The 71290-nt window shown below is 42.5% G+C and overlaps 1 protein-coding gene and 1 long non-coding RNA gene across 15 annotated transcripts in view; one reads left to right on the forward strand and one right to left on the reverse strand.

Moving 5' to 3' along the window:
- Nucleotides 1-418: 418 nt before the first annotated feature.
- On the reverse strand, nucleotides 419-26204 carry LOC128323355 (uncharacterized). 3 transcript variants are annotated; one of them, XR_008306223.1, is made up of 4 exons: nucleotides 25995-26204; nucleotides 5029-5110; nucleotides 1780-1888; nucleotides 419-1253 (listed from the first exon to the last, which is right to left on the reverse strand). It is a non-coding gene; the product is annotated as an uncharacterized LOC128323355 (long non-coding RNA). The 3 variants fall into 3 exon arrangements; XR_008306224.1 differs by lacking the exon at nucleotides 25995-26204 and adding an exon at nucleotides 16552-16568; XR_008306225.1 differs by lacking the exon at nucleotides 25995-26204 and adding an exon at nucleotides 5420-5764.
- Nucleotides 26205-37762: 11558 nt separating this feature from the next.
- ATXN1 (ataxin 1) overlaps nucleotides 37763-71290 on the forward strand; it is a 360243-nt gene continuing 326715 nt past the window's right edge. For 9 of the 12 annotated variants that reach the window (XM_053246297.1, XM_053246308.1, XM_053246296.1 and 6 more), the window contains exon 1: nucleotides 37763-38283. The gene's annotated coding sequence lies outside the window, so the exon portion shown is untranslated. Of the gene's footprint in view, nucleotides 38284-42268; nucleotides 42327-46994; nucleotides 47121-71290 lie in introns of those variants that run through there. The other 3 variants (XM_053246298.1, XM_053246300.1, XM_053246301.1) reach the window with 2 other exon arrangements.

The raw sequence follows: 71290 nt of genomic DNA on the forward strand, positions 1-71290 counted from the left end.
AAAAGAGCTGGATCAGTATATGCTCCTAGTCATGATTATACAGAAGAAATTCCCCATGAAAACTTTCCAACAACTATTTATTTATCAATCACATTCCTATCCCACCCTTCTTCCAAAGAATTCAGCTTGACATTCATGGAATTATCACTGTTGAACTATTAGAACAATTATGAACATGAAATGTGTTTTGATAGGAACAGCTGTCTTGTAACCGTTATGGTTTGCTATTGTACAAATTCATATTTTCCAAGTACTAACTTGGTTAACACTGGTAAATTGTTTCATTTTTTCAAAACCAATGTGTTACTTACCAAAATAAGTATTGCATTTCCCAGGCAGCATTAAACTGGCCTGTCTCTAGAACTCCCTGATAAAATATCTGAAATAAAGGTCAAGAGCTATTTCACAAAGCTAAATATTTACATTCTAATCCTTTTTATTAAAGAACACATTGTCAGAAGAAAAACAGTAGCAAGGAAGCTCACAGATTAAAAGAAAAGTAACATCCTAGAGTATAGATAATATTTAAAGTTTTAATATATATGTAATTTTGACTGGCTCAATCAGATGATAATGGCAATTGTAGTTCTCAATTCATACATGTAGATTCTTGCCATTCTGATTACAGAAATCCTCAACATGGGACTTCCAACACATGAACCATAACCGAAAGGTAAAACAGTGGCATTCAGTGCCTAGCAGTAATTGGGCAACCCTCAAAAACTAACAATTAAAGGGCACTATATGGACAAGTGTCCCATATATTACATGGGTTGTGGTAGCATTATGACAGATAACAGAGAGGTTTGTGAACAGGATTTGGATAATGAGGGACTAGGCAAGCAAGTTCTTATTGAGTTCATTAACCATTATGAAGATGGAAATGAAGTTTACTAAATCATGCACTATTGAATTTAAACCACGGAATAATCTGCCTCATTTACAGGAGGGGTGTGTGTGTGTGTGTGTGTGTGTGTGTGTGTGTGTGTGTGTGTGTGTGTGTGTGATATCCTACAATAGCAAAGATCATTCTCTCTGCTGCCACAGCCATTTTTCTTTTTTCAGTGCTATTTCTCTTCCATCCTTCCCACATGGGAAGAATTGCTTCCTCCTTCTGTCCTCACTCATAGTGTTCTCCTGAAACCAAATTAGACTGGAGGCAAGCAGCACTCTGACATCTTCTGGATATGAAGTACAGCTGGTTCTGGGTATGAGCATGGAAGCAGCCAGGCCTATGCTGGACAGATGGGTGCCTGGAGTGATGGAGACAAAATGAAACCATCAGATGCAGCATATTTTCCCTGCACCCTGTATAAATGAACAGTTTGTTGTTCATCATGAAACAGTAGTGTATGTTGTTTGTGCTATCCTGTGATAATTGCTGTTTCTGTTTCAATTGTTAATGTTTCAGTCAACCATTGGCTTATTCAAAACGTGCTTGGTAAAGGGGCAGTGAAGAATGCCAGTGCAGTATTGAATAGTGAGGTAGCTACTGGGGAGGGCAGTTTTCCAGGGAAAACAGCAGAGGAGGGAAGGATTAAGCTGCTGCCACCACCTCAGCACCATGATCCTGATCACATTATCATACTTGTATCATATATCATACTTATGCCCGCTGCAATTAATTGTTTAAAGAATAGCAGATCTGATCATGTATGCCCCACTGTCAAATCTGGCTTGACCCTAAGACTCAACAGGAACACTGCCCATTGCAGATCCAAGTTGCTATAGTAACTGTGACATGTCCTCCCTCAGTAACATCTCCCCCTGCTGGCTCACCTGTCAAATGGCCAGAGGAGCTATGTGAAAGCAGGTGCTTGATGCTTTTCTCTGTTGTTTTGTTAGCATTTTCCACCAGCTATGTTTAGAGAGAAGGCAAGAGAAAGACCTAGGAGAGGAGAGAGAGAAAGCTGATTACTTTGGCAATGCAAGTAGGATTTCTTAGCAACTTCTGAATTCTGGTTCTCTTTGTATCTAGAATATTTCAGGACAGTCATGGCGGGCTCCTCAGCCTGCATAAGGTTAACTTAACCATTATGTTCAGGGTTAGTTTAAATGCTTCAAGTAAAGCAGCTGGCTCTTACTTCAGTTGGCATTTTTAAATGGGTTGTGGGATGATGATGGAAGAGGCTTCTGACATGGTATTATTGTTCAGTCTCTCTGCAGTCTGGAACTGAGAAATGAAAGGAGAAAGAAGAACCTGGATTTGGGGGTGAAGGAGGAGCTAAGCACATGTGAACACTGTTCTCAGTGGTGGATTAATGGAGAGGCAGAGTAGGCATTTGCCTACGGCAGCAAAATTTGAGCAGCAGCAAATTTTGCCCCTCCTCAAAGTTTGTTTCTCCTCTCAAAAGTAAAGAAAGACTTCTTAAATCGCTATGTTAGAAAAAGCTTATATATGGTATGGATGAAAAACAAACTTGTGTTAGAACCAAAAATTCCACTTTGGGTATCTCCACTGGAAGTTAAATCTAGAAAACAGAAAAATATGCAACAGACATGGCCTACATATCGACAACTGCTTGTTCCCCAAGGTGCAAAATACGAACTTAAAAAACTAGATCGTATGCAGGATTGGAATATTTCTTGGTTTCAGTATCACCAGATTAGCGCCTTATTCAAGCAAGATTGCAAAAAGGGTTTTAATCAATGAAAGTCAGAATTTGAACAACAGTTGTGTGACAAGGAAGACAAACTAGTTTCTAGGATGTTCGATCTGTTATTATTGGAAGATAAAAGAACTGAAGTTGTAAAAACTTAAATGATTAAATGGGCTCAGGATTTTGGTTACAATATAGACTTGGAGAAATGGGGAAAACTATGGATAGAAGACATGAAATACACTGCCTGTTCTAATTTAAAGGAAAATAATCTTAAGATGATGTACAGATGGCATTTAACTCCTAAGAAGTTGGCTTTAATTTACAAGAACATGTCAAACAAACGTTGGAAGTGTAAATAAGAGGAGGGTTCCTATATACATTTATGGTGGACTTGTAATAAGTCTAAAGGCTATTGGGATTTAATATACAATGAGCTTAAGAAAGTGTTTAAAATGACTTTCCCTAAGAGCCCAGAAACAATACTATTACAGGTAGGTATTGATAACAGTTCATTGCCTAGGAAATATTGGACCCTCTTTATGTATCTGACAGCAGCAGCAAGATTAACATTTGCATACAAATGGAAAGACATCCATTGCCCGAGTAAAGAGGATTGGATACTTAAAGTGTAAGAATTGGCAGAAATGGCAAAGCTAACAGCATTATTAAGAAATAAATTTGAAGTATTTAAAAGGGAGTGGGACCGTCTTCTTATTTACCTAAAAACATATTATAAAATTGATTTCTATCAAGCTTTTGAGTGGTAACAAATATGTCTTTAAAATGCCCTAGAGCTGACTTTCGTATGATTTATCGGGGGGGGCAATTAAATTACAGGCAAGACTTGGGTATTGTAACTTATACTTGCTCTAATGATGAGATGGAAGTCCTCTTGTGTTTTGTTGTTGTTTGTGTTCTTCTTTCTTTTTTTCTCTTTTTTCTTTTTATGTGTGTGTGTATCTTATGTTGTAAAAAACTGAATAAAAAGTTATTTTTAAAAAGTTTGTTTCTCTTCTCTGTGAGCAGCAGCGGCTGCAGCAAGGGTGGCGTGGGCAAGGAGAAAGTCCCGCCCCTTTTTACTGGGGGGGGCGGAATGCAAACTTTTTTTGTTTAAGGTAAAAGGGCAGCAAAAGCCTTTTTGCCTATGGGTGGCAAAAAGCTTAATCTGCCCCTGACAGTTCTCATGTTTAGGCTTTTAATCTTGGCTTGCAGAATTTATTTGGGAAAACTTACACGAGCTACCAGCGCGGGATATAAATGTAAAAAATAAATTAAATAAATAAATTTACAGCAGGCTAGGTCAGAGGTAAACGTATCAGATGGATGTGATGACTTCTTTTGGGGAAAACACTTTCAACTCACATCATGATGTAGCATATAAAAAACCTGTTCCTCTAATATGGGAATGGGGAGAATGTCTGTTGGGATCTACTGATCCATCGCTGGCTGATTTGCAGTAGATCAGGAAGAACTTCCTCCTCAACAAATACTGTGCATCTCATGGGTTGTCAGTGAGAGGATGCAGCTACACCATTTTCAGTGTTTTTCTTCTCATGCTCCCCATCCCCCTTGTCTATGTGCAATGCTCCTTCCTCTACACAGTCTCTTTTGCTCCCCATCCTCCCTGCCAAGCCCCAGCCCAGAACAAATATGAAGAATACCTCCCAAACAGCTCCTGCAGCTTGCTCTTTGCATTTGAGTGCCATTGCCTTGGGAATTTCTGACCTCACTCCCTGATTATACCTGTCACACCCTCTTTAGGGAATTATGCTCTATATAATTCATTATACTGTGACCTTTGATCATTCTCCAGCGCTGCTGTTCCTCATCATCTCTTTTGAAGGTTCGGTCTGTTGGAGGTGCAGCTCCCACATGGCATCAACTCTTAGCACCAGCAACCCTATTGACCACTAGGGGCATTAGGGGTAGAGACAGCCAGTAAGAGCATCTAACCATGCTTTCTCTACTCTACCTCCCCTTTGTTAGGCTAATAGTCTCCATTCTCTCTCCTGGAGAGGGAGAGGGAGAGAAAGAGAGAGAGAGAGTTCCTCCTTCTCCCTTCCCCTTTTCCTATATGTAGCTAGCAATGAGGCATGATAGGTCTTACCTATTTCCCTGATGGATTTCCTAAATAAACTACTTTATTTGGAACATTAACTCCATGTCTCCAGACAATATTAATTAGCACTGCTCCCTTGCCTGTGCACTTCTGCTGCAGCTGGGGCAGATAAATCTCCCCTCCTCAGCTCTCTAATACAACCTTCAGATAGATGTATTTTATCCAACAGTTCAACAGTTTATATTGCTGTTTTCAGTAATATCTAAATTAGGGTCATCTGAACAATGCACATTCTAGGAAAACTCACATTTTTCTGAGTTACCACAAAGCTGGAATGACAAATTATTAATCCTAAATTCAAAATACCTTTTTAATGCTGGGTCACTCTCAATGTTTTGTGTACCTAAGAATGCCAGAGGATTCCTTGTGTGGTGCTTCTTGTGTGATTCTGTGGGGGAAAACACATTCATAGCACAAATATGAACTAAAAATATACAAACAAATTCAAATTTAACCCATTAAAGGAAAGGCTCTCCTTGTAAAGAAGGAATTGGTATGACAATGAAAAAGAGAAAATAAAGTTGTGTGTGCATTAAGATGCAAGCTATTAATGGCAAACCTAACTCTTATATCAAACAGATGTACATAACACAGTCATTCTCTTCCTCCACAGTGTACTACTAGATGTACTTGGGTACAATAGATATTATTGTGCCTTGCAGGGCTGGGCAGTGCTGATCTCATGGTGAGGACTCACTGGAAAGCAAGATGTAAACTGAGGTCAAGTCAGAAGCCAAGAATTCAAGTCTATTCAGGAGGAAGGTATGTCGGGTCCTGTAACAAGCTGAGGTCAGAAGCCAAGAAGTCATGTCTGTGCAGGAGCAAGAGAAGTCAGGTCAAGTCAAAGCCGAGGTCAGGAGCCAGGAGATCAGGTCTATGTGGGAGCAGGTCAGTCAAAGGTCCCCCACATCCTTGAGTTTGGGGGAAGAGCTTGCATCCTGTTTCCTCAGGGCTGCATGAGGAGAAATCCACCTTATAATGTTGACAGATGAAGTAAGATATATTTAGGATGTTAGTTTTGTAGTTAGGACCAACATGGCAACCTAAATTCTCATAACCAACCTACCATAACCTGACCATGCAGGCTTAGCTGGCTGCCACACATTGAAGCAGAGAAGGAATTTTGCCTTGTTAGGCTGATGTTGATCCCACTGGGTCTGGATAAAACAGGTTTTTTACCTTCTTTGCATTGCCTTTCTCTTGAGCTGCCATGCTTGGCTTACAACTCAAAAGAAGTTATTTGTGGGTATTTTAAAACCAAAAGGGATACCCTTTAAGTAAGGTCTGAGCCCAAAATCTCAATACAGTTCAATAAAGCTGACATAGGTTTAAACCTATCTGCTGTTGTCTTGTCTGACTTGCTTGGATGTGTTGTCTTGCTTTTCTTCAATGGAACACAGTGGGATTTACTTCCAAGTAAACAGCCATAGGATGGGATATTTATTCAACGTAGCCACGAATGAATGAATGAACTTGACAAAGAAAATACTGTTGTTACTTGACTTCAAAAGATTCACCTTCAAGGTCAAGATGGAGGACATGTTGGTTAGAGGAGACAAAACCTTAATGAAGCTGAGAAAATTTAAACATGTATAGCATTGCTTTGTCTTTCTTCTTGGGTTTCTTGTTTTGCCTTTGGCCTGGTTAACATAGTTGTTCAAATCTAGGTTTAGTATGGGTTAATGATATTAGGGTGATCGTGTGAACCATGCCAAGGTGGTTCATCTTAGACTGTTGATTCACTTTGATTAATCTCAGACCACTAATGTTGGTAACCAACATTAAAATTACATTTGAATGACTGTGTGATCCAGGCCCTTCTTCCATTGAACAGAGCGGGCTTTACTTCTAAGTAATCAGCCATAGCATTGGGCTTTTATAACAACAAACACATTCCTGAGCTTGACAAGAAGCAGTGCAGTTCCAGACAAGATGCAGTGCAGCATATAACTCCCAATAATAATAAATGTATTAGCTGACCCATAACAAATTGTTCTCTGCCCAACACTACCTTCCCTCCTCCCACTGAAACTCTCTCTCCCTCCCCCTCCCCATATTTCTTGCTACTCTGGCAGCAGCAAAGGAATCAAGTGATATGCGGGAGCTGAAGGGAAAGGGGTGGGTGGGTGGGCGGGGGCGGATTAAGCTTTGCTGGCCCCCTTTTACCTTAAACAAAAAAGGTTTGTCTTTTTAAAAAAAAAGGTAAAAAGTGGAGGAGATTTCTTCTCGCCCACTCTACCCTTGCTGCAGCAGCCACTGTCCTCAGAGAGGGGCGGCAAAATTTGAGGAGGGGCAAAATTTGTTGCTCCTCAAATTTTGCCACCATAGGCAAATGCCTACTCTGCCTCTCCATTAATCCACCACTGTGGGTGGGTGATGCAGTGAGAAGGGAGAGGGTGAAATGAGAAGGGAGAGGGTGATGCATAGTTCTTGGAGGGGTGAAATAAGCCCCACCCCACCCCTTAACCTCTGTGGTCACAATGGGAATAAACCTCCTGCTGCCTCCTCCTGAGATTGTAGTTGAGCCATGGCAGGAGGGGGTGGGGTTAACCTGCTCTGAGGAACCTCCATGCTAAGACACAGTCTGCCTCTTTGGCTTTCTGTGTAGTCAGATGCTGTTAGGGAGGGGGCTGAGCCTATGCCCAGCTCTGTCGGGGCACCTGATGATGGTGTCACTGGGAGCAAGGAGAAGGAGGAAAGGGTGGATTGCTGATCCAGGTGGGGAAGTTGGGAACACCAGTATTTTCCTCTGGCCTGGGCAGCCCCACAGAATCACACACACACAAATTCTCTGTGAGTTCCCATTGGCACAGCATGTACAATCGATCAATGTGATTAGTACTGAGTCGGGAAAGAACATTTCTGATACCTGAGGCTTCTGAGGTAGGAAATGAACAGAGTGCTGCTCTTAGTGGTAGAAGCTCTCATATAACATAGGGAGCTGTTGTCTGCGAAGTCAGAGCATTGGGCCATCTAGCTCAGTATTGTCTGACTGGCAGTGACTTGCCAGCACTTCAGGCAGGAGACTTTCCCAGCCCTACCTGGAGATGCTGCTGCCAGGGATTGAACCTGGAAACTTCTGTGTGCTAAGCAGATGCTCTGACCCTGAGAGCACTTCCAAGCTGCGTACCTGTTCCTTCTGGGGGAGTGTAACCCCATCTAGCACAGGAAGATCTAACTCATCCCTTAAATTCCAGCCCCCTACAATGAGCACCTCCGTCTTGCTTGGATTCAACTTCAATTTGTTATCCCTCATCCAGCCCATTACTGCCTGTAGGCAGGCATTTAGGGAGTGAATGCCATTTCCTGATGATGAAGATGATAATAAGGAGAAATAGATTTGGGTGTCATCAGCATACTGATAACACCCTGCACCAAATCTCCTGATGACCTCACCCAGAGGTTTCATGTAAATATTAAAAAGCATTGGTGACAAAATGGAGCCCTGAGGGACTCCATATAATAGCTCCCGTTTTAAAGAGGAACTGTCACCAAGCGCCACCATCTGGAATCTGCCTGAGAGATAGGAGCGGAACCACTGCAAAGCAGTGCCTCCTATCCCCAATCCCTCAGGCAATCCAGAAGGATATCATGGTCAATGGTATCGAACGCCCCCGAGAGATCCAAAAGAACCAACAAAGTCACACTCCCTCTGTCGATTCCCCAGTAAAGGTCATCCATCAGGCCGACCAAGGCAGACTCAACCCCATAGCCCACTCTAAAGCCAGATTGAAATGGGTCTAGATAATCAGTTCCCTCCAAAAACCCCTGGATCTGGTTAGCCACCACTCTCTCAGTCACCTTACCCAACCATGGGAGATTGGAGACCAGCCTATAACTATCCATCACTGAGGGATCTGGGGAAGGCTTCTTAAGAAGTGGTCTAATAATTGCCTCCTTCAAACAAGGAGGCATCCTACCCTCCCTCAGCGATGAGTTAATGCTATTAACTAAGCCATCCCCAACAATCTCCCTGCTAGATAAAAGCAGCCAAGTTGGGCAAGGATCCAGAGAACAAGTGGTAGGCTGCACCGCCCCAAGCAGCTTGTCCACGTCATCAGGCATCACAGATTGAAACTGATCCAATCTAACACTGCAAGTGGGGTTGCTGGACACCACCTTAATAGACTCTGCAGAAACAGTGGAGTCCAAGACGGCCCGAACAGAGGAGATTTTGTCTGCAAAGAACCCATTAAAAGCATCAGAGCAGAACAAAGTCCCCAGGGACTGGTTTGAGTTGGAAGGAGCCTGAATCAAATTCCTCACAACCCGGGACAGCTCTGCTGGACGCGAACCTGCAGAAGCAATGCACATAGACCAGAATTGCGTTTTTGCCACACGTACCACCTCCGCATAAGCCTTCAAATGGGCTCTATGCTGTGTCCTGTCACATTCAAACTGAGTTCTCCTCCACTTGCACTCCAGTCGCCTACCTTGCTGCTTCAGACCCTGTAACTCCTCTGTATACCAAGGGGCCACTCTTAAAGCAGATCTAAAGGGATGCTTAGGAGCGATTGTGTCTACTGTCCTGGTGAGTTCCCTATTCCAGGTTCCCACCAGGGCATGGACAGAATCGCTGGCAGTACCAACATCAAAACCCTCCAAGGCCTTTTGGAATCCTACTGGATCCAACAGCCTTCTCGGGTGGACCATCTTTTTAGGTCCTCCACCCCTGCAGGGCTGGGTTGTGGCTGTGAAACCAACCTTAACCAGGTAGTGGTCCATCCATGACAATGGGGAAACCACAGGATCCCGCACCCATGGAACACTCCCCTGATCTGAACAAAAGATCAAATCAAGTGTGTGGCCGGCAACATGAGTTGGTCTTGAAACTAGTTGGGATAGGCCCATAGTTGTCATGGCCGCTATGAACTCCCAAGCCGCACCAGACAAGTCAGCCTCACAATGGGTATGGAAGTCACCCAGAACCAAAAGTCTGGGTGACTCCAACACCAACTCTGAGACCAGCTCCATCAGCTCAGTTACGGAGTCAGTTGGGCAGCGGGGTGGACGGTACACCAACAGAATCCCCCATCTATCCCTAGTTGCCAGCCTTAGAAAGACACACTCAATATAAGTCAACTGTTGCACAGGGGCCCTGGTAAGGGAAATGGTATCCTTATGGACCACAGTCACCCCACCCCCTGCCCACTTCTCCTAGCCTGCTCCATAACAGAGTAGCCTGATGGAAGAAGCTGGGCCCAAACTGGGCCACTAGCCTCCCCCATCCAGGTCTCAGTTATACAAGCCATGTTGGCTCCCTCATCCATGATCAAGTCATGGATGATTTTGGTCTTATTCTGAACCAAACTGGCATTGCAAAGGAGCAAGACTAGGTTCTGTGGGAAGGGAACTGCTCCCCGAGGCCAGAGAGCAGACAGGGCAGCTGGAAGTGGAAACAGTAACTAAATTACTGGTTTCCCTTCCCCTGTAACGGCCAGCTGCTCCGCCATCGCCAATTCTTCTGTTCCCCACCACAACAGTAATAGCTGCCCCAGAGCCACTGGACACACACCTGCCATCATTCTGCCCAAGAGAACCCAAACACATGACAACAGAAGGCCTGGCACAACCCAATAAAAGGGAGAACTAGCAACAAACAACCCAGACCTCCCACCCCACCTTATAACTCCACCCCCCCAGATCTCAGTCCCACAACAAAGGCCCAGCACCAAAGGCTGCCCCCCTTTGGCGGCTGGCTTCGGTGGCCACCTACAGGCAGTCTTCCGGCTACGCCTCTGGCGTGCCTCCCTCCAATATATGCTGCCAAGGACTCCAGAAATATCTCCTCTCACAAGAGTTCTCTGGTCCTTGGGGACAGGTGAAACAAGTCAAGCACTCAGAGAGAAGGAACAGGTGGAATAGGGCAGCAATCCCAAGCCAGTCCTTCAGAAGGTCTGGGGCTGCAAAAACAAACCTCCTCAGTAGAGACAGGAATGCTCAAGCAGGGTGAGATGGCTGTTGTTCGTCAGGAGAGGTCAGGGAGCTGACAGGATCTAGCCCCCTCCTCTCTTCACCCTCTTTGTTCTCCCAGACGCTCTCGGCGTACCTCCCTCCAATATATGCTGCTTGATCCAGCAGGGTTGTTGGTATGTTCTTATGTTCTTATTCTCCTTATGTTGGCACAGCAGTTCAAGTCAAGATAGGACCTCCTCAGGAAGGAGTGATGATAAAGCAACAGGTCATATCCTTTACTAACAAGTATGTTAATGGCTGGCTCAAGGTGAAGGAAGCTAGCTTGTTTACGTTTTAGCTGTCCCCAGATATTCCAGAAGACACGAGACATAATCTTTGATGCGTCAATTTCTTCTCTTCCTACACGGGTCTTTCAGACCTTCCCTAGCCTTTGTCCAAGAAGAAGTCCACTCTATACTTTTAAATAGAACAAATTTAACATAATAACGGCCCTGCTGGATTAGGCCCAAGGCCTATCTAGTCCAGCATCCTGTTTCACACAGTGGCTCACCAGATGCTTCTAGGGAGCCCACAGGCAAGAGGTATGTGCATGCCCTCTCTCCTGCTGTTGCTCCCCTGCAACTGGTATTGAGAGGCATCATGCCTCTGAGACTGGAGGAGGCCCACAGCCACCAGACTAGTAGCCATTGGTAGATCTCTTCTCCATGAATTTGTCTACACCCCTTTTAAAGTGATCCAAGCTGGTGGACATCACCACATCCCATGGAAAATAATTCCATAGATTAATTATGTGTTGTGTGAAAAATGTACTTCCTTTTGTCGGTCCTAAATTTCCCAACCTTCAGTTTCATGGGATGACCCCTGTTTCTAGTGTTGTGTGTGAGAGAGAGAGACATTAATCTCTGTCCACCCTCTCCACTCCATGCATAATTTTATACATCTCTATCATGTCTCCCCTTAGTCACCTCTTTTCCAAGGAAAAGAGCCCCACATACTGTAGCCTAGCCTCATAAGGAAGGTGCTCCAGACCCCCATGTTGCATCTTGTCCTTTGTCCCTATTGTCCACTTTTGCAAGGTGCGATCAGAATAATGCCCTCAGGCAATAATTCAAGATCAAGACACCATCAATCGTGTGTTTTCTGTGTCTCCTGGGTCACTCATGTCCCTACCTCAGATTCACCAGGTGGTTCTTCCTTGGATCCACCATCTTTTTCCTATGTCTTGGTGCAGGCACCTCTATTTTGCCCTGCCTTGGCGCTCACTCCTGCTTTACTTTTCACCCCCAACCAGCCCTTTTCCTAACCTGGTCTGCACAGCACTCCTGGCTGTGAGAGTCTGGTCCCTTCTAAAACAAATTTCTCTTGTTCCCAGACCCCTACTCAGTCTCTAGATCCCCACTCCTGCCTTCCTGCCTGCTTCGGAGGAAATAAGCCTCTTGGTAACGACCGGACTGCAAGGGTTCACAGTATTCCTCTGGGAAGGAGCAAGGTACTATATAGCCCCTTATAAAACTGCTATTCTCAACACTCTACTTCCTTTTCCCCTCATTTCTCCTAAAATCCAAAAGTGTCTGTTTCTCTCATCAGCCTTGAGTGAACTTAATTCAGAAACTCAAGCCAAATTTTCTCGTAGTGAGCTGTAATGTAGTATTTTGTAACTTGTTGGTCTTTCTAGTCTTATTAGTTTAATTCTGTTGCTATTTAACCATTATTTTCTATTCCTGTACCGCGAAATCCCTTCATTCTATCTATCTATCTATCTATCTATCTATCTATCTATCTATCTATCTATTTATTTCATTTCTATACCTCCCAAAACTTGCATCTCTGGGTGGTTTACAATTAAAATTTAAAACATCAAATTACTTAACAATTAAAATCATTTAAAACCCAGTATTTAAAATAATAATAATAATCCCCCTCTGCCACTTTTCCTTTCTAGAACCATAGATCTAATTAAAAGCCAGGGTGAATAAATCAGTGCCTTTTTAAAAGTTGCCAGAGATGGGGAGGCTCTTATCTCAACAGGGAGCACATTCCAAAGTCCAGGGACTGCAGTCCAGGGGCTCGTTCCCGAGTAGCCGCCAGGCATATTGGCAGCACCCACAGACGAACCTCTACAGATGATCTTAACAGGTGGTGGGGCACATGGTGAAGAAGACGTTCTCTTAAATACCCAGGGCCTAAGCTGTTTAGGGCTTTATAGGTCATAACCAGAACCTTGTATTTTGCCTGGAAATGTATTGGCAGCCAGTGCAGTTCTTTCAACACAGGAGTAATATGGTCTTTCCTAAATGACTCAGAGACCAACCTGGCTTCCGCATTCTGAACCAACTGCAGTTTCTGGACTACATACAAAGGCAGCACCACATAGAGCGCATTGCAGTAATCTAGCCTAGAGGTTACCAGCATATATACTACCATTATGAGGTCGTTCATCTCAAGAAACAGATGCAGCTGATGTATCAGCCAAAGCTGATAAAAAGCACCTCTGGCTACCACCTCAACCTGGGACACCAGGGAGAGGTTCGAATCCAGAAGCACCCCCAGACTGTGTACCCGTTTCTTCTGGGGGAGCGTGACCCCATCCAGAACAGGAAGATCAAAATCATCTCCTGAGTTCCGACCCCACACAGTAAGTACCTCCATCTTATCTGGATTCAGCCTCAGTTTGTAATCCCTCATCCAGCCCATTACTGCCTCCAGGCAGGTGTTTAGGGAGATTATGCCTTCTCCCGATAATGTTGACATGGAGAAATAGATTTGGGTGTCATCAGCATACTGATAACACCCTGCACCAAATCTCCAGATGATCTCTCCCAGCGGTTTCATGTAGATGTTAAACAACATTGGAGAAAATGTGGAGCCCTGAGGGACAGCATACAAAAGTTCAGATTTTGTAGAACAACAGTCTCCAAGAGACACCATCTGGAATCTGCCCATGAGGTAGGAGGGGAACCACTGCAAAGCAGTGCCTCCCACCCCCAGTCCCCTTAGACGTTCCAGAAGGATACTATGTTCAATAGTATCGAAAGCCACCAAGAGATCTAAAAGGACCAACAGAGTCACACTCCCTCTGTCAATTCCCAATAAAAGATCATCCGTCAGGCCGACCAAGGCAGTCTCCGCCCCATAGCCCACCCGAAAGCCAGTTTGAAATGGGTCTAGATGACCAGTTTCCTCCAAGACCAACTGGACCTGGGAGGCCACCACCTTCTCAATCACCTTGCCTAGCCATGGAAGATTGGAGACAGGCCTGTAATTGCTTAACTCTGAGGAATCCAAGGCAGGCTTCTTCAGAAGTTGTCTAATGATTGCCTCCTTAAGACAAGGAGGCATCCTGCCCTCCCTCAGAGAAGCATTTATGATCTCTTCCAGGCACTCTACAACAGCTTCCTTGCCAGATTTTATAAGCAATGTCGGACAAGGATCAAGAGGGCAGGTAGTAGGCTGCACCATACCAAGCCACTTGTCCACATCCTCAGGGGGTCACGAACTGAAACTGATCCAGGGTAATCACATAAGGGGAGCTGCTGGACACCTTGGCATCGGACTCTGTAACAATTGTGGAGTTTGAATCTTTGTCGGCCCAAATATGGGAGATTTTGTCCACAAAAAAATCATTTAAAAGGTCACAGCAAGTAATAGTTGGTTCCAAGTAGTAATTCAAGGGGGAAGGAGCTCACATTAGCCCCTTCACAACCCTGAACAACTCCGCTGGATGTGAACTTGCGGACACGATACGGGAGGAAAATAATTGCTTCTTTGCCGCACGTATCGCCTGAGCATAGATCTTCAAATGCTCTTTATGTAATAATCTGTCAGATTCTAGTTGAGTCTTCCTCCATTTATGCTTTAGTTGTCTACCTTGCCGCTTCAGCCCCCGTAGTTCTTCTGCATACCAAGGGGCCAATTTTGAAGCGGGTCAGAGAGGATGCCTAGGAGCGATCGTATCCACTGCCCTGGTGAGTTGATTATTCCAGTTCTCCATCAGAGTGTTGACAGGGTCACCAGCAGAGCCAACACTAAATCCCTCCAAGGCTTCCTGGAATCCTATAGGATCCAGTAACCTTCTCAGGTGGCTCATCCTAATGGGCCCTCCGCCCCTGCGAAAGCGAGACGTGGTCGTGAGTCCTATCTTAACCAGATGGTGGTCCGTCCATGACAATGGGAAAATCACTGGAGTCCCCACCCACGGAACACCACCCTGTTCATAGAGAAAGACCAGATCAAGCGTGTGACCAGCGATATGTGTCAGTCCTGAGACCACTTGAGATAGGCCCATAGTTGTCACGAACACTATGAACTCCCTAGCCGCTCCAGACAAATTGATTCCAAAGTGGACATTGAAGTCCCTGAGCACCACAAGCCTGGGAGACTCCAAGGCCAAGCCTAAGATCAAGTCCGTCAGCTCAGTTAGGGACTCCTTTGGGCAGTGGGGCGATCGGTATACCAACAGAAGTCCCAGTCTATCGCTGATCCCCAAATTAAGGTACACACATTCAATATGGTCAAACACATTGACAGGGATCCTGGCAAAGGAGATATTGTTCTTGTAGACCACAGCCACTCCACCTCCCCACCCACATCCCCTCCCCTGCTTCTCAACAGAGTACCCTGGAGGGAGAAGCTGGGACCAGACCAGGTCACCAGCCTCCCCCAACCAAGTCTCTGTAATACATACCAGATCGGCCCCTTCATCCAGAATCAGATCATGGATGGTTTCAGGTTTATTCTGGGCTGACCTGGCATTACAAAGGAGCAAGACAAGGCTCTGTGGGTGGTTGATATTGCTTTCCAAGTCAAAGAGCTGGCAGGACAGTCAGAAGGGGAAACAGCAATTAAGTTTCTGATTTCCCTTCCCCTACAACGGCTTGCTGACATCGCCTGTCTCCACATCTCCAGATAGACACATTAAAACTCAACTCACCCAGGATTTTAGAGAGAAGCTGAATTAAAATACCCACCCACCTTCACACACCATGAGGGCTCTTGAGCCAAACAGCCTGGCCCTCACCCTCATTATCCCCCCAGGTGGCTCCCCCAAAGGGGCAATCCTCTTTGGTGTCACCCCTTCGGTGGTGACCCCTTCGGTGGCAGGCCTGCCACCACAAGCAACATTCCTATAAAGCCCAGAGCTAGGCAGCTGACCCCAGGAACTGCCGAGTCACCCACCCCTGGCCCTAGTCCTGCACACACTCCCCAGATGTTACCCAGAGGCAGCAGGCTGCAGTCTCACAGGGGGAAGCAGAAGCAGGCAGGTGGTAGCAAAAGGAGCCAACAGGACACACTTGGTCTCTTACCCCAAGTGGCACTGAAGGGGAAGAAGATGGTGATCTTCTCACTCCTCTGTTGGGTTTCTTCTTCTTTCTTATTTAAAACTTTAACCTCTCCATTCAGTTCTTTCCACAACCGAAGCTTTGAATAAATTTATTCTGAAAGTGGGACTGCTCCATTTCAAGCTAGCTAATTCCCCCACACAAGCCTAAAACGTCGTTTGGGGTCCCCACCAATTCCCAGGAGTGGTTCCATTAGCACAGTGTAAATATTCGAACCTCCTGTACTTTTTAGGCAAATGGGGCCCAAATGGGGCCTCCTATGTCTAATTTGGCCCTCGGTTTGGGAACGAGTGAACTGATGGAGAGAGATACTAATAATCTGCTACCTCTTTTTCCCTTGTGTCCTTCATGATCACTATCAACAATTTCAGGTATGGTTTTAGTGGCAGGAGGGGTATCTCATCATAGAAGCAGGGATTTAGTGGGATGGGAGCCCTGCTAACTTTTGTTGAGAAGTGGTATATACTGTAAATATTTGTTGTAGTCGTGAAATATTTTTTGTGAACAGAGCAGTAAAAAACACAAGGTGAAAATTTATCCCACCAATTCATTGAGGCAAGGAAATCAGACCTACCTGCTGGATCTATGGTAGTCGTAAGTTTACCTGATTCTCTGCCTCCCACTTCCTGTATCCCTGAGGACGATGACATCACAAAGAGCCAAAGTCAAGGGACAAGATATTAGCTTAGGATCAAGTGGATATGTTGACAGGGTGGAAGGTGGGGGGGAGACCTGTGGGGTTTTTTTCCAGACAAGAAAAAAAAAGCTCCTCACTAACCCTTGTAAGAACCAATACCTCTTAGTTACTTCTTTTCCCAGTTGTTGACAGCATTGAGGACCAATGGTATAAACCTTTCTTTTTCGTGAACTGCTTGTTTCCTCTATTCTTCTATCTTCAATGAGCAGTGGGCAGATGTGTGTGCCCAGACAAGGCAGGATGGCATACAATTTATATCTTAGTGTCCTGATTTCACAGATCTACTTCTAGCAGAAAGGTTTCTCTTTGACAGGCTGACCTAAATGTAGCCTACTTGTAGATATGCTGTGTTGGAGTGAGGAGCTCCAGCAACTAGATCAGTGGCTCCCTCCCTGTTTCCTTTCAGATATTGCAAAACCAGAACCGTAATGGCCCTCTTAGGGTAGGAGGTTAGCCCTAGAGCTACCCTCTTCCTTACACTTGGAATGTACAAACGGGTTCGAAATCGAACCAATTTGAAGTCAAACTGGTTTGGTTCGAAAGCTTGGAGTCAAGCTAAAACACCCCTGGTTCAGCTTGACCCTAGGCTGAACACACACACACACACACACACAGGCCTGTTGAAGGGGTTTGCAAACAAAAACTTTTTTTAAAGACTTACCCCCTCGGTTGGGGGGGAGATCTACAAGGCAGTGGGGGGGGGTGTCCCGTGGAAGTTTGCCCTCCCCCGCCAGCCATCCCGCCTTCAAAAATGGCCCCATTCAGCTGTTCTTCAGCTCGTTCAGGACTTTCCCTCGGTTCAGTGGCCCTTGGTTCAGTGGTATAACCCAGGCCATGCAGAGGCCCATTGCACAGGTGTGGTGGTCTCCAAAATGGCCACCGCACTAGGAGAAAGGCCCAAACAGCCAAAGAATGGCCAGACGAGGCTGTTTTTGAAGGACAGAAGGCTGGTAGGAGGAGGGGGAACCTCCACTGACACGCACCCACCCCCCTGCTGCCTTGGAGAACCCCCGGGAGGGGGTAAGTTAAAAAAATTAAATTTTGTTTGTGGACACCCCCCCGGGACAGGATCAAACCGGGGGAGGGGGTTTCGAGGGGGTGCCTTAAGCGGGTGTCTTGTGGAACTGGCCTGGTCAGACTGGTCAAGTTCCGTAATAAAAATAATTGATTGAAGATAAGAAGATGGCACCAGTGTTTCTTTCAAAGCAGGAATCCCAAGGGAAATCTGGCAGGGAGATATTACCACCCAGCCTCATTTGGTCAACAAAAGTACCCACCATGCACTACTGGAATTCTTCTCTCAGTTTGTAGATAAATGGAATAATGCTACTACATCATGCCAAATCCTTTGCATGCTATTGAGCAGCATTAAGTACAATCTACAGGACAGGTCTAGAAATAAAAGCTTGAACAGAGACAGAATCAAAAAACAAAAAGATGCAGGAGAGATACAGTAGAACCTTGTTATTTTTGGAACCACAATTTGTGGTTCCATGTATTCACAGGTGTCTAACTTGCATTTTCATTAAAGGGTTAAAACCCACGTATCCATGGATGCTAGAGAGCCAGAAGTGACCGTGGAGGTCACTTCTGGCCAGCATTTGGTGAGGAGGAGCCATTTTGTGGCTAACTTCAGGTCATTTCTTCTAAATAAATTTAAAAAAAAAAACCCCAAAAAACACACACACCCCTGAAATTTTTTGCAGTTTTGAGGGGTATTTCACAGATTTGGGGCAGCATTCTTGAGCACATGGAAGCACAGTACATGGAAGTACAGTAAACATCGTACTTTTTCACATTTTTCATGTGTTTTCATGGTCTCTCCCCACTCCTCTGTGTTTAGCATTTTTTAAACCTTTTCCCCATTCTGGCGCCAACTCCCCCCCCCCTTTTCCCATAGGCATAATGCCTCCTTTTCCCATAGGCATAATGCCTCCTTACTTGCAGTTTCATTGCTCATGGTAGTAGGTGAGGAATGGAACCCCCATGAGTAATGAGATTTGCCTGTACTTGTTCTTTCTACTCTAGAGAATCGCTCCTTGCTAGAGGTGTAGCTATGGGAGAGGGGGCCCGTGCTCACCCCTCTCCCCAGCGGCCGCTCAGAGTGAGAGAGATAATGAAGAAAATAGGGAGGATTGGAGCTGGGGGCCCTCAGAAGCTGGGGGACCCAGTTACTTTGAACCCATCCTCTCATTTATAGCTACACCCCTGCTTCAAGGCAAGGGTGTAGCTAAAATTGCGTGGATGGGCTTCCTGCCTAAAAAGAGAAGACTGGGGCTGGTTTATATATTAACAGAAACATGGACTGTACCACTTCAGGCTGCAGATAGGGATTGGATTTTGAATGTCCTCTCATAATAGAAAGAATCCTTGGGCACAGAAAATTAGCATGGCAGAGAAAAGAGTATAACTAGTTTTTCTTTTTGTGTGCTATGTTTCTATATGCAGGGAGTATTTTTACAGGGAAATATTCACATGTACAACTCAACTACATCTGCAGTCTAAGCTGGTACAATTCAGAAGAAAAACCATTATCAGTTGATTTTGCTGAATGTTTAAAGTGGCCCTTATATTCTGGCTAGGGTAGTGTCCTCAGAACTGCTCTTTTACTTCCATGGAGACCTTTTATGCAGAAAAATAATACATCTTTACAGATGTATTAGGGTTTAGTAAGGTTAGGATCAGCTTGGCAGGCAGATTATACACACAGCACAATATCATAGCACAATGTGGCCTAATGGACCGAAGTAGCAATTCAACAAGAGCAGAGCCCATTTAGAAGTGTTTGAGGGGACAACCAGGATATAGCTCTGTAGAAGAACACATTCATGAATGGGCACAGCTGCGGCACAGCAAGAGGACTGCACGATTTCTTAATATTGCAAGGATTCTGAATTGTTCTCATGAAATTAACTAAGAAGAGAATGATGGACTGTATCAAAAGCTGTTGAAAGATCAAGGAGAATAAGAATAGGAAAGAGTTTTTATGAGTTAGCATATGGAAGAAAAAATATCACAGAGCAGTTTCAGTAGAATTTTGGGGTCAAAATCCAGTCTTAAAAGAATAACAAGAAACAGAAGAAAGAAGGAGGCATAAAGCACTGAAAATAGACAAACCATTGAAGTAGTTTGGAGACTAAATAAAGAAGAGAAGCAGATGACTCTAGAGTTGGTGGGCCAAAGGCTACTTTCCCCCCATTCTTTTTTAAATATTTAAAACAAGAAGGGTCAGCATCCAAAGAGAAAGATGAAATACTCGTATATAGATAAGGGGGGGAGAGAAACAGACATAAATAGTTAATAAAAAGCAAGAGGATGTGGGATCAAAAGGACAAATGGTAGGTTTAACTGAAGACAGAAAAGAAGCAACATCAAGGATAGAAATGGGGGGAGAGGAAAAGGAAAGCAAGAATCTGGTAAAGCAAGAGAATCTAGAAGAAGTAGTAGAGAGGAATGAGGAACTAATAACAGGAATTTTATCAACAATAATTGAGCAAAACTATTAGAATAAATTGAATAACTGGGCAAAGAAGAAAGCGGAAGAAAACTGGAAGAAGCGAATAGGCAATGAGGATGAGAACAACACTGGATAAGATGGCAATAAATAAAGCAGATGAGAAGGAGGCAGCATGCATTTATACTGAATGAAATCAGTGAGATTTGTGCCAGATATTTTCAGTGGTTCTGATGCAGGAATGAAAGAGTGTAAGAAAAGAGATAAGCAATAGTGCAAAGGAGTGTGGTGAAGAAAATGAAAGGCAGTGGGAACATGAGAAAGTACAAAACAAAAAGCAACAGCAACAGAGTACTGTGACTGTAACAGCAAGGATGCGGGGGGGGGGAAGGGAAAATAAAAGAGAACCACGCAGGATCTAAAAAATTATGATTCTGAAGAGGTTTGGAAATAAGGAGAAGAGGATATAGAGACTGTTCAAAGAAGACAATGATCTGAAACACTATAGAATCAAGATTAGCGATGTGCACGGACCAGTCTGACCATGAACCAATCTGCTGCAAACTGGGCCGATTTGAGTGGTCCAAATGCAAACTACTTCAAACTGCTTTGATCCAGTTCATTGACCCAACTGGCCCAACTGGTGGGTTCAACCAAACTGGTTTGGGGACCCGTGGTTCGGTCTAATTTGAACTGAATTTGGACCAAACCTCTGCAGCTGGTCCATGCTCACCCCTAATCAAGATGAGAGATGAAGCATTGCAAAGAAATAACCAGATTTAAGATGTGTCCAGCAGAATGAGTGGGAATAACAGAGTTAAAGCAAGTGTGTATATATACACAAGAGAATGTTGAACAGAAGGTTTAGAATATGAGTCAATATGAATATTAAAATAATCAAGAACAAGAGCAGGAAGTGAAGACCGCAGTTAACAAAAACAAAAAAAGAGTAAGCAGACTGGGTTCACACATGGTGGGGAAACTGGGGTTCCCCCAGCTCAAGATATGGAGGGAATTGTAAGCTGGTTCTGCAAATGGTACATATCTTGGTTTGTTGGAAGTAACTGAGTTAAGCAGAGGAATGCCCCCTGTCTGCACTGCCCAGTGAGGCCCTGAATGCTATCCCAGGCTGCCTTGTGCTGCCCTTTGAGTGGCAAGCTTTCTCTTCACCAGCCACCTTGCAGCCATTGGTCCTATGTGTCTCACTGTGAGGTGGGATGAGATGGGATGTGCTGGAAGTCTAGATTTGCAATCCTCCTATTGATTTGTGTCAACCTACCCTCTGCAGTTGCTTTCTTCAAGTCTTTCTATCTCATCATTGTGTGCCTATTTAAAGCCTGTTTTGGCCTTTAATATTTTGCTGTGTAATTCTAGACTCAAGAGCAACACATGTCCCCTCAGTGTGTTTCTGGCTGGCTTGTTGAAATAATTAAGCTCTGTTATGACATGGCAACCACCTTCTGAGGCAGTCAGATCCAGGTCACTTTACCAGGCCTCTGGCAACTTCATTAGCCTTCCTAAGTGGGATATCAGTTCCAGACATATCTAAGGTTGCCTTGTGGTCTGTTTAGTCCTTAAAATAAATTTTAAAAAGCACCATGATTTTGCCTGTTGGGCCAAAGCTAATGTGAAATCTGGCAGAACTGCACTGTGTTCTCCTAAAGTGGAGGACTCTTTTTTCCCCCTCAGCCGGACCTCACCAGGTATGCTAGCTTGCTTGTCACCCATATTTGGGACTGTACAGAGATGATGAAGATGAAAAGCAGGTTACTTACCTGTAATTTATGTTCTTCAAGTGGTCATCTATGCAGTTTGCACAACCACTCTCTATCTCACTGCTGGCTGTACTCTTTATTTTCCCAAGGCAGTCCAAAGAACTGAGTGGAATGCTATTTGCCTTGCCTCTTGAAGCATGTGCAGTAGACTAAAAACTCCTCTTATGGGGAGGGAGGACAAGTGCTAGTTCCCTGCCAGACTTCTAGAATATCCTAAGATCTGTTCTCTGCATGCACAGAAAACATATGATAACTACACAGATGATTACTTGAAGAACACCAGTTGCAAGAAGCAAAATTTCTTTGTCTTTTCTTCCTTCCATTTTTGCCCGGGGGCAGCCCTTCCCTGAGATGAGGCGAGGCAGTTGCCTGAGTGGGGGATTATTGAGGCACTAGCAGGACAGCAATATGCCCCCCCCGCTAGCTCATTGACCTTCCTTTGCCACCCCCCACCCCGCTGGAGTAGATCTTCAGTGATAGCACTGCTGGGCAAAGGGATGCACTGAAACCATCTTTCTCCTCTTCTTCCTTTCCTTTCTCCCCCCTTTGCCAGTGTCTCCTCCTCCATGTGCTGGAGTGCTATTAGGCAAGGGGAAGACGCAGGAGAGGAAATGAGGAAAAGGGCTATAGAGTGCTGCAGATGTTCTATAGAGCAACTCCAATTCTCTACTGCCCTTTCCTTATCTCCTCTTGCTTCTCTGTACATTAGCAGTCCAGCAGCATACACGGGCCAAGCCAGAGGAGGGCACACACATGCTGTCTATCGACGCGACAGAGTGTTTGCAAGGAGGAGGGAGTGTGTGCACAAGGAAAGTTAGCATTTTGTTGTAGATGCAGCTCCTGATGGCATCCACTCTTAGCACCAGCAGTCCTATTGACCACAAGGGGCATTATGGGTAGAAATAGCCAGTAAGGTCATTTGTTCTCTGACTATGCTTTCTCTACTCTACTTCTCCTTTGTTAGACTGATTGTTTCAGGTTTCATTCTCTCACCTGGAGAGAAAGAGACTTCCTTCTCTCTCTCTCCCCCCTCTTCCTGTATGTAGCTAGCAGCAAGACATGTAGGCCTTATTTATCTCCCTGATGGATTTCCTAAAGAAACTACTTTATTTAGAACTTTAACTCCATGTCTCCAGACAATATTAATTACAGTGCTCTCCTTATCTGTGCTCTTCTGCTACAGCTGCGGTAGATAAAAGAAATCTCCCCTCTAAGCTTTCTAACATATGCATTTATTTACTAATTAAATGTGTATACCGCTCAGCTGACCAAGGTGTCAGAACAGTTTATAAAAAGCAGTTTACATTTGGCAGCCTTCTTCAGGCACACGGAAGTCCCGGCTACCTCTGCCTCAGTTTCCTTCCAGATGCTGCCTGTCTTCGCTTCCTTTCCTAATTTTTCTCACTTTCCCCCACCGTCTTAGTCTTTCCCCAGGTTCCTAGGCTTGTTTCCTTCATTTCTCTTCAAATATTTCTCTTTTTAAAATCTGCCTCTCTTTCCACCCAGATGCCTACCTGCCTTGTTCTCATTTTCCAAATTCTTTTTTCTACCTCAGTTTCCCTCCAGATTATTGCTCTTCCTTCAGTCTTCAATGATGCCCCCACTCCCAACTTCATGCATCTGTCTGAGTCTCACTCTGGGTCTTTTTCTCTTTGCACTGCATCCTACCTGCCAAATCCAACACTGTACAATACTACACTGGTGTCAGAGGTGAAGCCCCCTGCTGCTCACCACTATAAAGCAGCTCAAGGTGCCACAATTTAACTTGAAAGGCAGATTAGAAGGGAAAAGAAACAACAGGGGGGGAAATAAGAAAACTTCTAGTGTCAGATAGAAGGCAGAAACATTATTGCATCAGTTTTCCTGCAGCTGTCATAATGTGAGGAGCTGCCTTTAGTTCTCACAATAAACAGGGAGTTCAAGATGCAAATTAGTTTCTATTCCCCAAAAATGTACTATTTTTAAAAAATCACAATATTTTTGATCATGAACAGAACGGTATTGTGAACAGAATAATTCCTCTTTCTTGTTTAGTTTATTTTATGTGTTAGTAGTTTGCTTCCTTTAAATAATCGTTTGGTTCTTGTTTATTATTCTAAAGACATAAATTCCAGATTCTGGTTCATGCATATGAAGTATTTAGTACAATTAATTGCAGCTATTCAAATCTGATGGTGAGGATACTTTTTATAATTCACCATCAGCCACTGACATCGTGTGTAATCCCTATAGAAGCTATTTCTAGACTGCTTATTAGAGACCAGATGGATGTGTAAGAAAAGCTATATACAAATGTTAGTGCTCCATTGGAATCTCACCACATTCTTCAAACCCATATTCTGCAGTCGTTGATGCAATGAGCAATAATCAAACTGCAAGCAGAATTCAATGTAAACAAGTTTTCTTCCTTAGGGTTTGTTAGCTTAAATTATATCCCAATCACTTTATATTATCAAAAGAGCCCTGAGAAATATGGTTAGGCAGATATAGCATGTAGCATATAGCATAACAGAGCCATCCAGGCGTGAGCAGGAATTTGATCTTGGGATGTACCATGCCCCAACCCAGCATTGTATTTACTCCACCAAGCTAGCTCAGAGGTGGAACTGTTTGGCAGCTTCTTTCAATTTAGGCCCAAACAATATGTCAAGGGATGCCTGCTTGGCATCTCCAACCCACATCTTGCTTTATCAGCTAGTAAAAAATGATGAGTGATGATGTGATCTGATTTCTACACTTTGCATTTATGTTGTAGCTGAGTAGTCACAATTAGTTATACAAATTAAATGTTTCAGAAAACAAAGAAAAAATTAAGTTTGAATATACATATACTGTCCCCAAAGAGTATCGGTCAGTGGCAGTCACCAGCATGATCCAATCTGGGCCATTAAGGATGAAAATATACTAATTTATCCATATATTTAATTCTCTTAAATGTACCCGTTGCTAATCTCATGTGTGGCAGCTCTCGTGAGAGAGCTGCGGATTAGCGACGGGGACAGGAGGAGAAGCAGGCGCAGAGGAGAAGCGGCGGCCACAAGGACGGCCAGCCACACAGGGGAAGCGGTGGCCACCAGAACGGCAGGCAGCTGCACAGGGGAAGGAGCCACCAGTAGGTAGCTGTGAAGGAGAAGCGGCCGCCGCCAGGCCGGCAGATGGCCGGTCGAGGAGAACCGGCAGCTGGTTGCTGAGGAAAAGCCGCCTGGCCTCTGAGGGAGAAGGGTGGAAATGAAATGGGGCTGGAGGGGGGGGGGGGGAGAAAGAAATGGGGTTGGAAGGGGAGAGAAAGAAATGAAGATGGGGGAGGAGAGACAGGGGAAACGAGGGGCACAGATGCTCTGCGCCAGATCAGCTAGTATTTATATACTGTGCCACAAAAATTGCAAACAGAGCTTTAACATCTCAGTTTCTTCAATTCCGTATCTACATTTGATCTGCAAAATAAGTATGTTTTGCCAGACAAAAACAAAACTTTGACTGTGAAATACAGCTTTCATTATGATCATTTAGTGTAGCCTTCAGCATAGCGCAGGTCAAAGAACTTCACCTGATAAGTCTGGTTTAAAGTCCAATAACTTGGGGTTGTATACTATTGCTCTGCTTTTGGAAAGACAAACTTATGATTTCAAATGCTGAAGACTTGAAAGTATTGCTCGTAAAACCATTCCAGTGATTGAAAATGGTTTTAATAATGAAGACTTAATAACGAAACACAATGAATCCCTAAAAGGTAATAGGTGTACAAAACTATTGTTTTTATTTATATTTAAATTATAGGTATGGGTTACAATGTGTAACTATTTATCTCTCCCTGATAAATTAAGACCCTCCCATCATTCCCCTGTCCATTTTATCTAATTAGGCCCACTTTACCTAATTTTGTCTGCTTCTTATTATTATTACAATAAACTGCATACAGAATTGTTCATACCATTCCGAGAAATGGAACCAAACTGCATCAAATGTATTTAAATGTCTCTCTAATATAAGGTTATTTCATGTACCTCCAAACTCGCCACTCCAACAATCCATTAAGCAATGCTTTTCTATTGTAACATTACCTCTTTTTTTTAGGTTATAAGGCCACTCACCATATCCAGATCACCTTTATGTGTGTCAGAGGCCCAAAGTGCTAGGATAGAGCCTTGTTCCAAATCCCTAAAAATTAGCTATGAGCCATATGGGGGTGGTATGATAAAGAGCTTCGACCTGTTAGCCACAGATGAGCAGAACCTCTGTTTGGGTCTGCAAACTCAGCACACACAACTGAGGCAGCCACAATCTCCATAGCAGAAATTGGGAGCTGCGTCTTCCAAGGATTGAGTCAGGCTTCCCAGCATGCATTGCACTTCCAGCAGAATGACAACCCTCATTACATCATCAGCTGTCCCCGATTGGCCACAAAGGGGCAAGAGCTGGTCTTGTGGTAGCAAGCATGACTTGTCCCCTTAGCTAAGCAGGGTCTACCCTGGTTGTATATGAATGGGAGACTACAAGTGTGAGCACTGTAAGATATTCCCCTTGGGAATGGGGCTGCTCTGGGAAGAGCAGAAGGTTCCAAGTTCCCTCCCTGGCTTCTCCAAGATAGGGCTGAGAGAAGTTCCTTCCTGCAACCTTGGAGAAGCCGCTGCCAGTCTGTGAAGACAATACTGAGCTAGATAGACCAATGGTCTGACTCAGTATATGGCAGCTTCCTATGTTCCTATGTTCCTAGGAGGCCAGCCCAGCCCTATTGACCATATTACAAGCAAATGACCATAGAGTTGCTTTGCAGAGTGGCACAATCACAGATGCTGGCCCTGCAGCTACAGCGCAATATTACAATCATGGCTGCCAGTTCCCGGGACCTGCTACAAAAGAGAAATGAGTGCACATGACCAAAACGTTTAGGTAGGGGAGCTCTCTTTCTCTTCTGCATCACTAAACAAGAAGGTACAGAAGCTGGGCTGCCCACATTTGAGCGAGCTGGGTTGGAGGGATTGGTATGGGTTCTTATGAGCCTGCAAACCTGAGCTGCATGCCTCCTACCTTAATTTTGATTATCGTATGACTGGCCTCATTTTGTAGTATCATATTAGTTTTAGGATCACGGCCCAAAATCTGCCCCTTCACTTCTATGATTCCAGTCCTTTCTCTCTGCATTTATATGGGGAAATCTAATAGGTTCTTTTTAGCATGAACGTCCTCTGAATTAGCCACTGGTAGATCTTGTGTGGATTAAGATATAGAGAGCCGGGTCTCATGATCGGTGAGACCCGGTTTAGCAGGGTGCATGGGGAGAGGGAGCCCTGGGCGGCCGGATCGGCCGCCCACACGATTGCTGGCTCCGTGACAGAGCCGGTGGGGGCTGGGGGGAGTGGGGGCTGATTGGCCCCTGCAAGCGTGCAGGGCATGCTGGTGAGACCCCCGGAGCCGGGAGGAGGCTTTTTGCCTCCCTTCTGGGGGTCTCCTCATGAGTAGGTGCGGCACAAAGCCGCACCGCAGCTACTCACAATCTTCAAAACCAGGTTTGCGGAGCGCTCGCTCCGCAAATCTGGTTTTCGGGCAGGGATTCTTGAGTGGGTTACCCACTCTAGAACCACTGGGCTCGCAGCCAAGCCCGGTGGTTCTCACGATCACAGAAAATCAGGCTAGCAGAGGCTAGCCCGATTTTCTGTGATCGTGAGAATAGTCCCCGAAACTAATACCTTATAAATACCTTAAAATAAACTTATTCTATTTGTGCCACTAGAATATTTTTGGCCATTTCTTTGTTTGCTTTCCTGTAATGGGATTCTGTATTGAGCCTGTTCATATTTATGTGATTGCTCAACCAATGTCTTACTTCAACCAAACCAACAAACTGCTCTTTAAATTCCCATGTAGTTTATGGGTTGGAGCAAAACGGAATCAGTTTTAGCTGTGCAAGCAGCCCGCTATGGCCAGTGTCTACATAACCTTATGACTTACTGTGACAGTAAAATTCAAAATACAATGGAAAACATTACAATAAAAGCTCTGTGTGTTCAGTTGTCTGTATTTGTTTGTTGTGGGGCAGGACCCAAGTCATGCAAACTGAGATTTGCATGTGAGTAGCTTATGTGCACTGTGACAGCACTAAAACACCAGGTTTGTGAGTGGTGGTGGAGAGGGTGGCTTGGATTCAATCTTTCCTGCCCCCGAATAACTGATTAGCCGTTTAAGTGTTGATAACATCAGACCTCTTGATCAGGGCTATGCTTGTGATTCCTCCTCCAGTGATGAGAACCAAGCACACAATCCCAGCAGGTGAATGCTTGCAACTGAAGATCATACAGTGGCACATATTTGTGTACACAGTTCCTCTCTCAACAGGGGATGTGTAAGTTTGCTTCCTCACACATTGTTCTTGATACATGTACTTTCTAGTTTGAATTGTCACAAAACCTTCTACAGATACTTGCTTGCAGAAGCATATGGCACGATACATGTTTAGGAATGAAATCTTAGACTCTGAAACTCTTTATAATTTTATTTTTATTGTTGTTTAAAAGTTTAATGTCATCATGAAAGAAAAGAAAACAAAGGGTGACTCATTGAGCCCCTTTTAAACTCAAAACTTTTTTTTGTCTTTCTAATCAAACTTTTACTTAAAAAAACAAAACCCAATTATGTGACTGAAGTGTTAAATAAAACAAATCAACAGTTTGTATGGAGCAGCTAACAAAGTTGTTATTATGATCAGTTCAATAAGTGTATAGATTGAGCATTATTCAATTTCTTCTCCTCTAACAAAAACTCACTGAAGAACATCTGAAACACATTTGGTTTTATTCATATTAATGCTGTAACTGGAATTACCTGAAGATAACTATATTTAAAACAGAAGCCAACTCTGTCCTGGGATAATCAGTTGTTAGAGTAGCCCTGCTTTGGCTGAAGCAGGACAGGGAAGCATTTTTCTTCACCCCAAAGTAAGGAAACTAGAGAAATAATATGTTCAAATGCTGACTGTGTTGACTTGGACTAGTCTGCCATAGCTGGAGTCAAGGGCAGTGGCTTGAAATAAAGTTGTGGGTGTGTGAACTGCTCCAAGTAGAACCATTCCAAAGGTAACTGGCTGGACTCCAAAGGGATTGCTTGGAGCTGCCTGTACAGAGAGACGGAGTTGTGTGATCGTTCTGAGAAACAGATGACTGTTGTCCACTAGAGGCTGTGGTGAGACCAACAATGCTATTTTTATGACAGGCCTGAAATTTAGGCAGTTACTTTAGAATAAAACATTTGAAGACTGTGGAAAGTAATTGGCAAAATGTTCCTTTTCAGTGACTTGATGTTAAGCCAGCATGTTTTAATTTTAAAGCTATTGTGGGTCTTTTTATTTGCCACAAATAGAGGTGTAATACATATATAGTGGATGACACATGACAACCCCATGTGTCACTATGGAGTATCTTCTGGACAGTGTGTGTGTATTTGGAATGTCAGACTGAGTCATATCTGATGCTCATGAATTAATGCAAAAGAGAATAATACACACTACATCTCCAATAGCAAGTAAGCTAACTGAAGTAGATGTACAGTATCTTTTAAAGTAATACCTCTTCTCCTAGCACCTTATTTTTGTGCTTTTATCAACACCCTGCAAAAAAGTCAGAATTTTGCTGGGACAAAGACAGAGGGGGGTGGGACTTGTAAAGTATACACAGACCCTGTGCTTAAGGACCCAAATGTCTCAGTCCCATGAGCTATATTCCCCCCCTTTTGATGGTACACTAACAATATATGATGACATAAGCCCTGTTCACACATCATGTTCAATGCATGTACAATCTATGTACAGTCAGTGCACATACAGATCTCTATGCATGTACAGCTATTCATGCATCAACATATGTACAGCAGTATATTTCTTATCTATATCTTGCATTTGAGGGAGCCTGTTCCCAGATTCACTTTTAATATGAACACATGTACAGTCATTCAGTTGAAAACATGCACATGTGTACAGACATCTGTATGCATGTACAATTTACTGTCTGAATAGGGCTACTGAGAGGGAATCTAACCATTAAAATTTTGGCTTCCGTTCAGGTTCAGGTTCATCACTCTAACTCTCCAATTTAGATACTAATTTTTAAAAGTGGTTTGATAAGTGGATCAGACCCTTTTAACGGGTTTAGGTACATTCCATGCAGCATAATGCAGAACTCTTTTGCTTCCAGTGCAGTTCTATAACATGAATACAATTAATTGTTCCACTTGAGGAAAACGTATTATTTTAAAACTATTTTTTGCATTTTCCAAAGGTTTCTACAATCAAAATGCATGCACTAGGATTACAACACAAAATAAAACAGGAAAATATCCTGGCTAAGATGAATGGTAACAGACATCAAGGAGGAGCTGCAGTGCCAAAGAAAACAAGAGAGGTCTCCAGTCTCAATTCAAGCATCTTCCACACTGAGGCCTTGTTGCTGGGTAAGAACTTGTGTATGGACAAGCCTCTGTCTGAGCAGCCACAGGATTATCAGGTCAATGTCCTGCCTATCAGTTTCTCCTATGCCTCTTTGCAGATGGTTCATTGGGAAATATGGAGTCTCCAAATAAATCTGGGGCAGATATGAGCCCACAACACCCTTCAAAATAATCTAAGTGCCTGATGATTGAAACAGTTACCCATGTCTTTGTTTAAGTTGTGGTCAAGATTCAAGGCAACTAAGAAATTATAGGTTTGGGCTCAATTCCAGTTCACTGGGGTAGTGGGACCTCCCTGAACTGGATTTTAGATTTCAGTGCAGGTTTGGTTCCATGCCCTGGATATAGGACAGCTTAAAGCACCACTCTTGACTTCTTCTGTGGCATAGGTATAGACATTTTACTTTTCTTGTATAAATCTCCATTACTGTAAATTTCCCCATACCTTGTTATCTATAATTTCCAGACATGTTCACAGAGGATTTTCGTCAAGGGTAGTGTGTTGCGATATGTTTCAGCAGGCCTACACAGCAACAGAACTGATTTTAGTTAGTGGGGCTGGCGAGACAGTGTACCAGCAGCCACTGCCTGGCAACTGAGAGAGCGGTGTTACTAGCTGTGCTTATTCTGCCCAGCTCCCAGGAGCCTCCTTTGTTTGCAGTTGCATCTCCAGGTTTGGAGATAGCACTTTGGATATGCTCAGGAGCTTCACAGCAATGTGAGTCCTCTGTTTATGGCACACATGGAGACAGGTAACTTAGTTAGCAATGGGCTAGTCACCCCTAGATTTGGCTGCAAACAATGTAAATTGGAATGGGGATCAGATGCATGCCCCCTCCCTATGCGGGAGCCCCATCTAAGCAGACCGCAGAAGTTAACTAACTAAGGTTAACTTTCGACCAAGGCCACTCTGCACTCAGAGCAGAGGCGTAACTATAGGGGGGGCAGGGAGGACACGTGCCCTGGGTGCCATCTTTTCTGGTTACGTGGGGGGCGCCGCCATGACAAATTTATTTTTATTTTTTATTGTTAATTTTTTGTTAATACAAATGTTTCCTGCTCAGTGCAGCAGCGCTGCAGCAGTCAAGGGAGCGCGTCGGCGCCCCCTCCCCCATGAGCAGTCCCTTCCGCGCCGCCCGCGCCCCCCCATTGCTTTGCTGTCGCCTGGCGGCCAGTCAGTGACCTGGCTTAGCGGCGGCAGCGGGTGCTTGTGAGGAAAAACCTAAGTATAATGTAGTATGTTGGGGGCGCAGGGGGGGCGCCATTTCAGTGCTTGCCCCGGGCGCCGTTTTCCCTAGTTACGCCTCTGACTCAGAGTGAACTGCCTCACTCCCCGCTCCTTTCGCAGGAGATAGCCATGCTAACGCGCCAATTAACCAAGCAGGAAGAAAAGTAGATAAGGTAGTGAAGCAATGGTCTCCCCATCACAAAGAGGATGAGTCAGTGATGTAGACCCAGAGGTGTATCTATTGAAATTATTGATAGGATTACTGGAGAGCCCATCCAGGCACAAATACTCTTTCACACACCTGCATACACTTATTTTTCATAACAATCAGCCTTACACACAGAAGGCAATTCCCACATTGTTACACCCAGGGAAGAGTGATCAGACACAATGTATTCTGTGCAGGTCCATCCTGTCATGTCTAATCAGAAGGAAAGGGCAAGAGGAATTTGCCCCCAAGGTATGTTTTGGGATATAAGTATCCCCACTTCAATGAACCAGTGTGCTCCCTTGGGTTTTCTACCTGGGACTCCAACAAGCACTCCTTTGTGCCTCTCACTTAGGACTCCATTGGATGCTTCCTACGATCTTCGTGCTCCCTCGTATGCTATACCTGGGACTCCATTGAGCACTCCTTGTGCTCTCCTGCAACCTACACAGAATTTGAAATCACTAACAGCTTGGGCAATCTGCTGCACACCCACCATCGTTACCAGGGGTGTCCAGTTTTCCATGCCATTCTCTGGATCGGTTCTTCTGCTGATCCGTCCAGCTTGCCTAGCCGTCATAGGAATCTGGCCCCACAGTGGGCACCTTTCCCTCTACTAATCTCTGCAACCCTCCTGCTTCCTATCACACTGTCTCAGAGGACGAGATTCTGCAGCCCTCCCCGGAGTCGTGAGGTCCTGTCGTCCAGATCAGGTGAAGGTGAACGTTTGCCCTGCAGCTGGGCCCTCTCTGTCCCTTTCATAGTTCTAAGCTACCTGCTGTATCTCTTGCAAGCCTCTTTCTCTTGCCCACCTGGAAACTGCTGACACAATTAGGACTAAGTTAAAATGCCTCATTGCAATCAAATGTATTTTTGATAGTAATACGGCTTTAACCACATATTTATTTCTTTTTGTACCCCTCCCTACAATCAATATCTTCTTTTTATTTTGAAACTATTATTTTGTACCTTGTCTCAGTCCAGTCATTTCTTGAGTCCAAATGTTTGCACAAATTAAAACTGGTGTGGAACTGACCCCCTTTAAGAGCTGGTGTGGAACTGACCCTCTTTAAGAGAGCCAGCATAGTGTAGTGGTTAGAGTGCTGGACTAGGACCGGGGAGACCCGAGTTCAAATCCCCATTCAGCCATGATACTAGCTGGGTGACTCTGGGCCAGTCACTTCGCTCTCAGCCTAACCTACTTCACAGGGTTGTTGTGAAAGAGAAACTCAAGTATGTAGTACGCTGCTCTGGGCTCCTTGGAGGAAAAGTGGGATATAAATGTAAAATAATAATAATAATAATAATAATATAATAAATAATTCCCTCACAAAGCCCAAACATTGGGGTGCTGACCAAATACCCCAGAGGAGCTCCATTAACAGCGAGGAATTCCTATCCTTACCTTTTTCGTCACCTGGAGGTGGCAGTGGAAGGGACAGCCAGTGCTGTGCAAGTGGGTGGTTGCTTAATGGCAAGGGAGTACCAAGATTGGAGTAGTCCCAGAGACGAGAATTTAAAATGGGCCCCTTGCTCCCTTCCACTCCTTCTCCTGGCCCCATGACTCTGCTGCAAGCATGCTATTGCTCTCCCTCATCCCCTTAGGGGTATATCTTACAGTGCTCACAAATGTAGTCTTCCATTCAAATATAAACCAGGGCGGATCCTGCTTAGCAGACAATTCATGCTTGCTGCCACAAGACCAGCTCTCCTTCCCAACTCAGGACTCCAGGAGGAGGAATGGAAGTTGGGGTGAACCCTAGGGAAATGAAACGGGGCAGATCCTCTTCTTTTAAGTCCAAAATGCAAGAAATGCTAGAAAGGTCTGCAAAGGGGACGGCAGTGAGCAGGAGCAGGCTGCTTAGTCTTGGAGCCCCTTGAGGCTCTCGGGACTCGGAGGCTCAGTCAGCCTGGCCATGTGCTCGCCTGCCAGTGTGGGGCCTCTCCCAGCATGGGGCCCACAGCGACCGTCCCTGATGGAGATTCCCCTTGGGAGCCCCTCAGAGGCTGCAGGCCAGGAGACATCCGTCTCCCTTTGTCTTATTAACAGTACACCCATGCTTAGTGGGTATGGTCCCTGCCAACAGCAGCATCCTGCTGTGACCATTCCTGCTGTGCCGACTGCTCAACAGCTGTGCACTTCCATGGTGCTGGCTGTGGAAGCCTGCACCTCCACAGCCTGGCCCAGCTGACCCCTCTCTTGCTGAGTCAGTGTCAAGGTTACTGCTGGAAGTCTGGGTCGTGACAGCTTCTGATCTCTCCACCTGCCCTTCCTCTCTTGGTGCTATTGCTTCATCTGCTCTGATATCTGTTGGGATTTGTAATTATTTCACCTTTTTCAGTAATATCACAGTGGTCCTGCAGTACTTTTGCAAGGGAGTCAGCTTCCCTGACTGTCAGAGTAGGGGCGTAGCAAGGTTGGAGTGGGCCCAGAGACAAGATTTTAAAATGCAACCCCCCCCCCCCATGAAGCTCAGCTCATGAAGTAAAGAAATATTAAATGAGGCTGAATAGTGGTAACAAAAATCATAATAAAATTAAATTTTCTTTCTATCTATCTATCTATCTATCTATCTATCTATCTATCTATCTATCTATCTATCTATCTCCTATGTGCCACAATAGAACAACATCCTAAATTATTTTTTAAAAGGTTTTGTAAATTGTGGACGATGCAAGTCATTTAATGGCACTAGAGAAAGGCATGCTGTTCTGGTAGCTCAAGGTCTTAACGCTCACATCAATTTTGGAGGATGAATACAACTGAAGGAAGCCCGGGTGGGTGCGTGGCTGGGGGAGTCAGTCATGTGACTTGCTTCTGTGGGGGCCCCCAAGGCAGTGGGGCTCCAGACAACTATCTCCCCTTGCCCTATTATAGTTGCGCCCCTGTGTCAGAGAGCCTGAGATATGGTACAAGCCCTCTGGATGCTAGGGGTTTAGTTGCTTTGAAGGAACCACAAAGTTTGCTGTTCTTTCACTGGAACAACTCTACTTAGGGAGAATGGGGAAAGCTTCACATTTTTAGATCTACAGGGAGCATTTGCCAAAGTGTATAGTTAACAGAAGACATTACACTTAACAAACAGCGAGCAATAAAACTCAACTTGGTGCCCCCTTCAGGTAGGCCTGGGCAACTGGCTGGATCACCCACCCTAAAGCCAGCTCTGGCCCCCTTTTAAAGCAGTGGCTCCCTTTATTTTTCAGGAGGAGCACAACTGTCCTCCTTATTCATCCCAGCATAGTGTCCTTCCCAGTGGCTGTTGCTGGTCTCCCTACTGTTATTTTTTAGATGTGAGCCCCTTTGGACAGGGAATAATGTTCTCATTCATTTTGCTATATATAACTGCTTTGCAAACTTTTGTTGAGAAAAGTGGTATATAAATAGTCTTATTTATCTCCAAATCTTATTTTCTTCCACATAACACATATAGTTATCCATCTGCTGTGTGGTATCCCAACTTTCCGCAAGGAAACACTTCTGCTGTGAGAATAAATATCACATTTCCCCATGGGTCGAACACAGCATTCTGAGCTTGTTACCTAATTTTGCTGAGCCTGGTACAAATCTGTAACAAGGGCCCCCACCCCCACCCAAAAAGGCCTTATCTGTTTTGAACTTTTGGAGGCCTGTTTGGTTTCCTACACCTTATTTAGGTTTATTTGTTTAAGTCATTTCTGGTTGCCTGATTTGTATTTATAGTCTGACATGGCAATATGGGCTCGTACATATATTCATTAAACACAAGTGACAAATGCCCCTGAGCTGCTGCTTCCTGTTCCTGGGAGCTAGTGTCACTTCTGCTTAGACACTCTGGAAACCAGGGGCCTAGCACATTGACTCACATATGTTCTGGGGTCTATAAATACAATCTGCAGCAATGGCTCCCACTGTCCCTGCCCTCTACATGTCCCTGATTATTATGGTGCTGGTCCCTCCTTCCTGCTGCCCATCACCTTGTTGGCTCCTCCTTCCTGCTGCCATTTACACAGTATGATGGCACAGAATGCCATTTACACAGCAAATGGCAGCAGGAACTACAGAACTCTGGGACTTGGTGTTCTTGAGAGAGCAAGTCACATAGGGTGGCATGCTTCTTTCTGCCTCTTAAACTACTGTACAAGTCCTAGAGTTTTCTGTACAAGCTCAAGCGCTCTCTCTCTCTCAGAAGGGCTTAGGCCAGGAGCCCATTGTTCACAGTGTTGTTTGTTCTATTCTAACACTGCCTCTCATTGGCTGCAGCAAATTTCACAAGATCTCACGAAATCTGGACACTCCGTGTAGATACTTGGCTTGATCATCCTCAGACATGATCTAAAATTTAGCTTCATTTTCCCCCTCATGGGAATGGGCTCACAACCCAGGCTGGCCCCATAGTCCTCTAGGTCGAAGGATAGTGTCCCCTTCCTCACCCCAAATCCCTGCTTCAGTCCTAATTAAAAATAAATATTTTGTTGGGGGAAAGCATGTCAATTACAGCACTGAAATACTGTGCTAAGTTTGGTTGTGTGCATTATGTGAGCACCTATTGCCCCGATATAACTAATGATGTGTGATAAAACTCTTCCCATGCCTGTGCTATTTTGTGAGTTTAAAAAGTGTTATTAAAAACAAGACTACTTTAGAAGATAAGTACTCCCACAGTAAACTGCTCAGAGTTAGCATGAGGATTCAATGGGCTGTGATATTATATGCACATTTTCTTGGGAACAGGCCACACTAAATTCAGTGAGACTTCTGAGTTATTATGAGTGGCATTAGGCTGTAAGAAGAACATCCAGATTTTTATGTATGGTCTAAAAAGGCCTTCAAATAATTTAATCTTTCCCTCACACTTATTAATGATACCAAAGGGCTTGTAGATCCCAAGGCAGGAAAATGTTATGAGTGGTTCAGTAATGCGTGTCTGTCCGTCCGTCTGACTCTCTGTGTGTGTTTGTGTGTACTTTGGTGGCAATGGGGGAACACAATATTGAAAGGATATAAAAATAACAACAAAAACATTAAAATTCCTTGTTGAAAGAGAAGAAACCTGGAAAGGGTTAAGGCTGGTTTGGCCAGGCTCTGTTGTGCGTATGCAATAATCTGTGTGGCTCTCTTGGCCGCCTGACAAAGTGTTGCCTCCTTCTCCTCCCCCCACTCCCTCCTCCCCTTTGCATGAAGTAGGATCCTTGAGCTGATGCAGAGGCAGCCAACTGCTCCATATTTGGCTTCTCTTACACATGTACATATTGGAGAAGAGAGGAGCGATCTTCTATACCGCAGACATCATTTCTACTACAGTTGCTGAGGAGACGTCCAGAACCCGTTTCACCGCGAGGGGGAAGAAAAATAAAACATTAAAAAGCCCAAGCCCTTGTGATCAGCTGGCAAGATTGTGTGTGAGTCTTTTTTTCCTGTGCCCCCCACCCCCCATCCCCGCTGCACTGACACTTTACAGTAAGTGGCTTTTAAAAAAAGAATCCCTTCTGCTTTCGCTTCCTCCGCCCCCCTCCCCCCCCCCCGTCTCCGTTCAGACTGAAAACCTCCAGCGATTTCCAGCTGGAAAAACACATGCAGGGCTGCTGAGGAGGGGGGAGGGCAGCGCAATGTACTGTCATCTCAAGGGTCTGGAGTGCCTTTACTAGAAGAATACAGTCATTGCATCTTTCTCTACCCCCACCCCCGCCCCCCGCTCTAGACTAGAGGCTGGAGAGGCATAGAAGGAAGGGGCAGGCAAGCCAGGGAGTTGTGCGGTGTTGGGGGGGGGGGTTTGCCAACGGGAGTCCCTTGCACTCTCTGCATGATGCAAGCGACGTCCCCCCTGTGCAGCAAAGAAACAGAAAGTAAAGAAGTGGGGGCTATAAGGTCGCCTTCCCCCGTCCCCGACTTGTTTGCTCTCTGGCTTCCCTCCCTCTCAGCCTAGACTACCCGTTCTCTGCGTATGTGGGTTTTAGGAAGGAGAGCTGCTGGCTGAAGGTTGTCCCTTCCTGCCTGTCTCTTTGCTACGTTGCGTGGCTGCGCCCCGAGAGACATTGGCGAGTGTGAGTGCGTGGAGTTTGCTCAGGCCCCGGGATTTTTGTGTGTCCTGAAGCAACGCCCTCCCCTGGTTGCGCCGCCGCCGCCGCCACCACCGTCTAGCTTGTGCTGCGTCCCTTTTGCTGCGACTCCTCCTAAAGGCCGGCTCAGCTGCTGTGGGCGAGCGGAGCAGCGTGCCCTTCCTCCCCTCCCCCGGCTTCATAGTAGGGAGGGCCAGTCCTCGCTGCACTGTGTAGTACGGGCTGGGTGGTTGCCGGAGGGGTGAATGAAGCGAGGAGGAGGCGGAGGAGGAGAGGAGGCGGAGGCGGTGCTGGGACTGGGATGTGCCCGGCAGCGGCGGCGGCAGCAGCAGCAGCAGCAGCAGGAACGGCAGCAGCTCCCCCTCCACTATGCTCCTGCATTCAGGGCCCAGGTCGGCTGGCGACTCCACCGGGCACTTCAGCAAGGAGTCAGTGAGTGAGTGAAGGCCGGTGCTGGGCACCAGGACAGGAGGTAGGGGTCCATTTAAGGGGGAGGCCTGCGCTCCCTCTTCTCTTCACCTTGACACCATCCTCCAAGCCTTTTTCACCTTCCTTCAGCCTTCACCAGCGAGGAAATTGAGCACGGTCCAGTTTCTCAAAGGGATTGCCAAGATCCTTTTGGTTTCCAAGAACTGACTGGCTTAGCTCTGGATATAATCACCCTCCTTTTTAACCCCCTCTCCCCTTTTAAAAAGGGGAGATAATCTCTCTGTGTGTGTGTGTGGCGGGGGGGGGGGGGAGAATTATGAGACTGTTTTTAATGTATGTTGCATGCCTCCAGTGCTCACCTGTCACTGTCTTGCTCAAAATTATTTTTGCTACTTTATATTTTGTTAATGTTTCCAAGCTGGAATAATTTGCATATGCAAGAGTATTGCCCACCTTCTAGGAATATTAGAGGCATCTAAGACGTTTTGCAGATATGACAGCTTTTGCTTAAATAATATAGTAAGAAGTAATAACAACATCATGTTAAAAAGACAATATTGGAGGTGGTTGAGATTTTGTAAAAAGAGCAGGGGATATGATCAGAAAGCAATGATAGAAAAGAGAGCAAATTGAAAGCTTGTTATATAATGCCACACTATGTGGATAACAAGAACAAGCTATTTTTATTTTGTTTACCGTATGGTATGCAATAGGGACTCCTCCAGAATAATAATTCTCCCCAGTGATCCTGGATCCTAGAAAATTTAAGAGGGAGAGGAACCCCACAAGTTGCCTATCATGGATCATATTGGTTTGTACAGTTTTCTGTTTATGCACACACATAATAGTGCAGATGCATGCCTTGAGTTTCTGGGTACCTATGCATACCAAATATTTCATGATGCAGGTGATAAAATATTTAGTGATTCCTCATATATTTTATGCAGTTAATGGTTAGTTACATGTATTTGACTATAGCCAATTACTTTGCTGACATCTTAGGCCGTTCATTTCAGTTTCTGATGAAACCCTTCAGTTAGCAGCAAATTCAGATTTCATCAGTGAATGTGAATTTGTTTGTCTGGCTGGTGAGGACAGCCTAGTTTTATTGCACTCAGGAACAGGGGTTATGAATGAGGAAGACATAATTGAAAGGAGAGAATCTGTATTATTGGGGTTGTTTTGAGATGCTGAAAGCTTACTTTAAAACACTAGACTATTATTTTTAATGTTCTCTTTTTAATATATGCAGTATATACAGCTCTGTTTGGTGTGTGTGAGAAAGAGAGAGAGAGAAAGAGGGAGCTCATGTAGAGACATGTCAGTGGTGTAGGTTTTCAGTGCACTCACTCTAGCCCTGATCAGTCATGTAATTAGATCGGGCTGCCATGGTAACAGACAGTATTCGTTGTCCATTCAGGTGCGTTTTCTTGTGACTGGGATACCTCAAATGGTGCATGAACTGCAGGGATGGGCAACTTGTTAAGCTTTATGTATTGTGTGCTGCAGCTTGTTTGCATATGATTAACATAATCTGCATGTAATTTGAAATGGAAGGCGTTAAGTTCTTTGGCTTCTGCACTTAACAGCACTTCTGTGATATCAATAGTTCAGTTTCAGTTTGAATCTAGAAGTTGCAGTTTTAAGGTTTTCTGTAGATGGCCAGTAATTTTTTGAGAATTGTTTACACTGCTTTAGCAGTGAACACATTGCCAAATAAGAAAATTAGGTTAAGTTGTTGCTCCATGTTTTACTTAGTTTAGTTTTTTTGCAGACTGGAAATATTCCACCACCACCCCCTTTAGCCTTGTGAGCACTGTGGATCAACTGCTTCATTTTGTCGTTGTTGATATGCAGCTAAAGGATTTGTAACTAGCAGCTAGCATTGTCAGTCATCTATTTAAATTTGGAAAAAAATTCTTTTTACTCTAACCACAGTTCTTCACCAGTTGCTGTGCTTTTATTATATTTGGCATTTTCCTTTGAAGAAGCCCTTTGTGGCATCTCTGGAGGCGTAGGGAGCCTCCTCCCCCCCCCCTTGTGTATTCTCAGTGTGGCTACCCAAGAGTACTCAAAATGACAGCAGCTATTTAATACTTAAAATGCCAACAGTGCTTTAATAGTATAAGACCTGAACACAATGAAATATAGGATTCTTTTTTCTTTGACTGTTTTAAAAGCACTGAATTAAATGCTCATGAATTGTGTTTTCAAGTTTTTCCTCCTCCATCTTGGAAGATACTTTTTGCTTTTCCAGTGTTTCTTGAGGTTTTAACTTGCTCTTTCAGGCTATACAGAAGTGCCCTAGCAGATGCCTATGGGCCACATATAGGAACATAGGAAGCTGCCATATACTGAGTCAGACCATTGATCTATCTAGCTGAGTATTGTCTTCACAGACTGGCAGCAGCTTCTCCAAGGCTGCAGGCAGGAATCTCTCTCAGCCCTATCTTGGAGAAGCCAGGGAGGGAACTTGGAACCTTCTACTCTTCCCAGAGTGGCTCCATCCCCTGAGGGGAATATCTTACAGTGCTCACACTTCTAGTCTCCCTTTCATATGCAACCAGGGCAGACCCTGCTTAGCTAAGGGGACAAGTCATGCTTGCTACCACAAGACCAGCTCTCCTCTCCTAATAATATTTATTATCCAGTTGTGTTTTGTGAATTTGTAAACAGTTACCCATCTTTGCATTACAACTGTGTCTACAAATGTTCAAAATATCCAGATACTGCAGGAATTTAAGGGATCCAGCCCTAAAAAAACCTTGTAGAGGTATGAGCTTTCTGTTTCCCAGAAGGAGTCTTCTAGTCATGCTGTTCTTTGATGACTGACTGGTATATCTCAGTTTCTAAAATTTACATCATTCTTGACAGTAGTGTACCCGCTTGTAAGTTACTTGGGCTTTTTATAAAGTGCTCCTTGCTTTTGGTTGCCAATCACTGAAAAAGAAGTTAATCCTGAATCATACAACGTCAGTAGATTTTCCCCACAAATAGATTCTGTATAGGTAGTGAAATCTGCATACAAATAACATTGTGTGTGTGTATGTGTGTTATTAGTGATCTAGCAAATGTCTGTTGCTTTTTAAAGCTTCTTCAGAGTTTGTCGGAAAATTTCAAATGCAATCTGGTGCTTTGGGTTGGGTGTTTAATCATTTGAAGCCAAGAATTGCATGTGAAACTCTGAGGTACTCAGAACTTAAATAGACAGACATTTTTACTTGTAAATTTGCAAAGATTATACACACATTTAACCTTAGTTGTGTCAGCCAGTGCGACTCAGTGACAGAACTTAATCACCAAGTTTACAGTTGAATGCATTGTGGTATTAATGTGATTTTGTTTTATTATGGATATTGCCATTGTCATCTTGGAAAAAGCTGTAGAAAAAATAAAACCAATTGGAACCTGAAAGTTATTTTCTCAGAAATGGTTCAGGTAATTAGTCACTAGTTTTATTTCTCAGTTGGTTTCACTATTTTTAATCACAACATTAAACTGAGGGAACAACAAAGGCCATTTACTATTAAGTTAATGCATTTTTAATGTAAAATAAAAACACTTTGATAATAAAAACTCCTCATATTTCTATATTGCCATTCTAGCATATATTTAATGGGAGACATTTTACCAGACTTAAAGGTCATTAAACATATTGTTCAAAATTGAAAAAACAAAACAGAAACTAAACCATTAATAATATTGACACTATAAGTGTTTATAATGTGTAATATTTTTTTCATATTTTGGATCCTTGCTACAGGTATGCTCATAGTCTCAGATGTAGTGTAACTGAACTGGCTGATTTCTCTATCTGCCAAGCCTCAGAGCTTCTCTTCTCCTGATGAGCTTTGGGAGCAGTTTTTTGGGCTGTTTTTTTAAAACACTGGAAAGGTTCCATTCTTTCATACTATGAGCCAGCTTGGGCAGTTCTATTCTGGAAGGCTTCCATTAGTTTCCATTCTGAACCATGTTCCCCTCAACTTTTGTTTTGGGTTAAGGTGCTCAGGCAGCGACTCTGAAAACATAAGGCAGACAGGAACATGGAGAGAGTGAAACAGCCACATAGAATTAATTTTACAAAATGTGAGTCTGTATAGCATCATAGTCTTGGTATATATTGTTGTACATTGATTTGTGTATAATGTAAGGCTTTATGTGCTTCCAGGAATGCTTTAGATTGAGATGTCTGAAGAACCAATTACATGTTTCCCCCCTGGAGTTCATTTTGTAAAAAGCTAGCAAAAAGGTTTTTATTTTAAAGGATATTTTATAAAAACAGCTTCCCCACTTATGTTTTTGTAATCATATCAAATATTCTGTATTTTAGTATTTTACAGCAGAATAAACTATATTGTGCAATAAAACACATGATTCAATTTTTTGCTTGCTGACAGCCGGAGGCAATACTTACTTACATTGATGTCCGTGGGAGCAAGAACAGGCCTCACTTTTCTTTTCCCTTTGCTGCCATAATAGTGAATGTTGTCTGAAATGTTTACTGGTTTCAAGCATAAATCAGTAAGATACAGTTTCTCTGAGACATTTGTTCAGAGAATCTTTGAAAACTCTTTGTTGGTCCTCTGAGTTATTGAATGATTAACTGTTTAGGTACAATTCATGCACTTTGTTCAAATAACAGACTTAGCTGGAACTTTTAGTTGGACTGATGTAACAAGACAACTGCAGATTGTATGCAAACTCCATCACCAAACTATGGTAATTAGATAGTAGAACTTCGTACTCTCCCCAAAGTGAGATGTTCTATGACAGTTAAATTTTTGCAACCAAAAAAGAGAAATTTAAACTCCAGATCTTTTTGAGTTACTTGAGATGTCTCTGTGAGGCTTTGCCTATGCTAGAATATTTCTCTTTGGTTATCATAAGGACATTTTATATAGAATTACTTATAAATATAAACTTACTAACAACATATCACACCAATATATCTGGGAATATGAAATGGACAACTCCTTTGTTCAAAATTCACTATTTATTTTTACTTAACTGCCTAGAGCCTTGGAGTCAGGTGGTATATTAAGAACTGGATTTAAAAAAACCTCTCATGTTCTTAAACCACTGAGCTTGACAGACAAAACTGTTCATGGAAATTTCAAGAAATGTGGGTGCTGTGCTTTTTTTCTGTTGTGAGAATCTGTTTAAATTAATAGGGGTGGGTGAACTCTATTATCTTCCAGATCCTGTGGTGGTAGCCTGATGATTCAACTTTATTATTCGATGGAAAAAATTGGTTTTTATAGGCACAGTCCAACAGGGCCATTGACCTGCACAAACTTTGTTTCAGTGGGGCTTGCATAGGAAAGCGTACTAATAGAGCATGCCTTGTGTGATTGATTTAAACAGAATTTAAAGCTAAACAAGGGTTTGTGGCATATGCACTTATATATACTACACAATATATTGTATGTCTATACGCACAATATTATTATTTCAAGAGGAGAAAGTTTAGCTGTTTTTCTTTAAAACGTAATATACACAAGAAACATGATTGTGTGTGTGTGTGTGTGTTCTAAAACAGTATCATAGAAAAAAGGAACAATGTTACATATTTGTTTACATTTTCTGAGAGTTTGTACTGTGGGTGTAACATCAGGAATAACATGGTATGTTGTAGATACGAGGAAAGAGATAATGCTCTTCAGCCAGTCTTTAGGCTCTTCTTGCGAAATACGTTTTCCTATTGCATTGCTCTTTTAGCTAGAGGGTTTCAGAAGGGTTGGCAAATAGTTTGTGCCAGCAGAGTAATAAATGTGTTTTGTTTAATAATTGTTCTATGATTGACTCTTTTAAATTAAATTGTTAGATAAGGATATACAGTTTTAAAATGTTAATGCTATTATTCATACAGTAGTTCTAGAGGCATGGTATATGCTCCTGCTACTATGCTTCTGATTTGAGAAGTACTTTCTGGCACTTCATTGTGATGAGGAGACACCTCCTGTATTCCTTGTGTTGTAAGATATGACACGGCCACCCTGGACTCCTTTAAGCATGCATAGTTGCTGTGGTATTGTAGTTCCATCAGTATCCTGTGCATGGCACAAGTTCTCCCTATTATGCTCTTTTTCATTTGCAAGCCCATCATAAATGGTTACTCCCAGGTGCTGTGTGGATAGAGATATGTCAATATAATTTATTTTGTGGTGACCAAAATGCCTTTAAAATATCATTTAGTTGTGTTGTCTCTGCTGGTTCATCCTTTGTACCCAACAGCTTTGCATTAGGGATGTGCACAAATAGATTTTTTAAATTCTATTTGTGTCCAGAACAAATAACCCCTGATTTGTTTTGTGTCCAAATTTACCCCACAAATCACCCCAGATTCTATTTGTGTTTGCTTTGATTTGATTCAGATAGATTCAGATCACTTAACAAGGTCCTAGAGGCACCAAATTTGGGTGGTAGGTAGGTCCCTATGGGTGCCACCAACCACCCAAATATCAAGGCAGTGGGACACTGGGTTGATATTTAATGATTTTTTAAAAAAGTTTTTACTGATTTTGGACATTTCCGCCATAGGAAACAATGGGGATTCGACGTCGCCATATCCTAATCCTAACACGGATCTCCAGCTTTCATTTTTTAAAAAAAGCTAAGCTCTAGCCCTTGCAAAAATGGAATTATGGAACAAAATGTGTGGTCATTATTTTTCAAGTGTTCAGATTATTTGGTGTATAATAACCTTTCCTCATAATGAATCCCTATGCAGAGTCATTGCATACCTTCAATTCATTTTGGCTGAGTGCCAAACTCTCAACTGCCATGTATCAGCTACACCCCACCCCTCCACTTGCAAGGCAGTGGGGTACTCATTTTAATTTTTAGGAATATTGAAATGTTTAGATTCTTTGGTGTCTAATAACTTTTCCTCATAATGAATCCCTATGATGATTCATTATATGCTTTTGTTTCTTCTGTTCATTTTGACTATCGCTGGACAGTGCCAACTGTCAACTGCCATGTGTCAACTACACCTACATACACACTGGGGTACTCTATTTTAAAGGTATTTTTAAGTGTTTAGATTCTTTTGTGTCTTCATTACACACCTTCTGTTCATTTTGGTCCCACTGCTTTGCAGAATTTTTGAAGTGTTTAGACTCTTCGGTGTGTAACAAATCCTCATAGGGATTCAATATGAGGAAAGGTTATTAGACACCAAAAAGACTAAACACTTGAAAAAATCCACCTAGAACATAAACTGAGTAGTACCCCACTGCCTTGTGGGTGGGAGGGGGGTGTAGTTGGCACATGGCAGTTGTCAGTTGGCACTGTCATGGGAGGAGAGCTGGTCTTGTGGTAGCAAGCATGACTTGTTCCTTTAGCTAATCAGGATCTGCCCTGGTTACAAATGCATGGGAGACTAGAAGTGTGAGCTCTGTAAGATATTCCCCTCAGGGGATTGAGTTGCTCTGGGAAGAGCATCAGAAGGTTCCAAGTTCCCTCCCTGGCATCTCTAAGATAGGGCTGAGAGAGATTCCTGCCTGCAACCTTGGAGAAGCCGCTGCCAGTCTTTGAAGACAATATTGAGCTAGATAGACCAATGGTCTGACTCAGTATATGGCAGCTTCCTATGTTCCACTGTCCAAAAGACAGTCAAAATGAACAGAAGAAATGAAGGTGTGTAATGAATCCTCATAGGGATTCACTGAGGGAAAGTTATTATACACCAAAGAATCCAAACACTTGAAATATAGTGACCACACATTTTGCTCCATAACTCCACTTCTACAATGGTTAGAGCTTAGCTTTTTTTTTTTTTTTTTAAAGCTGGGAATCTGGGGAAATTAATAGGAGGGATCCAAATCTTGAATCAATTCGAATCAAATCAGGCATGATTCAATTTGGGTCCGAATCTAGCCAATGGACCACAGGGATGATTTGTCAGTGCAGTTCAGGCCATTAGACGTTGTTACATCTGAAATGCTTGTGCAGTACAGTAGTTCATAAGATAGGGTCTTTCACATGACTAGAACTTGGCCTGACTCAAAATAGGCCATTGGTTCTATATCCTAAAACCTGAACGGATTGTCAGTGCTCACATGCGGCTTCCTTAGCTTTGCTACAAAACTTTCAGTAATATAAACACAGCTGACCTGTTGTTTGCTTCAGAAGGGGGAAGAGTATGGATGCAGCCCTGCCATTGTGATTTGCAGGTCATTTTGGTCTATGCCACACTGTTCCTTTAGGGCTCTGTGTGTGTGTGTGTGTGTATCTATCTATAATGTGTATACACAATTTCATTAAACTCACTCTAAAACAAAATGTGCAAAGGGAGCCTGCAATATTTAAAAAAAAACCCATGAGTTTGATGTAAAAATGAGGAAATGAAAAACAAATCTAGAGTTCTGCTTATCATCCATTTTTAGTTTTGTTTGGCTTAGGACTTTTGAATCATAAAGGTCACAGTGCAGTCAGGCTTTCAAGCTATTTTCTGCAACTATCTTAAAGAGAGAGAGAGAGAGAGAGATACTTGCTATCTAAGGTTGTTTGGAATACAGTTTTATTGAGCACACACATTTATGTGAGATAAATGCCAGTTTTCCCAAAAATATTTTTGGATTGCTTTTTGAAACTGACGTCTGTCCCAGCACTCCTTTTAAAAAACACTGTCAGTTCAAGTTGTTCTGTCAAAACAGATTTCATATTTTGTTAGGAATCTTCTAGCACTTTATAAGTCAGTGACAAATTAACAGCTTTTGTGTTTGTTTTGTTTGTTTTCCTTCTCTTCAGTCTTTGGATCAACAGTTGCAACTTAAACAGGCATTCTAAGCAGTGAGTTTCTTTTTGACCCTTCTAAGACAACCAATACAACCATCTTTTATTCTCTTCATTTTGGAAAGGTGCTATATAAATAAGGTGAGAATTAATAATTAAATAAGGTGTAATTCCCTTCAGTTAATATATCATAACTTTCAGAACAGTTTATTAATAATGATTTTGAAGTGAAATAGGATACATCTTAATTTTTTTATCACCATCCTGTTGACAGAAGATAAAGTGCTTTTATATGTGCATTAAAAAATAATCCTGGGAGTTGCACACTAAATGCAGCATATTAAATCCTTGAGTTTTTTTAGCTTTTGAATATTTCCAAGCATATTTCAACTTTCAAGCTTTTGTAGTTGGTTTTTGCCATAGGCACAATTTTCACTTTTTCTGAGAAATAATATTTTTTTCTGATTTATCTAAACTTACTAATTTAAATGTGTTCACGTTTAAAATTGTTTAGCTCTTGGCGGTTGAGCTGGAAAAAAAGGGGTTAGGACAGAATCATGCAGAAATATGCTCGGTTACAAATATTAAAAAATGAATGGAGGGGAAAGTATTTGGCCTGTGTAACATAAAGTATAAATAACAGAAATCTTATCTGTGCTATAATCAGTTATTTGAAGTCATTAGAAAACAAAGAACAAGAACAGGAAGTTGGAATAGTTCTTAGACTGCAAATGCTAGGATATTTTTACATTTATTTTAAAAATAACCAGTTTAAATAGTTTGTTGAATGTCGGTTCAGAGTGCTTGTGTGCGAATAACTTATTTAAATGCTGAAAATTACATTACTGTAATATTCTGCTTATGAAAATCTGATCAAAATGTTCATGGAACTTTTCTAATGAACATTGAATGTCATAATGAATTATACAGTGCATAATTTACGTTTAATTGTGGCTGTGAGCTGAGGTGTTGCACTTTAAGGGAGATTAGTCTTCACAACTGGTTGCATGTAAAGACATGCCCCTTACGGTTCACAGTATCCAGCTGGAATTGGGAGGCATGTTTGAATTCTGTTGTCTAGGAGTCTTCCTGAAAGATTAATGCTAGATGAAACACTTTTATACTTGCACATTTATACCTTTTGTTGTTTTTGGAAGGAAAATTACATAATGATGATTGCAAGATTAGGTGGGATAAGTTGTGCTGCAATAGCACTAATGTTTGTTTGGAGCCAGCAGCGGTGCATGCGTGATGTGTGTTGAACTTACTGTGCAGGGGCTGAGAGTGAGTATAGAGTACCTGGTTTGCACAGTGCAAGCATTGCCATACTGCACCTGTGCAGAGGCTTATACTGGCCTTTAGAAGATAACAATACCATTGATTCACACTGGTGCCGCCTCCCATAGGCTTCTGTGCAAGCTTCGTGTGAATTTTTACCCCTCCTGACCAAGCTCCCACTCAGTTGACAGTGCCAGCTAGGATTTTACAATGTGCACAATTGCTGCTGCTTGGAACACAATACGTTTGTGGAATTACCAAAGCATTCTTTTTGTTTATATAGATGCTAGTTCTAGAAAATGCTCATATCCTAAGTGAAGAAATATGCTTCATAGAAATAGAAATATGATAAATAATAAATAAATAACATTGATCAAACCTAAGTGATTCTTGAAAGCCTATAGCGCTTTGTTTGAGAAGCGTGCTATAATGTCACAGTCAGTGTTCCCATTTCCAGTACCTTAAACCAATGTTTCAAGCATCCAGAAAACCTTTTGTAGGAATAGTTTAACACTGTGGGCATCTCTGTGAGGATGATGGGTAAAAGAGAGTTGTACCTACGTTAGCAGGGAAAATAATAATTTATGTTTCTATTTTTGCTGATAAGTCCTGACTTGTACAGTTTTGGATATTCTGTAACTCATGGTAGTTTGTACAGCTCGTGGTTAGATGTCATTGCCACCTTGATTCAGCAAAGTGAAAAACATGCTGTATGTGGTTAAAAGTGGGGTGTGTGTGTGTACGTGGTTACAAGCAAAATAAAATCAAAGTTGTGCACAGTGTCCCATCATAGATTGGGACACGTTGCTAAGTAGATAGTCAGCACTGTCCGTTTACAGTGCTTATTATTACCTGTGTTGTAGGGATAGCTGAATTCAAGACCCCTTTTCTCTCATCCTTCTATCAGATGATTATCATTGAGGAGATTCTTGTGCACAAAACGCATGCAAGGCCTATGTTTCTTCACTAGGAATATGATATATTATTTTCATGAACTTAAATTCTGGAGTCATAGCTTTTGCATGCATATATGTATTTATGTAAGTAACTGAGCTCACATGAGTGGTTCCATTGATTCCTGTAGATCACTTGAGTGAAAATTGTGTTTTTCATTGTTTTCGGTCAAGTAGGTCTGACACTTATGATTACAAACTGTTCTCCAGGTCAACACATCAAGGTAAATGTACATTAAAAAAATAAAATAAAGCCTTTGCATTAAAATTTGCCCAAACTGAATGGGAAGAATATGCACAGATACAATGGTGTAGCTTGTTTCTTCTCATTTAAGCAAATGATTTTATGTTTCCTTTTATTTATTTTTTAATGTTCTAAGAAGATTTTGTAAGAGATATTGACAATTTAACAAACAGAGAGTTTCTTTTAATTTTACTTTAATGTCTTATGTCTGCTACCAAACAACTATATTGTGTAAATTAGTTGACTGTTAGGAACTCTATAGCAGTTATTTGCTGCTGTTTGTGAAATTGTGTTATCTATGTGTGCATCACAATGTAGATATGAAATTTATTTTGTGGAGTTATTTGTGAAAAGTATAGATAATTATTTGGTAATTATAATTTTAAATATATTAAAAAGAGGAGCTTTTGACTCTGTGGGGAAGATGTTAGTGCCCCCTGCTGTCTACGTGAGAACAGTATTTAGCAGCTGTATTTGGTGATGCCTTTTACTTTGCATATATAATGACCTGAAGGGGAGTGTGAAAACAAAGTTGAAGAAATTTTATTGAACTGCAAGCTCCACGAGAATGAATTCCAATTTTTCTCCAGTGTAATTAGACAGTAATTTTTTAAAAATTAAAAGTTTAAAAATGCATATATAGCATTGAAATATAAGAGTAAATTTAATCTCCTTGGAAGTGGGAGGCTGACAAGTCTGGTTCAGCTAATTGAGTGCTACATGAACAAGACGAAGAGAGTTGCAGGCTCCCCCCCACAAGGAATGCACAAGGAGTGTGAAAGCTCTTTAAAACAAAATATAGTACTGTGTTGTGCATGAACTTGTGGAATTGTGGCTTGTTAACTAACTATAGTTAGAATAAACTGGGATATTAAATGAAGAGTTGATCCTGGTTTGATATCCCAGCTTGTTCTAACTCTAGTTAGTTAACAGACAGCAACTCCCTGAGTTTGTATGTAACAGGAAACAGCAGTATGTTTTCAAAGTGAAAGCAAAAGCTTTCACTCTTTGAGAAGAAATGACAAAGGGAATGTATGAACCCATGGCTCCCTTAGGCTCATTGAAGAAAGACTATGGTTTAGGGTTAGGTCTGAATTGGATCACACTGTTGGCTAGTAGATCATCATTATGAACCCTACTGCCTGTTAAGATAGTAAAAGGAGGTTAGTTTGAGGGTGCCACCAGTTTGGCGATGACTCACAGGCAAGCCTTCTCTATAGTTGCTCAGGGGTTGTGGAATGTACTTCCTGTTGAAGTTAGAGCTCCTCCATCCCTAATGGCTTTTAGGAAATTTCTGAAAACACATCTGTTCAGCCAGGCTTTTAGTTGAATTTTATTGATTTATTGTTTTAAATATTTGGCTTTTAATTTTTTTGGTTGTTTTATCTGATTGTAAACCACCTTGAGACTATTGGTGTAGGTGGTATATAAATGCATTAAATAAATAAATGATTATGTTAAAAATTATGACTCTTGGGGGGGGGAGAATTGTATTATTTCATGAGTTCTAAGCCCCTAGCTACATTTGGTTTGTATATGTTCTTTTTTTCTGTACTTTTTGTGAGTAAATAAATCATCTTGGACAAAAGAGTTGAGATTTTCAAACAATGATTTAAAAAAAAAAATGACCTGGAATGGAACTTAAAAAAAACCCACAACATATTCCCAAGCTTAATATAAATATTGAGTGTCTAGAGCAGGCATAGCCAATCTGAGGCTCTCCATTTTGTGAATACAGGCATGTCCTATGTTTCTCTACCCTGGTCTAAAACTAGATAGCTACACATGTACTTTAGATAGCTACATGTACTTTAGATAGCTACACATGTACTTTGCATTCACATGCAAAGTGAATGGTGATTTTGAAGCTATTATATGCTGGAATTCTAATCATAAAGGATATTAAATGATAATATATTCTTAATTGGGGACCAAGATTTAATCCAAAATATGATAGAACATAGTTGTAAATATCATAAAGGTAGGATTTTATTTCTTACATATATTGGGCTGGTTCACATGATGATATCAATATCTGCTCTCCGGGAATCTGAGATTCCTCTGGAACATGCTATATGAACATGGGAAAACAATGGCAATCTCTGGTTGACAATGTGCCAGATGCATTTCACCAAGCTGACTTCAGCTCTCGATTACAAATGTTGGCTTGAGGTACAGTCAGTGCATTGCCAACTATAGATCACTGACATTGTCCTGAGTTCACACAACATGGTCCACGGGATGATTGACATCACTATGTGAACCAGCCCATAGTATACCACAGATTTCAGACAAACTTTACAAAAATAGGCACAAACCAGCCCATGGTAAATGCTTTTAATTACTATAGATTTCAGTGGAAAAGCTACGCATAAATGTACAACTCTCGCATTTTAATCTTAATTTTTAGTGCTTAATTTTTTTTTCTGGATTGGATGCAAGATGAACACTCAGTTCCATTCCAGGAAGAAAATAAGGGCATCAGAAATGGCTATATAGGGTATTTTTCTCTCCCTGCCCCCCATAGGTATTCTTAACAGTACTGTTTTAGGTCAGTGACACACTATTGTTAATCTTGTAAGGCAAGGGTTTTCAAACTCGGGTCCCCAGATGTTGTTGGACTTCAACTCCCATAATCCCCAATGGCCATTGTGAATGGAGATTATGGGAGTTGAAGTTCAACAACATCTGGGGACCTAAGTTTGAGAATCGTAGTTGTAAGGAGTTCTTTAGAGAAAATAACTGAATAATAAGTTCCCTGAAGTTTCTTTCAGATGCTACAGGAGTCCTGATTTTGGAGATAAAGGCCAATTTACACTGCAATGCAATCAGCCCAATTAGGATTTACTTTTGTTTTCCTTATGTTTTAGCATTGTGTTGTAATGTCCTCGGAAGTGGTGTATGTTAGGAGAGTTTTTGGTTGAAAAGTGTTTAAAATGCATCTAAGTATGTATAAGATTAATAAGCATAAATCGGAGTAAATATGGACTGTTCACATTGCTGCTTTTTATTGCAGTTGATTATGGTTTTTCAAACCTTGGCTTGTTCATATGGCAGGCTTCTCCCCATCCATCTCACCCATTTATAGCCAATATGGTTATGGAGGGGGTGCTCAACCTCCTGCTTTCTTTTGGTGGATTCACCTCTGCCCAGGTAGGTAAGGAGTGAGTGTGTGTGTATTTGTGGTTTCTGGTAATTTTTTTCAAATTTTTCTTCCTGTGCTCTTGTGCAAGTACATCTTGCTGTATGGAAGCACAATCCAGTGTTCTACTGTCATTAAGTGCTACTTCAGCTTTGGGGCTCTCACTGGGAGGGGACAGGAAGCCCAGTCACCAGGTTCTGCACATGTGTACTTCTCAGGGATTTCCCCCACTTTTGTTTGTCCTTTAAATTTTTGTTTTTGTTTTTGGTGCTCTTGTGAGGTCATCTGGATGCCTGAGTAACTGACATATAGCATTGAATAAAGACTTGGTTTGAGGGTGTCACAAGTGGTTGGGACCCCAACTAAAACTGTTTTTGCGCTTTCACTGGGAGGAGGCGGGAAGCCCAGGCACCAGGTTCTGTGCATGTGTACTTCTCAGGGATTGCCCTACATTTTTTTTTGACTTATTGATTTTTCAAAAGGAAGAAAACAATATTGAAATCCTTTTGAAGTAACACAGTTGTGCAAGAGCAACTTCTCAAACCCCGCCCCCGCACAGCCATGTATGGTAAAAAGAGGGGGGGAAATCAGAGCACAGTAATGGCTGGGCAGAGAGTTCTGAAATTCAGTACAAAAGTAGTGGAAGATTTCAGGGCTCTATGTATTTAATTTCAAGTAAATCTGCCAATCTGTTTATTTTTAATGATTTTTAAAAGAGTAAGCCAAAATCATGTTAACATCAGAAAATCATAGCAAAAAATAACTTCACATCTGAGAATCACTGACTGTTTTAAAAACCATTACAAATAAATAGATTTTTAAGTGCATGAGAGTACTGGTGGAAAAATTATTTTGATTGGAAGTTGACTGCAGGGCACAAGAAACAAATCTGCCTGGTTAGGAATGGAGGGGGAGTGAAGGGCGGAGCCGACACTCCCTAAAGTAGCTCTCAGGCAGGTAGCCACACCTCCACCTCTTGCTTTATCTGCAGGATCCCTCCATACAGTGCAGCAAAAATTCGAGAGTACCCCAGACTGCCATTTTCAGCACTTCTCCAAAGTGCAACTTTTTAAACATGCTTATATCTGTCTGTCTGTCTGTCTGTCTATCAAACCTGTTGGCTGTATAAATAACACTTTGCTGCTACTGTATTGAAGTTGCTTTTAACCCTTCCCTCATATGAACTCCTCCACCGCACCCTATGCATAGTGAATCAGGAATAAGGCACCATTTGGAAAACCTCCAGATATCCAGAATGGAAATAGCTGGAAGACCTAAGTTTTTTGGTAAAATAGTTAGCACTTTGGGTAACTGACCCTAGGAAAAAACTTATCAGTCAATCAAATTTATTTTATGGTCACAGAATGGGAAAAGGTTGTTGTGTAATTGGATCTTCACTGCAGTGTTATATGCATGAGTGAAGCTTAGCAGCAATGAAATTAAGCATTATTTGAAAAAGTAGTAAGAGACAATGGGGAAAAAATAGTATGTTGACTAAGTTGACACAACTGAATTTCAGATTTATTGTCAATGTGTCACTAGTGGTTAAAAACATTACAGTTCTAATCATATGCAAGATTTTATTTACAGATTAGAAGGCTCTAGTTCTGACATATGACTAAGAGGGAGCCCCTCCTTTTAGCAGTTGTATGTCATCTGCTTTGGAGAAATAATTACTTGGCAATTCCCATATGATAATTCCCTCTTTATTTTCTGATGAGTTACTTAACAGTGATGGGATTGTTGAGCAAACTGCATTTAATCTGAGCCACAGAAGTTTCAGCGTAGATCTGGGGATTGTGTATGTGTGTTTACGTTTAGACTTCTCATAAGAACTAGCTGGGCTGGGCACAGAGCATAGTCCCCCGCCCCCCGCAGTTTTGTTCCCCACCGTGCCACCGGCGCCGCTTTCCTCTTCCCCTGCCAGTAGCTTGCTCGTGAACTCTCGCGAGAGTTGCCACGCATGGGATTAGCAACGGGTACACCTAAGAGAAATATATAAATACTGACTCTTACTAGAAGACAAGGGAATAGTTGATGGTAACAATCAGTGGCTTTTAATGCACGATCCCTCTCTGAAATAAAAGTTAGATTTTTTTAAAAGTTCTATTTAACATACATTTTAAACACATAAATTGTAAATTGACCTCAACTAGTATTTTAAAAAAATGTTTTGCAAGGAAATTTGTTCATTTTAAAAGCAGGCACATGGCTTGTATATTAAGCAGGGGGAAAGGTCGGCCTCGTTTGGCACTGAATGAAGGTTGAGGACCATAGGAAGACCCACAGCCCAGCCTCAGGGCTCTGCCTGGTGGTTGAGAGTCTGGGCGATGGCAGCTATCTGGAGTGTTCCATATCAGCCAGCATCTTTAAAAAAACAAAACAACACAAAACATTATGTGCTCGTTCCATCACTGCATGACTGCTGCACAATGATAGGGGTGAATATTGTTGTTAAAGATGGCTGCTGCTGCTCGGGTATGCTTCCTCTAAACACTTAGATGGGATTACTTGTGTGGCAGGGCACCAGCAATAGTCTGGAGTGCTGTCTCTCTTCCTTCATGGAAGCAGAGGTCCAGTGCACTGCCCCAGGGGCCTTTTGTAACCTGGCACTGACCCTGATATTAAGGAATATGAACTGCATCATTGTAGTGACTTAAACAAAAACAAAAAAAATCTGTCTTCACATTCTGATCCCTCCGAGTCTCACCCCAAGAATAACTGTCAGTCTGGCAAGTTTTACGGCATTTTGCATCTAGATCAAAGTTGTATTGTATTACTTTATTATAAAATTTCACTTGGTGCCTATTTGTATTTTATTTTCTGCACTGTGCTTTGATACTGTGTTCATTGCTTTTCTTTCTATTCCTGTGCTGTGTTATGTTGAGTCAGGTTCATGTCTGCTTGAGGAGTGCATCATGGTTCTCAGGGTCCCTCATTGCTTTCTAGTTTGCCAAAGAGTACAAGTTCAGCATTTTTATGACTATTATTTAGTAAGTTAAGTTTTGCTGTACTGGAGTGTTGGTAATGCATTCCTGTGACAGAAACTACATATATGGTGTTAATGAGACTGTTCTGGAGTGCTGGCTAACACTCAGATCGGGCTTTTGGACTAACATAGGGGAATTGGCTTGACTAGGTGGAACAGTTAATTACAAAATAAATTTGTGCAAAGTTTTGGACTGGGAAAAGGAGGAAACAGAAAAGTGGTACAATCAGATTTATTTAGGGAATTTGGGTACAGGAAGAGGAAAATTGATTAAGCAGGCAAGGAGGCAATGTAAGATTAACTAATAGTGCTAATTTGGAATCTCACGAAGAGGCGTTTTGGCTTAAGGTCCAAATTATTACTGAATTAGCTCAGGGCTGGCTAGAGAAAGGGCATGAAGAGGAGCTTTAGACTTAAAGAGGAGAGAGAAGGAGGTGAGGAGATTTAGGAAGATAGACAATTAGTAACTAAGGTAGCATGCATTGGTGGATCTCCTCATGGAGACAAGGCAAGAAGATAGGAAAGAGGAGAGGCAGGCATGCCACTTGCAAGCCAGGAAACCAGGATGTCATCTGGTTCCAAAAATAATCCAGAGGTGATCGGGTTTCTAGGGTCCAGTTCTCTAGGACAGCCAAGCATGGTGCTCAGTTTGGGTCTGGAGATAGGTCCAAACCAAAGGCTGGGATCCGAGCTGCAATCAAGACTGTAGCAAAAGCTGTAGCTGGTGGTATAGCTATAGCAAAAGCACAACATTTATTGATGTTTGAGTTAGAAATGAGCAAAATCATGCCTTCAGGCCATACACGGGTCACACCTCCTTGCTTTTGGGGCTGACATCCATGGTTGACAAAAAATTAATATTACTTGATTCAATCACTGGTAGGTGTGATCTCAATGAACAATAAAGTGAAATGGTTTGAACAGGCTGTATGGGCTGGAGTGAACGGGTGAGCTCAACACTTATCTGGAACAACAGGAAGACCTTCCAGGTCTTTTGAAACCAACAACCATTCCCTCTGGTCTGTGCCAGACCATTAGTGCAGCAATAGTGGGGTGGGAGTGCTCAGCCTTATCTTAATTTCTGTGAAGACGATTACTGAAACTAATCCTTCATGCTGAAAAGAGAGTTTCACTATTCCCCTGAGAAATAGTCTCCCCTTAACTCATGTCTGCTCAGCCAAGTTCCTTCTCTGAATAGAGAGGGGCCATAGGGTTATACCTTGCAATTGCTTCTTGTTCTGACATTGGATAATAGTTACCCCATGTTTGCTAAGCAACCAACTTAGTTTTGCTAAATATGGGCATTCATGGTCCCGTGAGCTCATAGCCAAGACAGAGATTGCAAGTCTGCAGTTCCAAATCACATAGTGGGGTACTGTTTGTAGCCCCCCAAATATGCTGTTCTAGCAGCATATCCGCCCATTGAGATGAGCTTTGGTGTAGCCAAGCATAGTCTCACTATTAGACTACTGACTTTGAGAGAAGGGGTGGCTGCTTTAAGAACTTGTCAATAGGCAACTGAGGCCAATTGATACTCAGTCAAAGATTCACATTTAAGCTTATCCGTCAATTATCTTGCAGGTAATTGTCCATCAGTTACCTTGCAGGCATATAAGACAGGTGCCTCCTTCATCCTCGGGCAGGCTGTCATCACACGTGTCTGGCACATGTCCTTCTTTCGGAGCAGCTGCGAGACTGCTGCTTGTAGGTACAAGCAGCATGCTCTAACTAAACCATTAATTGCGTTGACCCCCTGTGCAGTAGCACAGAGCGGGGGCGGTGTACCAGGAACTTGTGGCACACCAACTGTGGTGTGCTAAAACAAGGGACTCGGAACTTGGAGCCTCTCTACTGAAACTAGCATGCAAACTGAGGGAAACTGGTAAATTGGCTTTATCTAAGATGAGCCTTGGCTGTCATGGATTCTGGTTCTAATTGTTGTGCTGGAGGGGGCAACAGGGATCTAATTTTGAAATGGTAAGAACTTCCATGTTAGAGACAGGTAGTAATCAATAATGATCAGAATAGTATCCTGGCTGGCAATAGTCCCAGTCCAGAACTACACCAGAGGGCATAGTCTTATCTGCCACCTGCTCCATCTAACTCTGTAAACTATTATCCTGACTGCAGCCAGGCCTGGAGGGCAATCATAGGTGTCTTAGAACCAACGAGCTGGATGCCAAAGATCTGGAGAGCAGTAGCTATGCGGCTGATAGAAAGAGGTGTCAATGGATTGGTAAAAAGCGCAGAGCTACTCTGGTACTGTTCCCATGATGTGAACCTGTGGGCTGTTCTTGATCCTCCTAAGAGCTTGGACTGCTGTTGCCTGGCTCTAGTATTTCTAAGGCTCCTTCTGTCCATGCTGGGGAGTTGCTGGGGGAAATAAGGGGGTTGCTATCAGTAAGGGAAATTTTCTCTCTCTCTTTTTAAAAAATAGCAGGGAGATTGTTGGAGATGGCCTAGTTAATATCATAAATGCATCACTGAGGGAGGGTAGGGTGCCTCCTTGTCTGAAGTAGGCAATGGTTAGACCACTTCTTAAGAAGCCTTCCCTGGACCCCTTAGCGATGGATAGCTATAGGCCAGTCTCCAATCTCCCTTGGTTGGGCAAAGTGATTGAGAGGGTGCTGGCCAACCAGCTCCAGGTGGTTTTGGAGGAAACTGCTTATCTAGATCCATTTCAAATTGTCTTTAGAGCTGGCTATGGGGTTGAGACAGTCTTGGTTGGCCTGATGGATTACCTTTACTGGAGAATCGACAGAGGGAGTATGACTCTGCTGGTTCTTTTGGATCTCTTGGTGGCGTTCGATACCAACAACCATGGTGTCCTTCTGGATTGCCTGGGGGAGTGGGGGATGGGAGCACTGCTTTGAAGTGGTTCTGCTCCTATATCTCGGGTAGATTCCAGGTGGTGGAGCTTGGTGACAGTTGCTCCTCAAAATGGAAGCTGTTATATGGAGTCCCTCAGGGTTCAATTTTGTCACCAATGCTTTTTAACATCTACACGAAACCACTGGGTGAGGTCCTCAGGAGATTTGGTGCTGGGTGTTATCAGTATGCTGATGACACGCATATCTACTTCACTTCTCATCTGTGTAATCAGGAAATGGTATTCATTCCCTAAATGCCTGCCTACAGGCAGTAATGGGCTGGATAAGGGATAACAAATTGAAGCTGGATTTTTTAATTTAATTTTATTAAAACATTTCTATACCGCCCAAAACTTGCGTCTCTGACAGACAGACAGGTGCTAATTGTAGGGGTTCAGAATATGAGGGATGAGTTAGACCTTCCTGCGCTGGATGGGGTTGCCCTCCCCCAAAAGGAGCAGGTATGCAGCTTGGGAGTACTCCTGGAACCAGGCCTCACCCTGGTATCTCAGGTGGAGGCTATGGCCAGCAGTGCTTTCTGTCAGCTTCGGCTGATTCGACAGCTGTGACCATTCCTTGAAGAGGATGACCTCAAAACAGTGGTGTATCAGCTGGTAACCTTCAGGCTTGACTATTGCAATGCTCTACATGGGGTTACCTTTGTATGTACTATGGAAACTTTAGTTAGTTCAAAACTGAACTGAACTAGCAGCAGCCAGATTGATCTCTGGGGCAACCAGGAGAGACCATATTATGCCTGTTTTGAAACAGCTGCACTAGCTACCGATATGTTTCTGGGCAAAATACAAAGTGCTAGTTATTACCTTTAAAGCTCTGAACGGCTTAGGTCCAAGTTATCTTAGAGAGCGCCTTCTTCGGTACAATCTCCAGAGACATTAAGGTCATCTGAGGAGGTCCGTCTTCAGTTGCCACCAACATGTCTGGTGGCAACTCAGAGGTGTGCCTTCTCTGTAGGTGCTCCTGGGCTGTGGAATGCACTTCTGGCAGAAATCTGCAATCTGAGTTCATTATTGGCCTTCAAGAGAGCCGTTAAGACTGATCTGTTTGGCCTGGCCTTCCTGTTTTTAAAGGTTTTGTCTGGTTTTCCAGGGTTTTAAAAACTGTTTTAATAATTTTAATAATGCTTTTATGTTGTTTTTACATTTTTCGAATGTAATAGTTAATTGATTTTAGTGTTGTTTTAATGTAAACCGCCCTGAGCCATTTTTGGAAGGCCAGTATAGAAATCAAATAAATAAATAACTTTAAAGAATTCCAAGCCACATCCTCTTTATAGGATGAGATGTGGCTTGAACCAATTTTAGCTCCAAAAGAATAAACATTTCAAGATAGAAGATAGCGATAGGCTGAAAAATAAAAATGGGTTAGGCTGAAAAACAAGGCATGGTGTTAAAACTGAAAGTGAAGTTAGACTTTATCTGGGGGAGTTGCATCTAGTTGCAGAGGTGGATCTCTTTTCCAGACTTTAAGCTGGGATGAATTGAACCCTTTTCTCCAAGGGGAGCCTCCTTTCTTGCAGGGAAGATTGATTTTATGGATTCTTGGGCTTGCTCTATATATGAAGTGGGTGGGGCCATCCCACTGATGAGTCAGTGAATGCTGTTTTGTGAAAATTTCCTGTACATGAATATTTCCTGTACAACGTCCCACACTACAGGGTTGTCCCAGACATGTCGTCTGTCTGTGTCTTGCTGAGTGAGGCCCGACTTTTGGGCGACTTGCAGGTGCAAGTCTGAAACATGCTGAATTAAATCCAGTATCCATTGCTCTGTGACTATTTTGTGTTCCCAGGAATTTGGGCTTTGCTTTTGAGCCTCCCAGCTCCATGAGAATAGCGAGGAGGTGCTCATTCCAGTTTCTATCATTGGATAGAAATGTTGATCAGAGTTGGCACGTTGTGTTGAAAGTACTTATAAACATTCAGCCTGCACTTTTATTGTCATTTTGAAATGTGTTTGTTCACTTCCCATTCAAAATGTTAAAAAATTACTGTTTTGGCAAATCTCTTTTTCAAGTCTAACACTCTCAGGGGAATAAGAAAGCTCCACATGGTTCTTTCCACTGACTGGCTTGACTTCCTTCTTGACCAGGTCGCAACAGCAGCTGGCATGCTGAAAGACTTTGCACCTTGGCCTGGGGCTTCTGTGCCAGGAGTAGACAACTTGCTCAGCACTGAGGAGGGCTGTCAGAAATAGATTGTGATCTGGGAGGTCTGCAGTTAATTTGTAGGGTTTAGTTGCATATAGTTAAATATAAATTAGCAAGTAATTCATGGGCATAGCAGATGCCAAAATACAAGCAGTGGACCTTCTGCACTTGGTTTAAAACATTAGTACTTACAAATTGTTATCCTGAGTAACCAACAGGGTGGATTTGATTTAAATCAAACTGATTTAAATCACGATTTAAATCACTAGAAGGGTGGATAAAAATCAATGATTTTTTTAAAAAAATCAAAAAAATCCGATTTAAATCAAAAAAATCTGATTTTTTTGATTTTTTTAAAAAATCATTGATTTTTATCCACCCTGCTAGTAATTTAAATCGTGATTTAAATCAGTTTGATTTAAATCAAATCCACCCTGGTAACTAACTTAGAAAATAATAGGTTTTTGAAAATATAATGTATTCCAGTCATATTTTACCTGCATTGTTTTTCCTTGAGTTCTTTATTTATATTTTGAAAAACATTTTAGCACAGGGATCGTCAACTGAGAACCCATGGGATACATCCAGCTTGGGTTTTTTTCTCTCTGGACCACATGCCTCCCGTTCCAATGTGGAAGTGGCATGTTGCACCTATTTGGGCCTACAGGTGTCCTTTGCAATACACATGGAGAGACCTCTTCTGGAATGTTGCAAAGGCTTCTGGGGCAGTTTCTGCATAAAACTAGGAAGAGTGCTGCTAGGTCAGAAGTCATGCTTTATGTGCTTCCTTTTTGTTGGACTGTGCTGTTTCTTGAGAAACTCTTTCTCATAGCTGTGGCTTAGGGCCAGACTACATGTAACATTAAATGAGTTTTTGGAAGATTCACTTAATGTGGAAATGGATCAGAAGTGGTCCTTTTATCTTCAGAAATTAGCTACAGAATGCCTGGAACCAAACTAGGAGTGCAATGTGCAGTGTGGAAGGACCAACACTTTCCCCCTGCTTCAAAGCCAAATTGTCACTTCAGAGGGGGAATTTTCAGGGTGAAAATTGTGCTTGGGAAAAGTATTAATCCCCTCCTTGCTGTGCAGCACACGCTTGGCTGGATTGCACCCCACTCACAGCTGGGTTTTGAAGATAAAAGGACTACTTTTGGTCCACTTCCACATTATTCACAACTTCTGCATATGTTTAACGATCCTTGATCGTAAAATAAATCTCTCTCTGCATATGTTTAATATAATGTGTAGTTTGGTCCTTGTTTTCCTTTAAGGTTGCCAGCTCTTGTGAGATTAATATTTTGGTACTTTGGCAAGTCCTGAGGGTGGGGTTTTCTGGGCCAGTGGGCACAGCCAAATAGTTTTTGCTGAATCTAGGGTAAAGCCCCAGTGCAAAATCTGTACACTGTATTAGGGATGTGCGAATCGATTCGGGTACAAATCGATTTGTACACAAATCTAGCTGATTTGGGTGATTTGGAGACAGAACAAATCACCCCTGTGGTCCATTGGCAAGATTTGGGTCCAAATTGAATCGTGCCAAATTCAATTTGAATTTATTTGAGATTCGGATTCCTCTTATTAGTTCCCCCCAGATTCCCAGCTTGCTTGCTTGCTTGCTTTCTTTCTTTCTTTCTTTCTTTCTTTCTTTCTTTCTTTCTTTCTTTCTTTCTTTCTTTCTTTCTTTCTTTTCTTTTTAAAAAAGTAAGTTCTAGCCCTTGCAGAAGTGGAGTTATGGAGCAAAATGTGTGCTCACTATTTTTCAAGTGTTTGGATTCTTTCGTTTATAAGTTTTATAGTTTTGTAGGGCCAAACTACATGTGACATTAAGCACATCTTCAGAAGATGAACTTAATCCAAAAGTGGACTGAAGTAGTCGTTTCGTCTTTAAAAAAATAAGCCAAACACTGCCACAATCTGGGTTGGCGGTGAGGGGAGTAGCACTTTCATGTGCACTATTTTCTTGCCACCCAAAGTGGTGATATTCTCCTTGGTTCGTTTTGGGGTAAAAACAGTATAGAAGGTAAAGTGCTAACCACCCCCACCATGCAACACATTCCCTGGTTGGATTGGGGCCCCATTTCCTTTATTTTAAAAAAATGAAAGTACCACCGTTGGTCCACTTCAGAGTTAAACATGTCTACTAAATATGAGTTTAATGTTATGTGTAGTTTAGCCCCCAGAATCCCATTTTTCACCAAAGTCCCCCATACAAAAGATCCTTGGATTCCATGCTTCAGCATATGTATCCTGAGGAGGAGTGGCAGGATCCTAGACTCCACCTTACCATACTTGTGAATTCCCTTGCTAGGACTGGTCTTGAAGGCCTTTGGGTTATTTATGGGACTGTGACTATAACTTGCCCTGTTGTTTATTAGGAGGTTATTAGATAGTATTATACAGAAAGATTTGAGTAATATAAATACAGTTATTCGTTAGCTAATCAAGGAACAAAGGAGAAATGCTGCTTCATAAAATCTACTCATTTAATTGGCTTCTTCATAACATTACTCTTTAATTGGGCACTGGTTTAATTGATCAGTGGAACAAGACTTGAAAATTAATGTGTGTGTTGAGATCTGTATTCTGATTTACTGCAAAAGATAACAATGGTAATTGTGACTGCCAATTAATCTAACATTTCACTGTTGTGCTATAACTTTAAGTAATAAAGATTTACATTGTTTGTCATTAGTATATGTGATGAAGAATGTGTTTTTTGTCAGCTTTGGGTGGTTTGACAGCGACAACTGTTTCTGCAGAGGTCTGACCTCATCACAGTTACAAATGCCTCACTGCTATATTTATTGTACCCAACACATTTTAAAATCCCTTGTCAAGGGCACTTAATGAAAAGTATAAAAATATGGTAAAGCCAGTGAACCTCACTACAACAACTACTTCTACAACTACAAATACTTATACATCGCTTTTCAACAAAAGTTCCCAAAGCGGTTTACATAGAAAGATATAAATAAAATGGTTCCCTGTCCCCAAAGGGCTCACAGTCTAAAAAAGAAACATAAAAGAAGACCGACACCAGCAACAGCCGCTGGAGGGATGCTGTGCTGGGGATGGATAGGGTCAATTGCTCTCTTCCTGCTTAATAAAGAGAATCGCCACCTTGAAAGGTGCCTCTTTGCTCAGTTAACAACTCTTGGTGAAGTATTTTATCTGAAATACATTGGGCCTAATAAAGATACCAGTGAGACATATGAAGGTTCCCTCTCATTTTTGTTTCCTTGGTGGTGGTGCCTCTATCCTCCCCGCCGCCGCCCTGCCCACAGTTATTTATTCATTCATTTAGATTTTGGTTTTTTTTCTAATGCTGGTTGTGGAGTTGCTATACCTTTTTGATTTTTTGTTTTGTTTTGCATTTTCTTCGTTACTTTAAAAAAAAAAGTGTAAGATAGTGTAATTGTGAGGAAAATGGCATACAAATAAAAAGAAAATGCATTATCCACTGTACTTTTGAGCAGCTTTCATGAGCAGCATGGATAATCCAGTTCTTTTTAAAATGTTAAGGTGCTAGCTTTCCCAGACAGCAGGGACTTGGGGGTAAGTTTGGCTGATATGTGAATACACACCCTCCATTCCAGAGGAAATGCGAACTAAAGGGTGGGTGTGAAAAACTTCCAGTAGGATTAATGCACTCGGTTATTCGTTTTGGTTTTGATTGCATTATCATACCAGTGGACAGTATAACATTTTATAGAGAAGGTTTCCCTGTCAATGGAAAACAGAACAAAATGAAATGAGACTGATATATAGAATATCACTAGAACTGCAGTATAGAAGTAGTATATAAATACAGTATCACTGGACCATTGGGAACTTTGAGTTAAAGCTCAGCTAGGTCTTGGTCTAGAAATATATTTCAACAGATGCAGATCTGCTTCTCAGTTTTGTGTCAGTTGTGTGCTGATGTGCAACTCAGCGGTGAGATCTGCACAACAAACCAGTGCAATCATCAACCACACTGGTATTTGTAGGGGTCAGAAGGTGTAAGTGCTGAATTGTCCAGTATTTTTAGAAATACAATAACCCTTGCCAAACTCGCCTTTACTTCTTGATGCATCCAACCTGTAGCCATGTATGTGTGGCCAGTTCGCTGTGTGGCTTTGGGCAAACCAGTGTCAACCTCAGTACCCTGCCCATACAAATTGGAATATTAGTGGTCTATGTGGTAATATAATTTTACCTATATGCTAAAATAATAGTGGTCTCATAGAATTCATCGTATTCGTCATTGTGAGGATGAACATGTTCAGAATTCTAAAGCATTTTGCGTACTAAGTGCAGCATTGATGATGATGATGATGATCAGAGATTAACTTATTACAGTAATGCTTTTCTCCAGATGTTACTGTAACTGATTTATTTGTTTAAGGTTCTGTGTAGCCCAAATGGTATGGGCCGTTATGTTTTCCCTATGTTCTTAAAAGACTTCAGACTGCCCAGGAGCTATGTTCTCTTAGCAACTTTATAAACCCAGCTAGTGTAGCCTCCCCATAAACTACTCCCCCCCCTTTTTAATGCCCCCAAACCTGGATACATGAGAACATGAAATATTTCATGCTAATTTTTGCTTTGGTGTACCCATGCCCACTGAGGAACCTCTGACCTCATATGTATGACCAAACAACACAAATAGTGGTACAGGAAAAGCAACTGTGCTATTTTCTTCTTCATTAACTGTGTACATGCTTGCAGTCAAGTAAGTTAATTGAGTTATAATTCCACTAACACATGCACATACATATGTGGTGATACAGCTCTGTTGTATGTAATCTTATTTCCTTAGCACCAGTGGTGTTTGGGCATCTTGGGACTGTGTTGGATATTCCCCTTAGGGAATGAGACCTCTCTAGGAAGAGCATCTGCATGCTTGTATGCAGAAGGTTCCAAGTTCTCTCCCTGGCATCTCCAAGATAGGACTGAGAGAGTCTCTTTGCTGCAACCTTGGAGAAGCCACTGCCAGTCTGTGTAGACAATACTGAGCTAGATGGACCAATGGTCTGACTTGGTATATGGCAGTTCCCTGTGTTCCTATACACAACTGACAGGAGTTCATACTCGTGGTGTTAGATAGGTAATAGATACACTGAGGGAAATAAGTATTTGATCCCCTGCTGATATTGTCCGTTTGCCCTCTGACACAGAAATGACCAGGCTATAATTGGAATGGTAGCTTTATTGTAGCTGTGAGAAACAGAATAACAACAAACAAACCCTCAAAAGCCCAGTGCCCAAAAGTCAGCGATGGATTTGCATTGTAGTGAGGGAAATAAGTATTCGATCCCCTATCAACCAGCAAGATTTCAGGCTCCCAGGTGTCTTTTCACTATATGCAGGTAATGAGCTGAGATGAGGAACACCCTCTGTAAGGGAGTGCTCCTAATCCCAGCTTGTTACAGTACCTGTATAAAAGACACCTGTCCATAGAAGCAAGCAATCACTCAGCTTCCAAACTCACCACCATGCCCAAGACCAAAGAGCTGTCGAAGGATGTCAGGGACAAGGTCGTAGACCTGAACAAGGCTGGACTGGGCTACAAGACTATCGCCAAGCAGCTTGGTGAGAAGGTGACTACAGTTGGCACGATAACTCGCAAATGGAAGAAACACAAAATAACTGTCAATCTCCCTCAGTCTGGGGTTCCATGCAAGATCTCACCTCATGGAGTTGCAATAATCATGAGAACGGTGACAAAGCAGCCCAGAACTACACGGGGGGAACTTGTCAATGATCTCAGGGCAGCTGGAACCATAGTCACCAAGAAAACAATTGGTAACACACTACGCCGTGAAGGACTGATATCTTGCAGTGCCCGCAAGGTCCCCCTGCTCAAGGCAGCACATGTACAGGCCTGTCTGCAGTTTGCCAATGCACATCTGAATGATCCAGAGGAGAACTGGGCGAAAGTGTTGTGGTCAGATGAGACCAAAATCGAGCTCTTTGGCATCAACTCAACTTGCCGTGTGTGGAGGAGGAGGAATGCTGCCTATAAGCCCAAGAACACCATCCCCACCGTCAAACATGGAGGTGGACACATCATGCTTTGGGGGTGTTTTTCTGCTAAGGGGACAGGACACCTTCACCGCATCGAAGGGACGATGGACGGGACCATGTACCGTCAGATCTTGGGTGAGCACCTCCTTCCCTCAGCCAGGGCATTGAGAATGGGTCGTGGATGGGTATTCCAGCATGACAGTGACCCAAAACACAGCCAAGGCAACAAAGGAGTGGCTCAAGAAGAAGCACATGAAGGTCCTGGAATGGCCCAGCCAGTCTCCAGACCTTAATCCCATAGAAAATCTGTGGAGGGAGCTGAAGGTTCGGGTTGCCAAACATCAGCCTCGAAACCTTTCTGACTTGGAGAGGATCTGCAAAGAGGAGTGGGACAACATCCCTCCTGGGTTGTGTGCAAACCTGGTGGCCAACTACAAGAAACGTCTGACCTCTGTGATTGCCAACAAGGGTTTTGCCACCAAGTACTAAGACATCTTTTGTGAAGGGATCGAATACTTATTTCCCTCACTACAATGCAAATCCATCGCTGACTTTTGGGCACTGGGCTTTTGAGGGTTTGTTTGTTGTTATTCTGTCTCTCACAGCTACAATAAAGCTACCATTCCAATTATAGCCTGGTCATTTCTGTGTCAGAGGGCAAATGGACAAAATCAGCAGGGGATCAAATACTTATTTCCCTCACTGTATGAGGCCTGTGTGGTTGAAAAGCTTGTGAAACATGCTAGCTAGAAGTAGTTTATTGATACATAATGGCTCTGAATAGCTATTTTGAGCTTAGATTTGTACAAAACTAATTCCCTAATATTAAATGGCCTCTGATCACTTGGGATTCTCTGTTTATTCCTGGAGCCCCACACAGGAGCCATGGAGCTGCTAGAATAGGGCAAGCAACTTTATTTTGTATTTTCTAGTCTATCATGTGGAATAAGCTAGTATAAATCTTCAATGTGTTTCAGAAAACAATCAGGATAAGTGAATTAAGATGTTTGGCTTGTATTTCATTTCCCACCAGATAGCACTGTGTATATTAAATCCAAGTCACAAATATGTTTTTAATAACAGAAATAGACATAGAAAAAGTATTTTTCTTGTATTAAACAGAGCCAGACAATATACTTCCTTGTCAGAAGTTCAACTTGTCTGGAATGTTATTTAGAGGAGAAGGAATGGGAGAAATGCAAACCAAGTGACACTTCACCAACATTTATAACAGCCAGGCATACTGGAAAGTGCTTAGTGCTTTTTAAAGTAACTTTTGCTTTGCAAAAATATCCTAACAAATAGTTTTGTATTACGTATGTTGTACCTATCAGGGCCTTATGCTCTTTATTTTGCTTAAAATGGATTGTGTTTTGTATATATCTTTTTAAGATAATCAACTCATAGACTGCAGTTAATTGCCAGAAACAGGATTCATTGCTGTAGGTTTCTACTGATGAATTGTAAGAACCTGTGCTAGCGAAGGGAGGCAAGGTAGCTGGAATGGTGAGCTTTCACTAGAGCCATGTTCTCTGTTGGCAGTCAGGGTGGTTGAAACTCTATCTTCATTTATAGGAACTTCAGTTCTACTTGGTGAATTGAAACGAATTATTCCCTGGGCATGAGCATCTTTTTTCTTTTTCTCTGCTATTGATATGGAGGATATTTCTGTTTAACCTGGTAAAACTGTTTAAAAAAACAATCACACCATGGTGACATCTTACTGTCTTCCTCTGATCTTTTCCAAAGTTGGTATCACATTGCTAAGGAGAATGTATTCATTCTCCTTTTTTGAGATTTCCCTCGGCAGAGCATTGTTGCGAAGTATCAGAATTGAATTCTGCTTTTTTCCAGGGTCATTACTTGTGTAGTGTGTTGCAGCTTCTTTTCCTCCCTGGCATTCTTCGTGGCCCTTTGTTACATACATGCTCCCCTTCACTCATGGGAAAATGTTTTATATATACACATTCCTCTGAAATGTATTAGGGTTTTGGAACACTTGGATGTCCCTCTTAGGCTTTGTTGTTGCAGTTACAGTTTCTGTTTAGCAACCCTTTCCCCTGTGTGCTAATGTTCAATATGCAAGTACATAAAGTGCAACTAATTTTTTACATTGTAGACAATAACACATAATTTGGCTATTCTTCTCCATGTCATTGCCTTATCTGGGAGCCATACATTTCATTTACAAACTTAAGGAATGCTATTGTGTTAAATGTGCGAAAATGGTTGCAAAACCTGCAGTGTGTGGCCCCAAGTATTATGTGTTGAATCCTCAGTGGGGGATGCAGCAGCTGATGATGGCTGAGTGCTCTGTGTGGTGTTTCCTATACTGAAAGTAATAGCAATAGACTTGCTAGTGATATTAGCAGTTTTGTTTGAGAGAATATCAGATGTGAGTGGTAAAACTACAGTGTGGGGACCACAAGTGGCACAGGTGGCAGGGATTTGTGGCCCTGCTAGATTAGAAGAGGAGAACTATGAGCCTTGTTGTGGCATAGAGTCAGGCCTGTATTCCTGCTGCCACCTCCGCAATTGCATTGCTCCCTGGCTCAGCAGACTAGAAGCAAAACCACATCAAAGCACTACAATATCTAATGCTTTGGGGCTTGTGGCAAACTTACCAAAAACGTTGGCTATAGCTGGCATAATATGTATGCAGAGATGTGGGGTAGAAAACCTTATGTAGAAATTTTTCCATTTCTAAAGTTTTATTGGCTGACATGCAAATTCCAGAGTACTGCTGTGCTGTTGCCTGAATGGGGGAAGGGGCAATATTCAACAGCCTTCCTTTTCTCTGAAGTCCACTGTGTGTCACCAGAAGATGTCTCTGAGGGTTGCATTACTCTCAGAGTCATGTGTTTGTGATGCACAGTGGGCTTCAGAGGGAAGGGATGATTGGTGAAAATTATCCCTTCCCTCGCTGAAGGGACAGCTCAGTGGTACTGTGGAACTTGCACTGCTGCTCATGTGTAGTGCTAGTCCAGATGTCCAACATTGTTACGTAAAATTCATTTGTAACTATGAATGGATGCCAATGCAATATTAGACAAGTTCAGCAATTTTGAAGTTGTAATTAAGGGTTTTCAGGTGACTTTACTTAGGAAATGTGTGAGAGGGTACAAATGTTTTGTTGATTTATTGAGTATTCCAGCAAAAATAAATAAATCTTTCCACATAAAGCTACAAATTAGTTTTGGTATAAGCATTAAGTGTCTTTACTGATTTTCCCCTCCTACCATCAAATATTTCAATTCAAGTACTTTGCTAGTTGAAAAGCTTTAGAGATACAATGTGGGGAATTAATATGGTGGAAGTTTTTTTTAAAAAAACTGTATAAATAGGTCAAATAACATGTCAAATCAGATCACAATCCCTTTAGATCTAGTCTTGCTCTCTGGAGCAGCAGAGAACAAGTCTTTGCTGTCTTCTACATGATAGCCCACTGTTGACCCATCATCACAATCTGAACAACTGCAATTCTGAGCTCATTTTCACATGTGTTGCTGCCAACCCAGGTATGCTCCATTTTATACTGTGCATTTCACTTTCTTCCTTTTTTGCCTGAGTGCAGAACTGCTTGATGTTATGTTAGGGCCCTGCATCATCCCACTCAAAGCATCCCTCTGATTTGATGAGGAGCCATTGTTGAACACTCTTTGAGTTCAGGTTTCCAATCAGTTCTAATCAGAAGTGTTATAGTTTTTATGCTGCAGACATCTGCAGAAATTACTTCAATAAAGCACTGTACACTTAGGAAAGCATCCTCTTAACTTGTGTTGAATAAAATGGACCATTCTGTAAAACTGGAACTTTGTGGAGTATGATCTTTAGTTTAATTTTTAGTTTAGGCAGAAAGGGAGAAATATTGGCACACTAAAGAACAGAGTAGAAGTTTTAAATGGAATTGTTATTTCAGTATAACTTAAACTAAGCAATATGACATACCCCAAACAGAGGAGGGTTTATATGTCTGTAGCACTAATTAAACTGGCTGGCATTCTGAGCAGTGTTAGTATGTAACAGGAGGTGCGTCTGTGGTTGACTCTACAGCATAGCTCAGCCCATCGTGTTGCCAAGCAGGCAAACATGCATGGAATGGATGCGTGGCAGGGAGTGATTTTTGCTGCTCTCTCCTCCTTCCAAAAGTACTCTTTGACTTCAGAAATACACCCCTGAGAGCTGTTTTTTCCCATAAATAATATTCTGGATTTCAAATCCAAGGGCAGGGTGATTCAGAGTTTTGGGCTTAGTCGTGGCTGATTTGGATTCAAGAATCGACAGGCTTGCTGCCCAGTCACTCTTGTGCAGCCTCAGTTTCTCTTCAGTAAAATGGGAACTGAAGAACAGGTTCTTAGCATCATGGTGAGGACAAGGAATATAAAGCACTCTGTACTTTTAAATCACATACAGGTGGCCCTCATTACTCACTGTCCCGGCACCTTTGGTTTCGTGTATCTGTGATTGGGTCTTGGGGACCTAGTTTCCTTTTCCCCGGGGCAAAAATAGGGTTAATTTTGCCTATCTGCGGTTCTTGAGTGGCCAGAATGACTTCTGATGTCATTTCCTGCTGCCATTTTGTAGTGCTGACCCATTTTGTGGCTATTTTCTGCAACAAAAAACCCTCAAAAAGGAACAAAAGTTAGATTATTTG

This window comes from Hemicordylus capensis, chromosome 4 (assembly GCF_027244095.1).
Source record: "Hemicordylus capensis ecotype Gifberg chromosome 4, rHemCap1.1.pri, whole genome shotgun sequence".
Lineage (NCBI taxonomy): Eukaryota > Metazoa > Chordata > Lepidosauria > Squamata > Cordylidae > Hemicordylus > Hemicordylus capensis.